Source organism: Sus scrofa, chromosome 9 (assembly GCF_000003025.6).
Source record: "Sus scrofa isolate TJ Tabasco breed Duroc chromosome 9, Sscrofa11.1, whole genome shotgun sequence".
NCBI classification, from domain to species: domain Eukaryota; kingdom Metazoa; phylum Chordata; class Mammalia; order Artiodactyla; family Suidae; genus Sus; species Sus scrofa.
The window spans coordinates 1,779,347-1,851,435 of NC_010451.4; the positions used below are offsets into that span (position 1 = coordinate 1,779,347).

The 72,089-nt window shown below is 40.8% G+C and overlaps 3 protein-coding genes and 2 pseudogenes across 3 annotated transcripts; 1 reads left to right on the forward strand and 4 right to left on the reverse strand.

The window, feature by feature from the left end:
• Positions 10,117–11,197, forward strand: LOC110255354 (olfactory receptor 491-like). Its single transcript, XM_021062278.1, has one exon. The coding sequence runs from the start codon at positions 10,124–10,126 to the stop codon at positions 11,054–11,056; it is 933 nt and encodes a 310-aa protein (XP_020917937.1). The 5' UTR covers positions 10,117–10,123; the 3' UTR covers positions 11,057–11,197.
• On the reverse strand, positions 17,059–18,013 carry LOC110255351 (annotated as a pseudogene).
• LOC110262318 (olfactory receptor 502-like) lies at positions 35,101–40,768 on the reverse strand. The gene is made up of 2 exons (XM_021102712.1): positions 39,805–40,768; positions 35,101–35,165 (listed from the first exon to the last, which is right to left on the reverse strand). Exons 1-2 carry the CDS (start codon positions 40,766–40,768, stop codon positions 35,101–35,103), a joined length of 1,029 nt encoding a protein of 342 aa, XP_020958371.1.
• LOC110255357 (olfactory receptor 491-like) lies at positions 50,472–51,418 on the reverse strand. The gene has a single exon (XM_021062279.1). The coding sequence runs from the start codon at positions 51,402–51,404 to the stop codon at positions 50,472–50,474; it is 933 nt and encodes a 310-aa protein (XP_020917938.1). The 5' UTR covers positions 51,405–51,418.
• Positions 67,204–68,147, reverse strand: LOC110262258 (annotated as a pseudogene).

Genomic DNA, 72,089 nt, shown 5'->3' on the forward strand with positions numbered 1-72,089 from the left:
TCAGCTGATACCCTTATGGGGGTTTCCTTATAATTCATGCTTTGCTTTTCTCTTGCTGCCTTTAGAATCCTCGCTTTATCTTTAAATTTGCCATTTTTATTATACTATGTCTTGATGTGAGCCTGTTTGGGTTCACTTGTTTGGGGCCCTCTGTGCTTCCTGTATCTTGATATCAGTATCCTTTAGATTTGGAAAGTTTTCAGCCATAATTTCTTCAAACATATTTTATGGTATTTTTGTCTTTTTCTAGGGCTGCACCTGTGGCATAGGGAGTTTCCCAGGCTAGGGTTTTAATCAGACCTATAGCCATCAGCCTACACCACAGCCACAGCAATGCCATATCTGAGCCATATCTATGATCTACACCAGAGCTCACGGCAATGCCGGATCCTTAAACCACTGATCAAGGCCAGGGATCGAACCCGCAACCTCACGGTTCTTAGTTGGTTTTGTTAACCACTGAGCCACGACGGGAACTCCTCTTCCAATACAGTTTCAATCCCCTTTTCTTTTTCTTCACCTCCTGGAATTCCTATTATGCATAGATTGGCCTGCTTTATATTATCCCATAGGTCTGTTATATTGCATTCATGTTTTTTCATTTGGTTTTCTGTCTGCTATCCCAGTTGGGGTGATTTCCGTTATTCTATTGTCCATATCACTAATACATTCCTCTGCATTATGCATTCTGGTCTTTATTGCCTTTAGCTCAGTTTGTATCTTGGCAAACGAATGCTCTAGTTTTTCTTGGCTCCTCCTTATATTTTCTAGTTCCTTTCTAAAGGAAGCTCTCTTAATTCCTTCAGTGTTTTCACTACCTCCCGTTTGACTCAATGTCTTCAGACTGCAGAGGTCTGTTTCATTGTTGACTGCTTTAGGTGAATTTTCCTGTTGCTTTAACTGGGATTGGTTTCTGAGCTTCTTCATCTTGCTTTTGTTTTTCTTTTTCTGTGGTCTTGGGGAAGGCAAACTGTAGTCTTGCAAGGCTACAAGGCTACATATTCTATGCAAGAATAACCCTTTGTACTTTTGCAGGGGTTACTATTTATTTTTGGAGTGGACGTTTGGATAGTTGCTGTCTCTTTCTTTGGTGTGAGCAGGCTGTTATCCCCAGGATGCTCAGTGTGTTTTCAGGGAGAAGGAGGCAATGGGTAGGGCCAGCAATCAGTTCCTGGTCATTGGGCTGTCAATATCAGTAAGGACCTGCAGGAAGGTGGCACAGGCTGTTTCTAGTTGCAGGTCCCTGGAAAGTGGGGATAAGCTCTAGTCAGATCTTCAAGTGACCAGAGCATTTGGCAGTAGCAACAGGAAAGTGCATGAGTTCCCAGGGGAGTGAGAGCCAGGGCAGCTTGTGTTTGATTGCAATGCCCTCCTCTGAGGTGATTTGAATCACAGGTGGTGCCTGTTCAGGGACCCCTATTGAGAGCAGACCATGACTGTCGCTTGAGTCAGTGATAACTGTGGTGGTTTGCCCCCGCCACCTGTAGACCATGCATGAAGCATCCTGTCTCACTTAGCCCACAGAGGAGGTGCCGTAAAGGCTGCTCCTAGTTGCAGGATTCTGGGAAGTGACAGAGATCAGGCTTGTACTGCCAAAGGTACTGCCTGAAACCTTTGGCAGTGGCAGTAGCAGGGAGGTGTGTTCCTGCGGGTGCTAGTGCACCTACAGGCGGTGTTTGGTCACAATGCCCTCCTCTGTGGTGCCCTTTAGGTGAAGGGGGCTGCAAGTGATTTTGGTTCCTGTATTTCCAATGGCAGTGGGCCACACCCACCTCTGGAATCAGGAATACTTGCCGTGGTTTGCCACTGCAACCTGCAGACCACACAAGAAGCACCCTGTCCCACTTAAACCACATGGATGGTGCTGCACCAGTGGCTCCTAGTTGTAGGGTCTTGGGAAGGGACAGTGACCAAGTTTCTGGCCACCAGCCAGAGCATTTGGCAGTGGCAGCTGCAGGGAGGCTGTGTTCCCAGGGGAGTGAGAGCAACAGCATATGGTGCTTGGTTGCAGTGCCCTATTTTTTTCTTTTTTGCCAACCCCTGAGGTGACTGGGGTCGCAGATGGAACCCACTCACAGGCCCCCAGTGGTGGCAAGCCAAGCCACCCTCTGGCCTCTGAGATGACCGATGCAGTCTGTCCCTGCCACCTGTACATTGTGCAAGGGGCACCACATTGCACTTAGCCCCCTTATGCCCTTAGCCCACACAATAGGTGCCTGGCCACAATAGGTAGCCTGCACAAGAAGCACCTAATCTCCCCTAAATGAGCAAGAGGCTTCTCGCAGCCCCTAGCCTCTGCTGAGCCACCCCACCTTCCCCTCTAAGCCCGGGGCAAAGTGCACACTCTGGTGCCAGGACTTTCCTATGGTAGCCCACCCTGCCTCCTTTCCCGCCCCCAAAATGGCGCCTTGCCCTCCTTTGGGTCCAGACCTTCTCATGGGGTCCCTCTGCCATGGTGTCCCCTCCTTAGCCTGTGGCACACTGCCCTTTAGCCCTGCATGCCGTCCCCAGTTCTCTCCCCGGGACTGACCTCCAGTGCCTGAGTCTCAGGGCACAGCCCCTGCCCGAGTGTCTCAGGCTGGTATCTGGGCCTGTGTTTCAGATGATCTGTGCGACTCTCACTCTGCTGTGCTGTTATGAGTCCAGCTGCCGTGCTTTTCTCGGTGACGTTGAGGTCCCACTGACTGGGCTGATCTTTTGGCAGTTAGGTGGCTTCCCAGGGTGGGTTCCTTTTCTCCTTCACAGCTCCCCATCAGGAATGCTGGTCCTGTCCTGATTCCTTCTCTCTCTCTTTTTCCCTTTGGTTCTACCCAGTTCTGTCAAGAGTTTCTTGCCCTCTTTGGAGGTTCAAGTTCTTCTGCCAGCATCAGCTGATGTTCTGTGTGAGTCGTTTTACATGGGGATGTGGTTTTGTGATGTGTTTGTGGGGAAGGTGCGCATGACCTCTTACTCCTCTGCCGTCTTGTTCCGCCTCCCCAGGAAGATTTTCTTGAATATGACAGTAAACACAGGAACCACAATGATAATTGATGACCTGGTTTTCATAAAAACAAAAGCATTAATAAGAACAAATGACATTGTGAAGAACAAAATGACAGAACACAGATTTCAATAAAATATTCAGAGAACAGTAAAGGGTTTGTATCTAAAATCTGTAACTTGCTTTCATAACTCAATGGTAAGAGAACAGCCAATTTTTTTAAATAGGTAGAAGATTTGAATAGACACTTCACCAAAGAAAAGGTATGAAGGGCAAATAAGCATTTGAAATGGATGCTGCACACAACCAGTCCCCGGGGAAATGCAAATATAATAAAAGACATAATGCTACACACATAGTAGAATGGCTTAAAAAAAATCCGACAGTAGCAAGTGCTGACAAATAACCAACATAAACAGAACTTCATTACAATGCTGGTAGAAATTTGGAATGGCACAGCCATTTTGAAAAAAGTCTTGCCATTTTTTTTATACGCATATACTTACCGTAACAGCCAGCAATTAAAATCCCGGATATTTATTCAGGAGAAATGAAAGCACACATCCACACAAAGACCTATATGGAGATACTTATAGAAGCATTATTCAGAATTGCCAAAAACTAGAAAATTCTCAAATGCCCTTCACTGAATTAAAAAGTGAAGAAATGGTGGTACATTCGTGCAATGGCTGTTTGAGAGGATTTTACCACAATCCAGACTCTAACATTTCTTTCACAGTATCCAGGGCATCATTCAAACATGCGAGCACATAAAAAAGGGAAATGCGATCCCTTCTCATGATAAAGGGCTGGAAACAACCCTCAAGGAAAGGCTGAAAACAAAAGTTTATGCTTCCATCTTAGGAAGCTTAAAAAGGAACAACAAACAAATTGGAAAAATATATAATAACGAAAGAACACCAATGAAATAAATAGAAAACTGATAGAAAAAAAAACATATCTGTAATTTCACTCACTGAAAAGATTAATAAGGAGTTCCCATTGTGGCTCAGTGGTAAGGAACCCAAACAATATCCATGAGGATGAAGGATTGAACCCTGGCCTTGCTCAGTGGGTTAAGGATCCTCTGATGCCATGAGTTGTGGTGCAGGTCACAGACACAGCTCGAATCTTGCATTGCTGTGGCTGTGCCAAAAGGGAAGCAGCTTCAGTCCCAATTCAACCCCTAGCCCAGGAACTTCCCTGTGCCATGGGTGCAGCCCTGAAAAAAAGGAAAGCTTATGAAAATGGAAAAACCTGGAGTCTTCCTCAAGAAAAATGCAAACATATTACTTATCCAAGAAGGACATGCAAAGAGGCTTAACTTCACGTTTGGCAAATATTAGGGTGATTAAAAATAGATAGTATAACAATTGTGTCAATAAATTTAGTAAACAGTAATGGATTTTGTAAGGAAAACCTACCTTGTTGGGGCAGAAACAAAAAAACATTTCTGTTGTTCTTCAGACGAGGAGGACCGACACACAAGAATCTAGCAACAAAATTAGTAGAAAATGCTTCCCCCAAGTTTATGTACCATAATGACCCAATTTCTCACTGACGAGTGTGTCCTTACTGATGAAAACACGCAGGGCTGGGGCACTATCCCCACTTACTACTGAAGATGCCCAGTTAGTAAATTGCCATCATTTCTTAATGGCATCCAACCCCAGACTACGTCCTTCTCCTCATCTCACCTCAGAAGCAGCAACCAGTCCGGTGCTGATTCCTGCACCCCTTCATTGTCCTCAGTATCTTCAGTGAGAATCCAGTCCTTCCCAGAGGCATCTGCCTTCTCTCCCCTGTTGAGAGATGCATGCTGGTTTTTGGCGAGCCCTCCCTCGCTGCACTGACCCAATAAACTTGATTGTGTAGGACTATAGGTTTGTTTCTGGTGGTCTGTGGCTGAATAGCCTTTGAAACTGTAGCTTTACATATTTATGGTTTAGTGGTGGAAGATTAGGTCTCACTAACCTAAATGAGATTTAGGATATGAATGTTATAGGGAGTTCCATAAGTAGCTTGTGGATGAATGAAAGTTATTGGAGTTAAGAAGGTAGAGGAAATTTGAGGTTAGGCTGTCAGTTGATGTGTCCAAATGCTTAGAAGTTGTCCTTGCTGGGGACAAAGGTAGAGGTGAAGGGAAAATTTGAGATGCAGGAGCTCAGGTCCTCAGGGGATGAGGAATAGCAGGGAGCTTCATGGAGTGGACAGGAGATGCCATAGCTGGAACACCATGGTTTCAAAGAAGAAAGTATCTGGGGGGGGGTTAAGATGCAATAGAATAATTTGCAAAAGGTGGCAGGGCACCTCCCAACCCTGATGAGTGTGAATCATCAGAGTCAACACATCCAAGCCCTTTCTTCTAATCAAATGTTTGAAACAGAGCAGTAACTTCACTTAGCTCTTCCAGATAATTATATGCTATCCCAGTTAAGTCTTAGGCCTATACTGTGAGACAGGGGTTATTAATCCCACTTTATAGAACATGAAATTCAGTCTCAAAGAGCTTAAACAACTTTCTTAAGCTCATGCACATCAAGCTAACCTCAGGTCTCCTGGCTATAAAAGCCACACTTAGTGATTTTCAAACCATTTAAGTTTTTATCCATTTTCCCCCAAGCCTCCAAGGATGATTGGTAATGAGATCTATTACAAAACTAGAATGGCTGGGAAAATCAGTAACAAGGACTGAAATAAAAAATGTAAATCTAAATGTTTATGATTAGAGTCAACACATTTAAAATTACTTTCTCAAATTGCTATGAAAGTGTAGAAATGGTTCCCTTCACTCCTCTCCTTAATGCATCGAGGACTGATAATAAACAGTTTGCCAGCGAGCACCAGTCTGTGGGCTGCACGTTGAGGGACAGGAGACGGTGCTTTGTTTCTGCTGCCTGACTCGTATTACTCCATGGCTTTCTCCCACCAGCTGATGTCCTCAGTTAAAGGGACTGTTTTGTCTACATAGATGAAATTAGAGCCTTTTGGTGACCCTGACTCTGGCCCCCATCTCCCTCCAAATTTCTTTCTCAACTGTTTTTTAAATCCTATTCTCTGGAAAAAGTGTTCATCAGGCTCCTTGGAATTTCTTCCAACTGAACCTTCTATTTATGCCACCTGAATGCGTCTCATACTGTGCAAGTCATTTCTGGAGAGCTAACCCAGGGACCTTTATCTCAAAGGGGCCAGGAATAAAAGCCCTAGAGATTTGTCAAGTTCTATTAGAACCTTCATTTCCTTCCCACCACACACACAAAGACACCCTCCTCATCCTTACAGAACGTTTGTAACTCTGTTTCTAGATGGAGCAGAGCCTTCAACCATTTATGTTGTCAGGTATTTAGTGCAGAGCTACTATACAATTACATGGCAAACATCTGCTTTATTAAGTTCTCCTTAGAGGTCAGCATCAACACTTCTGCTCTGAGAGGTGAGTGCACTAGTCATGGGTTTGTCTAAATAAGGTAAAATTGTGTTTGTAAATGCAAACTATTACATTTAGAATGCATATGAAATGAGGTCCTACTGTTCGGCCCAGGGAACTATATCCAATCTTTTGGAATAGAACATGATAGAAGAGAGTATGAGAAAATAAAGGTATATGTATGTATATATATGACTGGGTCACTATATGTACAGCAAACATTGACACAACACTGTAAATCTACTGTAATTTAAAAATAAATGAAATAACCAAAGTAAATGAGAACTTAAAAATAAAAGAAACTCTAACCAATTTTAGCTCTTGAGCCCTGTGGAAAGGGTGGCCTCAGCAAGACTGGCGTTGCAGAATGGTCATTCTGGGCACCCAAACCAGGCTGCCCAGGAGTCCCTAGAATGCCGTCTGGACGGTCCCCAGCAGCCAAAGCAGTGCTCGGCTTGTGTAGCTGAAACAGTGGAAAGCGAATCCGGAAGAAACCACCTGACGTTCAGGTTGTTGGAGGCACGGAGCCCATGGCCCCTTCATCCTGTGCAGTGAGGGGGAGCGTGGGGTGAGCGTTAAATCTCTGACTCAGGGGAGCCAGCATGAACCTCGTGCCAAAGTTAAGAGCTCTAGAAAGATCTCCAGGTAGCCAGGGGAGGGGAAGAAAAGGGAAAAATCAGTTTCCTTTTATGCTTGGGGCTGTGAATGACACAGCCCCAAACAGAGAAAGGAGCATAGACTGTACTTCCTGACAGCCTTTGAATTTGTGAAAATCCCCTGACATGGGTTGAAGGGAAAATTATGCTATGATCCTCATGAAAGTGAAATAATTGAAAATCCACCAACACTTTACTTTGACTTAAGGAAAAGTAACTTAATTCTGATGTAGAACAAACACCTCTGATGAGTACTTTGTAGATGTCATTTCTTTCAACCTCACTCCAAAGCTGCATCGTAGGGACAACTTTTCATGTTTTACAAATGAAAAAATATTGAGTGAGACAGATGGAAATGTCAGATGCAAGAAAATGCTGGCCCCCGGGAGGCCCAGGATCTGTGTCTTCTGTCTTCAGCCTCCAGGATGCTGTGAGCACAGACTGAAGCCCGCAGTGAAGGCAGGGTTGGCCCCATTGAACTCTGCTTGGGTCAGAGGGCAAAGAGCAAACATGTGCTCAGTGCTTGGCCCCATTCCTCAGACCTGAGCCTGTTCATAGGCTGACCAGAGAATGGTGAGGGATCTGAAAGCTATGCCCCAGGTGGAATGGCCAAAGGATCTATGGGGGCTTACTTTTGGAAAAGGGAAGGCAGTAGGTGTGTGCTGGCTCTATTCAGATATTTCAGTGTTTTGATGTAGAAAGGAGAGGCTTTGGACCATTAAAGTCATGGGAGATCAAGTGATAAGACTAAAAACAGATATTTCATGAAAGAGCTATATCCATGGTAGTAGACTAGCCTATCACTAGAGTAATTTAATGCATTTAATGAAGACTGATCATAACATATTGTTCAATGAGCTGTAGGTTCTTAGCTATTCATTCATTATATGTCACAATTCATTCTATCAATGAACTAAGTGGTATGAGTAGAAACGCTAAATGCTTTCGTAAAATGAGACATTTTTATATTTTTAAGTTAGAAGGACATTTCGAAGCTATTTAATGCATATATTATCATTTGCATTAAATACTCCAGACTTTAAAGAAAGCAAATAATGTTGTTGGCAGAAAATTTTCTTTCTATGAAGATCAGAACCAGTTGTACTGAATAGAAAATTTCAGTGTCATGTTAATGTGTTAAAAGCACAAACTTTCCAAAGAGCATATAGAGAGATACATTTAGGAAAGTATTTTGGGATATGTTTTGAAGTTCCATGAAAATATCATATCCAGCATTTCCGCTATGAGTGTTACCTGAGAAATCAGGAAATATTTTATCAACATAACTAAGTGAAAATATAAATAGTAAATGTAATTTATAATATGATTACAAATATATAACACTATTTGCAACTGACATTAAAAGAAACCGAAATAGATTGTGAGGCATTGTTAACGTTAAGGATTTGTGAGTGACTCTTTCTATAGTTAATTATGTAGAGAGAAGTAAGAGAAAAGTGCATGCAAATAGGTTTTGTAAATCAGAAGAAATTACCTGAAGGGATTGATATTTAATTGAAGTTAGTGAAAAGAAAAGACGTGCATAAGTGAAAATTTCAGATTACTGAAAGAAATCTCTAAGTTTTTATTTTATAATACTTGAAAGAAACAATTTAAAAAGATTATCATACTCTATTTTCTCATTCTGACAAATATCACTTTTTTTTCTAAATTTTACTGAATCTGTAGTATACCCTAAAACTACTGCATTGGATTGCAATGATTTCTTTGTGTCTTCCCTTATAATTTATCATTAATTCTGCTTTCTCAGGATTGTTTCAAAACACAGGAAGTTTGCCTAAGTCACAACACAATGGCAAAACATAGAGAAGGTACTAATGAAAATGTCACCCTAGGGAGTTCCCATCGTGGCTCAACTAAATGAATCATATTAGCACCCAGGAGGACCCAGGTTCAATCCCTGGACTTGCTCAGCAGGCACCTGGATCTGGTATTGCTGTGGCTGTGGCATAGGCTGGAAGCTACAGCTCTGATTTGACACCTAGCCTGGGGACTTTCATATGTTGTGGGTGCAACCCTAAAAAGGCAAAAAAATTTTTTTTAATATAAAAAGAAGAAAATGTCACCCCAAACTCAACAGATCAGTGAATGTAGCTTAGCACAGGGGTTGCGTATTTTCATTATTGAAAATAGTAGAGATATATTTATCTTAGAGCTCAGCACATATTTCTTTTGAATTGGGCATTAAGAAAAGTAGCTAGTAACGGCAGTTTCTAGATCTTATTTTGTAATGTAATCTACCTGATGCTTTATCAAACTGTCCATGCATTCATCCATCAAATGTTTTTTTTTTTTTTTTCAGTACATTTTATTCCCAACACTAGTTATGATACAGGAAGAAAATACACCATTGATGAGGGAAATGTGTATAAATTGAGGAGAGTGAAGAGCAAACATGCAAACAACAACAAAAAGCATAACCAGGATAAACAATGGTGATCTGGACATCTTCAAACATGATGTCAAGCCAAGGGAAAGTCATCTGATTACCCCTTGGAAGGCAGAGAAGACTTTAAGAGAAATGAATCTTAGGATGAACAGAAGTCCCCGGGGGGGGGCTGATGGGGGAGGTTGGAAGCCATTCAAGTTGAAGAAAAAGGGACAAAAGCCAGAGAGAGTAGAGTGTGTGTGTGGGGGAAGGGGACTCTAAATAGCTCAGGAAGGTTGGATCAGTGCAGGCGTAGGATAGAAATATCCCAAGGAACAAGCAAAGAGTCACATGCAGAGGGGGGCATCAGAAAGTGTACACTGTGCTGTGCTCGAGAAGTTAGGGTGCATCCTGGAGGCAGGCAAAATGTGAAAGACTTAAAAGAATCCTTTTGGCATCACTTGTTCTTCGATACATAACAATTATCCTGTTATGGGAAGAAGAAAGAAACACAAACAAAAATCCCATAAAGCACTCTGTTTACAGGCAGTGCAGAAGAAGAACTTCCTGTGCATGGGTCTGCGGAATAAGCAAAGAAATCTGGGAGAGTGTAGAATGAAAGTATAAACAAACATTCCCATTTCCCTCAACAGGACTAATTCCCAGGAGAGATGGAGGCTGGAAACCACAGCAGTGTGACAGAGTTCATCCTTTTGGGGCTCACAGAGGACCCTGTGCTTGGTGTCATCTGCTTTGCGATATTTCTAGGCATCTATATTGTCACCTTAGTAGGCAATAGCAGCATAGTTGCTTTGATAAGAAGCTGTGCCCATCTTCACACCCCCATGTACCTCTTTCTGGGCCATTTGGCTTTTGTGGATATTGGTTCTTCCACAGCAGTCACACTGGTGATGCTCATAGGATTCCTTAGACATGGACTGGCCATCACCACTGCTGGCTGTGAAGCCCAGTTCTGTTCTGCGGTCCTGTTTGGGAGAGCTGAGTGCTTCTTACTGGCCGCCATGGCCTATGACCGCTATGTGGCCATCAGCTTGCCCCTGCTCTACTCCACCCACATGTCCCCAAGAGTCTGTGTCCTCTTACTGGGGGCTTCCTATCTGGGTGGGTGTGTGAATGCTTGGACATTTGCTAGTTGCTTGTTGAGTGTGTCTTTCTGTGGACCAAATCAGATAGACCACTTTTTCTGTGATTTCTCCCCTTTGGTGAAACTTTCCTGCTCACACGTCTCTGTTCTTGAAATTGTCCCTTCCATCTCCTCTGGGTCCATCATCGTGGTCACAGTGATTGTCATAGTTCTCTCTTACATCCGCATCCTCATCACCGTCCTGAAGATGCCCTCCACTGAAGGAAGACACAAGGCCTTCTCCACCTGCACCTCCCACCTCACAGCCGTTACTCTCTACTATGGAACCATCACCTTCATTTACGTGATGCCCAAGTCCAGCTACTCCACTGGCCAGAACAAGGTGGTGTCTGTGTTCTACACGGTGGTGATCCCCATGCTGAACCCCCTCATCTACAGCCTCCGGAACAGAGATGTAAAGGAGGCCCTGAGGAAGACCACTCTCAGAGTATCTCAGTAGGACTCTTGCTTAGCATTTTGGGTGATCTATAAATTTTTTAAATACTGTATTAGTTTTAACCAAGACCTAGCAAATGTTGCTTAATTGGGTTAACTTAAGTTTAGGTTAAAATCATGCTTCTTTCAACCCTCACCTTTATTTCCTTGTACACCAAATGGGAGACACCTTAAAATCAGGAATGATCATAGCAATAATTATCACTATTATTAGCACCTGTAGGTTCCAAGCATTTTATTTATTTTATAGAAGTATAGTTGATTTACAATGTTTCTTCAGTTTCTGTTGTACAGCAAAGGGACCCAATCACACACAGTTTTTCTGTGCTGTACAGAAGGACCCCATTGCCCATCTATTCCAAATGTTATAGTTTCCATGTACCAACCACAAACACCCCATCCATCCCACTCCCGCCTCCCCACCCCCTGGCAAGCACAAGTCTTCTCTACACATCCATGATCTGTCTCTGTTTCGTAGGTAGGTTCATCTGTGCCATATTTTTAGATTCCACATAAAAGTGGTACCTTATGGTATTTGTCTTTCTGACGTCACTTAGTATCAGAATCATTAGGTACATCTATGTTGCTGCAAATGGCATTATTTGTCTTTTATGACTGAGTAGTATTCCATTGTATACATGTACCACTTCTTAATCCATTCCTCTGCCGATGGTCATTTATGTTGTGTCCCTATCTTGGCTATTGCGAATAGTGTTGCAATGAACATACCCGTGCACGTGTCTTTTTCGAGGAAAGTTTTGTCCAGATATATGCCCAAGAGTGGGATTGCTGAGTCATATGGTAGTTCTATGTTTAGTTGTCTGAGAATTCTCCACCCTGTTTTCCACAGTGTTATACCAATTTACAACCCCCCCCACGCACACAGTGTAGGAGGGTCCCCTTTCCTCCACCCCTTCTCCATCATTTGTTACATGTTGGCCTGTTAATGATGGCCATTCTGACATGTGTGAGGTGGTGCTCTTGTAGTTCTGATTGGTATTTCTCTAATAATCAGTGATGTTGGGCATTTTTTCATGTTTTTGTTGGCCATCTTTATAACTTCTTTGGAGAAATGTCTATTCAGATCATTTGCCCATTTTTCAATTGGGTTGTTAGTTGTTTTTGCTCTTTCTATTATTTTAGAATTAAACCCTTGTCAGTTGCATCATTTGAAACTATTTACTCCCATTCTGTAGGTTGAATTTTTGGTTTTTAATGGTTTCCTTTGCTGTGCAAAAGCTTGTCAGTTAGATTAGGTCCCCTTGGTTTATTTTTGCTTTTATTTCTGTTGCCTCAGGAGACTGCCCTAAGGAAACATTTGGCCGGTTGATGTCAGAGAATGTTTTGCCTATATTCTCTTCTAGGGGTTTGGTGGTGTCTTGTCTTATGTTTAAGTCTTTAAGCCATTTGGAATTTATTTTTGTGCATGGTGTGAGGTGAGGGTATGTACCAATTTCATTGATTTACATGCACCTGTCCAGTTTTCCCAGCACCACCAGCTAAAAAGACTGTCGTTTTCAGATTTTTGAAATTAAAAAAAAAATCAACAGACAGCTTTAAGGGTGCAACATGTTAAACACACCATAATATGCTAGCAATTAGAAAAAATAGAGGGGGTGGTGTAACTATATACCCTTATGCACAAGCATACAGATAAGCCCTGCAAATAGAGGAAAAACCCATCCAGGACTGAACAGAGGTCCTGGTTTTCTGGTAGGATCTCCCCTTGACTTCAGACTTGAGACAACCCAGAGAGTCTGTCTGTATACAGAAACCACTGACACAGGACAGATAGTAACTGGAAAGATGGCCAGTTCAGATTGTGGGGGCAAGTCTGAAGGGATCAGGGTTGGCTGGAGGCTGGAATACGGCTGCTCAAGTCCAGGAGCAGCAATCTAGAGAGAGAATGGTTAGTGCTTTCTTCTAAAACTGCTTGTTTCCAAACGAGTTCCTAAGAGGCTTTACCCATACAGGGTCTAGTCACTTATTTAAGAAATTGAAACTGGGAGTTTCCATTGTGGCTCAGCAAGTTACAAACATGACTATTAGCCATGAGAATGTGGGTTCAATGCCTGGCCTCACTCAGTGCGCTAAGAATCCAGCCTGCTATGAGCTGTGCTGTAGAAGACAGACGTGGCTGGGATCCCACACTGCTGTGGCTATGACCTAATCCGGCAGCTGTAGGTCGGATTCAAGCCCTAGCCTGGGTTTTTTCATACACAACAAGTGGGGCCCTTTAAAAAACAATAAAAGGGAAAAAATTTAAATCAAATTCATAGTTACCAAAGAGGAAATGTGGAGCAGGAGGGAAAAATTAGTGGGTTGGGATTGACATATGTAGACACTACTATGTGTGAAATAAATATAGCACAGGGCAATCTCTTCAATAGGAATCAAGATGTGTATATGAAGAACCAATTACTTTGCTCTATGCCTGAAAGTAACATAATTTCTTCGTCAACTACACTCCAAATGTATTAAAATTTTATTCTACAGTCACTTGCAAATGAAAACAATTTTTTCCCTAAAATATTTTTAGTTCTCTCTTTCATTTGTAGTATCTATATTATTTTAGAAGTTTATTGTTGTTGAAATACTGACACACAGGATTGCATAAGCTGTAGATGTTCAAAGTGTTGATTTGCCACATTTACGTATTGCAGGACGTTTTCTACAGCAGCACAGCTACAACGTTTATCAGATCACATAATTACAGTTTATTTTTTGTGGTGAAACAACTAAGCTCTAGACACAGCAACTTTGAAGTTTATACTCTGGTATTATAGATAATGAGTGTAGTTTTGTGCATTAGCTCTCCAGGACTTAGGCATATCTGCTAGTTCCAACTTTGTACCTTTACAGAACACCTCTTCAGTTACCCCTACCTCTCATCCTTTGTTTTTTTTAATGAGTGTGGCTTCATTAGATTCCACATATAAGTTCAAATGTACAGTCGTAGTCTTTCTCTGACTTATTTCACTTAGCATAAAGCCTTCGAGCTGTATTCATGTTGTCGCAAATGGCAGGGTTACCTTCTTTCTTGAGGCTGAACAATATTCCATTATGACATATACATTTATCACAACTTCTTCATCCATTCATTTTCTGACTGCTACCTTGGCCGTTTTTATATCTTGGCTACTATAATAATATCAAACCATTTCCATAATCATGGGAGTGCAGATATCTCTTCAGACTCCTGTTTTCACTTCCTCCAGATGGATACAACCAGAAGAGGAATTGATGGATCATATAGTAATTCTACTAGTGATATTTTTTATGGCCACACCCACAGCATATGGAAGTTACTGGGCCAGGGGTTGCATCCGTGCTGTACCTGTGACCTGAGCTGCAACTGCAGCAAGGCCAGATCCTTTAACCCAACATGACAGGCCAGGGATCCAACCTGCATTGGTCCCTGGAGTCGTCCCACAGCCAAGACTAAGAGCCAAGTCTGGCCTCAATTCCTGGATCACGACATCCTAAGCTGGAGTCAAGCAGCTGTTGCTTTAAACACCAAGGATTAGAGAAGTGTGTGTGCAGTAGAGAACACCACCTCCCAGTGTGACACCTGGGAGTGAGAGTTTGCTGTAGCAGAGGCGCAGATCCTGTGGCACTGGCTTTGAAAGAGAAGCAGAAGGAAACTCGGTGTGGGGTGGTGGGGGCTTTTAGTGACGTCTGGAAGGCTCTTAGGGAGACGGTGTGGCCTTGAAGGATAGTGAGGAGAGTATCTCAGGGACTAAAGGCAAGAAGACACTTGCTTAGTCCTGGTAGGAAGTTGGTCGGTATTATCACCTGTGATAACATGAAAATATAAAGGGTACCTCGAACGTTCTTGCATTTGGCTGGGATGCTTTCCAAGAGGAGTATAAAAGCTTCCATCTAGGGCCTCATAGCTGCTTGTGCTAAAGCATGAGAAGAGATACATGAACCGTAGAAGGATTTGTTTGATTTTTGAGACATGGTTAGAAAAAGCATAAGGAAAGCAGGTCTTGCTGGGTTTGAAAATAGGGCTATTTCTCCTCCTTGATGCTTTCCAGGAAAAGAGTCTCAAGGGAAGAAATGGCTCCAGATGAAAGATACAATTGGTGTTGGAGCTGTAGTTTTCAAGACCTCAGAGGCTGAAGACTCCACTGACCCTGTCAGCTACTCAGGAGTGACTCTTAATGGAATGTTGTCGTCACCTCCTGAAGAAACCCTCCATCCTGCAATATCATCCCACCTGCCCCATTTTCTTGACTCTGACCTCAGCAGTATATGAAAAATATTTTTCACTTCGTTACTTCTTAAATTTATGCCTTCCCATCCCCACTGCTGTTACCCCATTACACTCACCCAAGGCCTTTTAAGATCCTTGTCTTGAATTTGGATGCTTTACCCAGTTATTTCAGTATTTTCTCTGGGCTGGGAGTTCCTTTATTCCAGAAAACCTCTCCTCCCCTTTCCATTGCTATGGTGATGATGTAAACGAGATTATTGCCCAGGAAATACATACAGGACAGTCTTTGATGACATTTCACTAAATCCAGGGCTGGGTGTAACATTTCCTTCTGGCCTCTTACATTTTCTCATGAGGAAAGCATTTGTCTTAGGTTTTCTGGTTTCTCCCAGTTCTGCTGAACCAATTCCTTAGTATCGTGTAGCCTCTGCCTGATATTTAAAGTCTCTTAAACATTCTAGTCTTTGTTTTTGGTTGTGCTCATTATGGGATGGATTCACATGACCAGATCTGTAATAACGGGAACAGAAGCCGCAAAGGTAAATTGCATGCCTGTGAGGGAAGAGTAGACCTGCAGAAATGTACACAGGTGACACCATATCCAACAGGCAGTGTCCTCACCTCCTGCATCCTTGCTCAGATGTTCTCTTCCCAGTGGGACCTGCACTGGCACTGCCTGCCCTGGATGTTAAGCTCCATGACTCTCCCGCTTTTTTCTTCTTTTTTCTTGCCCTCCTTTTTAAATAGTCTGACAACTAAATGGTTAATTTTACTATATTTTTATGCTATAAGACAAATTCTATGAAGGCAGATAGAGGAGATGCTTGTCACTTACATTACCACTGGCCTGTGAACATCGGCAATATAGGAAAACTCAGCATAATCTTTGAATACATGAAAGAACAAATGAATGAGTGAGAAGATTAAGGCCTCAAGAGTCTCTCCGCAAAAAGACAGAATGGTGCCTGAAACAGGAAGGAGGGGACAGGAAGGACAATAAACACAGTCGTCGTCAGCATGTGATGTTGATTCAAGCACTCCAGGGGGCAGTCAGAAATTCAGGGGAGAGAAAATCCAGTGCCGTCCAGCTTCATGAATGGATGCAGACCTGACCACAATCAAGTCACTCAGAGAATTTGTTTCACTCTGTCCCTGAGGACTTGAGGGACCCTACCTATTCCCACAGAGGAGTCTTCTTTGGAGCAGCCAGAATTCACAGGTTGGTCAGGGACATCTCCTCCTGTCTTTCTTTGGGGACCCTCTATGGTGCCTGGAGCCAGAGACTAAGAACATGGGCCAGAAATCATGGGTCCATAAAGTCCCTCCTCGACAGATAACCTTCCTGCAAGATCCTCTCCAGAAACGTCTGATCCCACGTGTCATATCCTCTTGGAATGTACTCACTCAAAACCTTTGTTATCACACTCATTACAGGGTAAACTTCTTTTAAAAATGGACACAGACTTAAAGGTTTGGAGATATAATAATCCTAATTTGTGGCAGAATACAAATTTGGGAAAATACATGAATGAAAGTTTAATGTGATTTACAATAGATGAATTATCTTTTCATGAGAGGCAATTTGTTTTCCTTACTTATAAATAAAATTTTATTTTATTAAGAGAAAAATGAGGCATTAGGGATCTCTGGTTTTCAATTAGATATCTGAAAATCCACTCCCTACATTTACTAAAAATTTGTACCTTGACTAATGACATACTATGGATATTGTTAAACCACACTCACTCAGTTGCTTCATATCAAATACTTTAAAATAATAGGGTTCACTAAGAAAATGTTTTTCTGCCAAGCTGTCTCTTCAGAGCCCCCTTAACTTCCTTGTTCCGGAGGCTGTAGATGAGGGGGTTCAGCATGGGGATCACCACCATGTAGAACACAGACACCACCTTGTTCTGGTCAGTGGAGTAGCTGGACTTGGGCATCACGTAAATGAAGGTGATGGTCCCATAGAATAGAGTGACCGCGGTGAGGTGGGAGGTGCAGGTGGAGAAGGCCTTGTGTCTTCCTTCAGTGGAGGGCATCTTCAGGACAGTGATGAGGATGTAGATGTAGGAAGTGGCTATGACAACCACTGTGACCACAATGATGGAACCAATTATAAATGAGGGGACAACGGCAGGAACAGTAAAATCAGAGCAGGAGAGTTCCAGCAAGGGGGCAAAATCACAGAAGAAATGATTGACCCGATTTGGTCCACAGAAGAGTAAAAAAAAGAAGGAAATAGTAATGGAGCAAGCATTGAGAAAACCACCCATGTAAGCCACTGTGAGTAACTGAACACAGACTTGTGTGGACATCTTCGTGGAATAGAGCAGTGGGTTGCAGATGGCCACAAAGCGGTCATATGCCATGGCAGCCAGAAGGAAACACTCCGTCGACCCGAAGAAAGCACCTGAACCCAGCTGGACGGCACATCCAGGATAGGAGATGGTATTTCTTTCTACCAGGAAGTTTACAAGCATATTGGGTGTGACAGAAGATGAAAAGCCCATGTCAACAAAAGCCAAGTGGCTCAGGAAAAAATACATCGGGTGATGGAGCTGAGGAGAGAGTCTGATAAGAATGATTGTGCTGAGATTGCCACATATGGTCACCAGGTAGATACACAGGATGATCACGAAGAGGATGCTTTGCAGGGTTGGGTCATTTGTTAAGCCCAATAAAATGAACTCTCTCACTGCAGTGTGGTTCCCCTCTCCCAGGGAATCCATGAGATGACATAGTTGCTACCAAAATGAATCTGTGATAGAAAAATTCATCAAATAAATTATAAATTTTGTAGTCTCATTGTATGTAATCCTTGCGTAGGGAGTGTGTAGAAATAAAGATATTCAAGAATCAGTTCATATTTATATGCAATTATGAGCCTATCTCTTTTTTAAACTTTTTTAGCATAAATGCCTGAAAACCTCTGGAAGTAATTTCTCTTACCTTTTGTATTATAGTGTTTGCAAAAATGCACTTAGAGTGGATTTAAAGTCAAGGAACTAATAATATAAGACAGATAAGTATAGCAACAAAGGCCAGTTATTTTTATAAAAAAAGGAAAAGAAATGTCTAGGGTTTTCTAAAACAGTCTTGAGTTATAACTAACAATGATTACATGCTCACTAAATCATAAGCATAGGATTAAAATTTTTATATGCTTGTAACTTTGTGTTTATACTGTAGGTTAATGTAGGTATATATATATTTAATGTGTATATATGTAATCCATATATTTTTTCATAAAATAATGTTACCCACTTTTATTATTTCTAAATGAGGAAACTGAATCTAAGGAGGTCATGTAAGTTGCACAAGATTAAGTAGCAATTGGCAGAGTCAGAATAAGAAGCCCAGGAATTTCTGACTTCCCATTCCTTTAGTCACCCTGCAATAAATAATACTGACCATGAAGTCCAGTACTCCTTGCAGTGAGTGGTTAACAGATTATCCTTTAAGCCTTTTGGCAGTTATGTATAAAAGACTCAGCTAGTTAGGTACATTTTCCATGATAGCTATCCCTTAAGATTTTTTAAAGGAGAAATAAAAATATTCTTGATATGATAACAAAAATGAATTTCAAATTAGGGTTATATATTAAATTTCCCATTGTAAATCTATTGCATATTCTTTAATTAGAAATAATAGTTAGAATCAAGTAGCTTGAAATATTGATGTAATTTCTTCTGTAGGAAGCATGAAATTTAACACAAAATTAAGACATTTATTCTAACAAATCTAATCACTTCCTGATTAATTTTTCCTAATTGGACTTTTGTAGAATGAAATGTTATTTTGATATTTTTTAATTGGATGGCCACACCCATGGTATATGGAAGTTTCCAAATCTGCACCTGTAACCTACGCCACAGCTGTGGCAATGGCATAGGCTTTAACCCACTGCACCAGGGTGGGATCAAGCCCATGCTTCCACAGTGACCCACGCTTCTGCACCCAGATTCTTAAGCCACTGGGTCACAGTGAGAACTCCGTGAAATATCAGTTTAAACATAACGTGTACCTGAGTGAAGCGTGGCTTAAAACTCGAGAAGGATCGCCCAGCTAAAATTGGTCCTGCTCCCAAATTTTCTAACATATCTAAAGCTCTACCTACTGTGTTAGTCTCCTGAAGCTCAAGCATCAGATCCATAAAGAGCATAAGTCTTTCTTCAAAGATATTTACAGTGTCTTCTGATTTTTAAATCTTCCGTTTAAATGTTTAAACCCCAGTAAATGCCCAAAGCATTTCTGACAGTAAGTTTATGTGCATTATATTGGAATGCTGAGTCTAGGGAGTATTGAAAAGCCATGTGAGTTTCCATTATGGGCAGACAAACAAGGGCTCTTTGTCATGGACTATGCCTGTTTATTCACAGGAAATGGATGGCAGAAACAGCAACTCAGCTAAAGTTGCTTACTAACTGCTTGATTATATCTGCCCTCTTCCCCATCTTGACAGTACAGACCTAGCTTTAGGAAGAATGTTCTCAAATGGTAAATGAAAATACATATCTCAGGTTCATTAGCAGAAACCAAAATCTTACCTCCTGGAATAAAAACATATTCAGCTGTAGCAAATGCTGTTGATTGAGGTTATAAAGCTATCTTTAATTTATGCCTCCCTTTGGGAATAAACCTCTGAAGATTCTTGAGCTTCCAATGTGAAATCAAAAGCAATGTCATTATGTTCTACAGGGATGTTGAGCTGCTCGGTGCACACACAAAAGCAATTAATCTTTCAAATTCCCTCAATTCTCAAGTGGTCAAATTATTTTTTTGCTTCTCTCTGTGTGGTTACACATGCTTCTATATTTTTCATTTAATAATTATCAAAAGTATAATATAAATAAATTGCCATAAGGATAAATATGGATTCCAAGATTTCTTTATCTTTCTGATGAAGAAATACTCAGTACTACACTTCAGGCATAGAAAGATAACCTTAGATTTAACTATTCAGTGTGTGTTTATTGGTACGTGTTTTGTTTTGATATTTATAAGACATGCTATTAATGACTTTGTGGTAATAGTTTGTGTTAATTGATGTACAGTTGAATTTTAAAAAACAAAGAAATTAAGATTTCTTCTTTACTTATCATATCAGAAGTAAGGAAGCAAAAGTCTTGAAAATCAAATAGAGAACTACAAGTCGGAATGGGCTTGGACGACCCCTGAGCCATGCAGCCAGGCCCCAGGACCACCTCTGCTCGCCAGTGGGCTGCACTAGACGTATGATCTCCTGACCCTGACCTCTCCCCCCAGTAACTCAGTACTAGCCCTGGGTATGCTCTGTTTCTATGCCAGCTGCCTCATGATTTGACCCTACCAGCAGTTTCTGCACAAGGCAGGGCCGTGCAGCAAACCACGCCAGGGACCAACAAGTCTACCACACTGCCCAAAGTAGCCTGTCACAGTAGAAGGGCTCATTAATCCCATATAGGTAACACCCCTAGAGATTATGGCTCTGATGATGAGAGGGATGTGTACTGCAGGGAAATATAGGACATTTGTTTGAAAGGCCACTTCTTCAAGGTTGAGAAATGTAACCAACCTATCAGATACATAGAAATAAAAACAGAAAATTAGGCAAAATGAGGTGATGGAGGAGGATGCTTCAAATGAAGGAAAAATATAAAATCCCAGAAGAACTAAGTGAAATGGAGATGAGCTATTTACCCAAAAAAGAGTTTAGGATAATGAGCATGAAGATGATCAAAGAACTCAGAAAAAAAAGGGGGACGCGCCAGATGAGAAGTTGTACTTTTAAAACAAAGAGTTAGAAAATATAAAGAACAACCAAACTCACGAAAAATACAATAGCTGGAAATGAGAAAAGGAATCAACAGTAAGCTAAATGATACGGAGGAATGGAAGAGCAGGCTGGACCACACCGAAGTGCAAATCGCCAGCTCTGAACGAAACAAAAGAATGAAAAGAAATGAAAGCAGCTTAGGAGACCTCTGGGACAACACCGAACGTACTAATATTTGTGTTATAGAAGTCCCAGAAGGAGAAGAGAGAAAATTTCTGAGAACATATTTGAGGACAGAATAACTGAAACTTTCTCCACCCTGAGAAAGGACATAAATATCCAAGTCTGAATCACAGAGAGAACCAAACAGAATCAACCTGGAAGGAACACACCAAGAGCACATTGGAATGAAAATGACAAAAATCAAAGAGAGAATACTAAAAGTGGGAAAAGAAAAGCAACACATAGAGAAGGAAACGCCCATGATGCTGTCACCTGAGTTTCAGCAGAAACTCTGCACATGAGAAAGGAGTGGCAGGATATATCCACAGTGTTGAAAGTGAAAAAGCTATAACCAAGAACACTTCTCTTGGCAGTGCGCTCATTCAGATTGGATGGAACCATCAAAAGTTTTAGAGATTAGCCCAAAGTAAGAGTTAAGCACCACTAAATTAGCTTTACGAGAAATAGTAAGTGACTTCTCTAAGGAAAAAAAAAAAGTCACAACTAGAAATATGAAATTATGAAAGGAGAAAACTCATCAGGAAAGGCAAGCATACAAAAGAGTTAGGAAATCATCCATGCCCAAAACTAGTAGGAAGCTTAAAAGAAAAAAAAGTAGTAAAATTGTCTATATCTACAATAGTTTTGTGTAACAGGTTTTTACACAAAACACCTAGATGCAAAATATGATGTCAAAAATCAGAATCATGTACAGAGTACAGTACAAATACATGGTTGTTAAAATATGTCTCATATTGATATTAGCAATTTAAAACAATTACATATATATATAATAGATAAATGAAATAGAAACTTAAAAAAAGATGAATGAAACTTATAGCTGGTTCTTGAAATTAAAATAAATTGGTAAGCACTTAGTCATAGTTGGGGGGGGCAAATGAATACAATCAGAAACATAAAAGAAGAAATTGCAATGAACACCACAGAAATACAAAGGATTATAAGAGAATGCTAGGAACAATAGCATGCTTATAAAACGGACAACATAGAAAAAATGGGCAAATCCTAGAAATGTAACTCTCCCAAGACCGATTCCGGAAGAAACAGATAATATGAAAAAACCAATTACCAGTAATGTAATTGACTCAGAAAAAAAAAGAAAAAAAAAAACCTCCTCACATAAAACCAGGTCCAGATGTCTCCACAAGTGAATTCTACCAAATATTGAGAGGCGTTAACACCTATTCTTCTGAAGCTATTCTAAAAACATGCAGAGAAAGGGATTCTTCTGAGCTTATGCTATGAGACAACCATCAACCTGATAGCAAAATCAGACAAAATAACAGAAAAGAGAAAATTATGTCAAAATCACTGATGAGCATAGATGCAAACATTCCCCAAGTATTTGCAAATTGAGTCCAGCAATGTATTAAAATCACCATAAACTGTGGTCAAGTTGTATTTATCTCAGGGATGTAAGAGGTTTTTAATACCTGCAAATCAGTCAATGTAATATAGCACATTAAAGATTGAAGAATAAAAATCATATAATCATCTCAATAGTTGTAGACAAATCTTCTGACAGAATTTAATATCCGCTTATGATAAAACCTCTCTAAAAGGGGGTAGAGAGGGCACATTCCTCAACATAATAAAGGCCACATATGATAAGCCCTGAGTTAATATCATACCTGGTGAAGAAAAGCTGAAAGCACGTCCTCTAAGATCAGGAACAAGACAAGGATGCCCACTCCTGCCACTTTTATGCAACATGTTATTGGAAGCCCCAACCACAGCATCAAATAAATAAATAGATTAAATAAATAAATGGCATCCAATTTGAAAGAAGTAAAAGTGTCACTATTTTATGCAGATGTCATGATTACGTAAGTAGAAAACCCTGAAAACACCTAAAGATCAACAATGAATTTGGTAAAGTTGTGGGATACAAAATTAATACAATGAAATCTCTTGCATGTATTTATTATTTTTTCTTTGTTTGGCTGCACCATGGCATACGGAGTTCCTGGGCCAGGGATCAAATCCAAGCCACAGTTGTGACCTAAGCAGCAGCTGTGGCAGTGCTGGATCCTTAACCAAGCTTGTGGGCCAGGGGCTGAGCCTGCACCCCAGTGCTCCCAAGACACGGCCAATCCTGCTCTGCCACAGTGGGAACTCTGTATTTCTATACATTAATAATGAACCATTATAAAGAGAAATTAAAGAAAACAACCTCATTCATAATCACATGAAAAAGAATAAAATGCCTAGGAATACCTACCTCAAGAATAAAACAGACTCAGAAAATCATAGGGCATTTATGAAAGAAATGGAAGACAACACAAACAGTTGGAAAGTTATGCCACGTTCATGGACAGGAGAATTACTGTTAAAATGACCACAGCGCCAAAGGCATTCTGAAGATTCAGTGCATACCCTACAAGACTCCAAGAACTTTTTTCTTTTCTTTTTTTTTTTTTTTTTTTTTTTGCCTTTTAGGGCTGTACCCACAGCTTATAGAAGTTCCCAGGATAGGGGTCGAATAGGTGCTACAGCTTCCAGCCTACACCACAGTCAGAGCAATGGTGGGATCTGAGGCATGTCTGCAACCTACACCACAGCTCACTGCAATGCCAGATCCCCGACCCACTAAGCAAGTCAGCGATTGAACCTGCATCCTCATGGACTCCAGTCAGATTCATTTGTGCTGTGTCATGAAGGGAACTCCTAGGGCATTTTTCACAGAATGGGAACAAAAAATTTTTAAATCTGTGGGGAAACCCCAGAGATGCCAAATATCAAGAACAGTCTTGAGAAAGAAGAACAGATCTGGTGGAATTACACCCCCTGACCTGAGGGTATACTATAGAGCACAGAGGTCAAAACAGTTTGTTAGTGGCCCCCAAACAGGCACTTTTACCAATGGAACAGAACAGAGAGCTTAGAAACAAACCCATGCACTTATCACCAATTGATCTACAGCAGAGATGAGAAGAATACACAATGGAGAAAAGATAGTCTCTTCAAAAAGTGGTGCTGGGAAAATGGACAGATGCATGTAAAAGAATAGAATGAATGTTTTCTAACCCAATATACAAAAATAAACTAAAAATGTAGTAAAGACCTAGACATAATATCAAAAACAAACAGAAAAAAACAATTAAAATATGGGCAAGACACCTGAAGAGACATTTTTCCAAAGGAAGCACACAGAGGGCCAACAAGCACATGAAAACATCCTCAGTACTGTTACCACCAGAGAAATTCAAATCAAAACCACAATGAGATATCCCTGCACACCTCTAAGAAGGGCTGTCATCAAAAAGACCAAAAATTACATGTGGATAAACAGGAGCCCCGGTACACTGTTGGTGGGAATGTAAATTGGTACAGCCACTATAGCAAACAGTGGGAAGAAGTCTCAAAAAAAAAAAAATAGAACTATTGTACGATCCAGCAACTCAACACCCGAGTATATATCCAAAGCAAAGGAAAACACTGAATTGAATAGCCAAGAAACATGGATGGATTTGGAAGATGTTATACAAAGTGGAAAATGTTGGACAGAGAAAGAGAAATAAGATGTGATGTCATTTAAATGTGGAAATTAAAAAATAAAACTAGTGAATATAACAAAAAACAAACAAACTCACAGATATAGAGAACAAAGTTAACAGTGGGGAGAGGGGAAGGGTTAGAGAAATAAGCTACAAGGAATATTGTATAACCCAGGGAATATAGCCAATTTTTCATAATAACTGTAAATGGAATATAACCTTTAAAAGTTGTGAATCACTTTGAGTAGAGCAGAAGTGTATGTGATATTGTAAACCAACTCGGCTTCAGTTTTTAAAAAGGGATTTGGATGACTTGCAGAGAAGAAAGAGTCCCTTGCTGTCAATAACCTCAAGCTGTTGCCTCTGGAGTAGTGCTTTGTGAGTAGGTAGGTGGTGGTAGAATCCAGATCTTTTCAACACTAAGATGCAATCTCATGCTAAGTCTCTTGCTGATCCTGGTCTGTTATCTCCCATATCAATCCCTGGACCTTCACTTTTGAGGCAATGGGATTTGCCATCGATGAAATGATAAAAAAAAAAAATTCTTTCCTGGCTCACTTTTTGCCAAGAACTATGAGGAACAGTTTTCACATATGGAATGCTCTCAAAAAGCTTGTGAGGTAGGTACTTTCATTATTCTCACTTATCAGATGGGAGAACTGAGACTCGATTGTTCAAGCAACTTGTACTGGACGATTCTGACTCACATTGACAATGTCCCCCTTCCAGTGTTACTGACTAACAGCTCCACTTTATTTTCTTTTTAATTTTATTTATTTATTTGTCTTTTTGCCTTTTCTAGGGCTGCTTCCCATGGCATATGGAGGTTCCCAGGCTAGGGGTCGAATTGGAGCTGTAGCCGCCAGCCCACACCAGAGCCACAGCAACGCGGAATCCAAGCCGCGTCTGCGACATACACCACAGTTCACAGCAACGCCAGATCCTTAACCCACTGAGCAAGGCCAGGGATCAAACCCGCAACCTCATGGTTCCTGGTCGGATTTGTTAACCACTGCACCATGATGGGAACTCCCTAAAAGCTCTTCTTTAATGCTTGCCCCAGTCCTTCTCTGAAACCCCAGGCATCTGGGAAGCCATTGTCAGGCTGGTGGCCCCAAGACAAGGACCTCGAGGATGAGGAAGCAGTTATGGCCCAGGGGAACCCCAACCAGGGGATGCTAGGGAACCCCAACTAGGGAAGGCTGGGGCAACCCCAGCCAGGGGGGCCTGGGAGTCAGTGCATACGCATTCTCCGCGTACTCATCAGATGGTCAATTCTAAAAGGCAAGTTCTGGTCTTTTCACACTCCCATGGCAAAGAAGCCACATTGCCATAGCAGTGACATTGATAAGACAAACTAATTTTTAGGGATGAATGAGGAGAATCTAAAACGGTAAACATTTGTTCAATATTGTTTTGTATTGGTATATATGGTTTAATAATGATTTTATATAAAAACATATTGTATTCCTCTTAATTCTTTTTAAAATACATAAAACTCACCATATTAAAAAAGTAGCATTATCTAGTGAGTTCTGTAGGTGTAGAGATTTAAGGCGTATGTCTTTTTATAGTGTAAAGTTGGAAGGAGGAAAATCAACATGTAAGATCTCAGGGTTTCTATTTTTGTATAAATCACACTATTAGTAACTATGTAAATTATGCATATTTGGGAAAATATATTCTTTTCCTGAAGTAACCACTGAAGAAGAAATGCAAGAGGTATGCCTAAAATACCAATGAAAATTTTAAATGAGATTTTTACAATTCAAATGAACCAAAAGAAGACAAGAAAGGGGAAGAAAGAAATACTAACACTAACAGTAGTATGTGGGAAAGCATCTGCGAAAAACTTTTAGTTAACATCATTCTTAAAATACTGAAAATTTTAATTTGTGTTTGGCAGAGAGCAAGTTCGCCCAGCCTCATCCCTTATATTTGGCATTGCACTGACGATCCCAGTTATCGAAATAAGGAAGGTAATAAAAATTTTTTTTAAGTGTGAAGATCAAACAGGAAAAGGTAAAACTGTCTTCAGATGAAAATGTTTTGTTCATGCATGAAATTCTAAGAAATCTACAAAACGTATAACTCATCCATAAGATCACAGAATACAAATGTAATACACAAAAGGAATTTTATTTTTATACACTTCAATAAACAATGGAAAGATTAAAAAGAACTTTATGATATGTTAAAATCATAAGTATTTAAGAACAAATATTTTAAAAGTTTTACTGAAAATTATAGGACACTGCTGAGAGAAATAAAGAAGGCATAAATAAATGAAGGGAAGCATACCATGTTCATGGATTGGAAGATTCAAAATTCTTAAGGAGCCAATTCTCCAAAAATTGATGTATGGATTCAGTGCAATATAGACCAAAATTCTATAAGAACTTTTTGTATTAATAGACAGGCTGATACTATGTGAGTGTGCAAACTAATCAGCATAATGAAAGTAATATTAATAAGCAAAAAATAGAGTTGGAGGGTTTGTACTCCATGACTTCAAGACTTACTGTATGGCTAAACTAATCAAGACAGTACAGTATTGGGGCAGGTTTAGACATATAGATTACAGAAACGAAAAAGACATTTCATAAATAAACCCACATATGTATTGGAAACATCCTTATACATGCAGGCCAATTGATTTTAAACTATTTTTAAAATTTTTCTTATAGTTGCTTTAAATTTCATTCAGTTTCCACTCTACTGTATAGTGACCCAGTCACAGGTGCACACCCATTTTTTTTTCATTATCCATCAGGTTCTTACCCAGGTGACCAGATATGTTGCCCTGTGCTGAACAGCAGGACCCATCACCCATCAGTTCTAAATATAATAGTCTGCATCTACTAACCCCAAACTCAACCATCAGCCTCCCCCTTCTCCCCACTCCCTGCTGGCAAACACATGTCTTCCCTCCATGTCCACAATCTGTTTCTGTTTTATAAATAGGTCCCTGGTGCCATATTTTTAGACTCCACATATAAGTGATATCATGTGGTATTTGTCTTGCTCCTTCTGACCTACTTCACTTAGTGTGAGGATAACTAGTTCCATCCATGTTGCTGCCAATGGCATTATTTCATCCTTTGTATGACTGAATAGTACTCCATTATATATATGAACCACATATTCTTAATCCATACATCTGTTGATGGATATTTAGGTTGTTTCCATATTTTGGCTTTTGTGACTAGGGCTGCGATGAAAATATGGGTACATGTATTTTTTGAATGGAAGTTTTTTCTGGATACATGCCTAGGAGTGGGATTGCTGGGTCATATGGTAGTTCTATATTTAGTTTTCTAAGGTATTTCCATACTGTTTTCCATGGTGGTTGTACAAATTTACATTCCCACCAGCAGTGAAGGAGGGTTCCCTTCTCTCCAAATCCTCTTCACCATTTGCTTTTGTTGATTTGTGAATGATGGCCACTCTAACTGGTGTGAGGTGGTACCTCATTGCAGTTTTGATTTGCATTTCTCTAATAATTAGTGATGTTAAGCAGTTTTTCATGTGCCTGTTGGTCATCGGTATGTCTTCTTTGGAGAAATGGCTATTTAGGTATTCTGCCCATTATTCACTTGGGTTTTTTGTTGTTGAGTTGTAGGAGTTGTTTGTATACTTTGGAGACTGAACTTTTGTCTGTTGAATCATTTGCAAAGATTTTACACCATCACGTGTTATCTTTTCGTTTTTGATGTGCAAAAGTTATTGAGTTTTCTTGGTTTATTGTTGTCTTTTTTTCATTGGTTTATTTTTTGTAATTATTTTCATTATTCTAGGAGGTGGATCAAATAAGATGTTGCTGTGACTTATGTCCAAGTGCATTCTGCCTAGGTTTTCCTCCAGGAGGTTTATAGTATCTGGCCTTCCGTTTAAGTCTTGAATCCATTTTGAGTTTATTTCTGAGTGTGGTGTTAGAAAATATTCTAATTTCATTCTCTTACATGCAGTTGTCCAGTTTTCCCAGCACCATTTATTGAAGAGATTATCTTTCCTTCACCATGTGTCCGTGTCTCCTTTGTTGTAGAGTAGTTGACCATACATGCTTGGGTTTATTTCTGGGCTTTCTATCGTGTTCCATTGATGTATATTTTTCTTGTTGTGCCAGTACTGTACTCTTTTGATGATTGTGGCTTTGTAGTAGAGTCTAAAGTCAGGGAGCCTGATTCCTCCAATTCTGTTTTTTTCTTTTCAATATTGCTTTAGCTATTTGAGGTCTTTAGCGTTTCTACACAAATTTTAAGATGCTTTTCTCTAGTTTTGTAGAGAATGTCATTGGTAATTTGACAGGGATTACATTGAATCTGTAGATTGCCTTAGGTAGTATTGCCATTTTGACCATACTGAGTCTTCTGATGCGAGAGCACTGTATATCTTTCTATCTAGTTGTGTCATCTTTGATTTCTTTCATCAGTGTCTTATAGTGTTCAGAGTACAGGTCTTTTTTCTCTTTAGGTAGGTTTCTTGCTCTGTATTTTACTTTTTGTATGTTATGGTAAATTGGATGGTTCCCCTAATTTCTTGTTCTGACTTTTCATTGGTGATATATAGAAATGCAATAGATTTCTGTGTATTATTGTGTATCCTGCAACATTACCAAATGCATTGATCATATGTAACAGTTTCCTGGTAGTGTCCTTAGGGTTTTCTAGGTATGGAAAAGAGTGATACTTTTACCTTTTCTTTTCCAATTTGGATTCCATTTATTTCTTTTTATTCTCTAATTGCCATAGCTAGGACTTCCAAAACTATGTACAGTAATATTGGGGGAAAAGAACACCCTTGTTTAGTTCCTGATCTTGTTCCTCTCTATCCCTTGGTGGAAATTAGTAAAGCAGTCTTCAGTAATTTGAGGTTAACTGAATATATTTCCTCAAGCTTGATAGTTGGGAGGCAGTGATGGTGTCTGTAGCTTCATTACTTTAGCAGTAAATAACACTGTTATTTCTGTTACTCTTCCTGAAGCTGACTTGCAATGCGTTTGGAAAAGGAGTGAATGAAGAGAGTAGCAAAGATAGATAATTTAGGGCAGAGAAACACAGAGCAGCATCAGCATGCAGCCCCATCTGTCTTTGGCAGAAAGTATCACAGGCATCCCTAGAAAATCAATGGTATAAAGTCAGAATTCATGAGTTTTTCCCTGAATAGCTGCATAAGAAAAAAACTACCCATCTCTAGTAATCAGAGCTATTTAGCAGGAAGTATAAATCCCAGCAGTGCAAAGAGCAAGTACAGTAAGACTTGGAGGCAGAGATTCAGTCTGTGAGACAGATGACTGGTAATGATGGTTAAGGGCTGTAACTAGTTCCTCAGGGAGGAGGATGCCAAGCCAGCATTAAGGACTTGATATTGTTAACTTTTAAAGATTTAGAGTGGGCATAATAAAGTATATATAGTCCTTATTCATATGTATGCACTGAGACTTGTCTTATGACAAGTTCTCCAAAAGCAGGACCTTAAACTGTGACTGTCATGCAAGTGATTTAGTGAGGAGTGAATTTAGGGGAAAACTATAAAGAGAGGGAGAGGGAGAGAGAGGCAGGACAAGGCATGGGGAGCACTGGAGCACGAATGGCACAAAGAACAGGGTTGTCCTACCATGTGACAACAGAGTGGTTTTCACATAATTATTTTCAAATACTATGCCATTAACCTGTTGACTCTGGGTAACCCAAGGATGAACTCCCAGATATTTTCAGTCAATTATGTTCAGTATAGCCAAGCAAGAGTATTTTTTTTGCCATTTCTTGGGCTGCTCCTGCAGCATATGGAGGTTCCATGCTAGGGGGTCTAATCAGAGCTGCAGCTGCCAGCCTACACCACAGCCACAGCAACACAGGATCCAAGCCGCATCTGCAACCTACACCACAGCTCACAGACCTACACCACAGCTCACAGCAACGCCAGATCCTTAACCCACTGAGCAATGCCAGGGATCGAACCTGCAGCCTCATGGTTCCTAGTCAGTTTTGTTAACCACTGAGCCACGACAGGAACTCCAGCAAGAGCAATTCTTAAAAGAATACATTAGCAGCTGGTTCTCAACGAAGATGAAGCTTTCACCGGCCTGGTCATGGAGTTGGAGAAAAGGCACAAAATGGTGTCTCTCCTTACAGAATTTATTCTTAAAGTTTGCAATTTCTTTGTTGGTTTTTATGCAATACTTAAGTAGGGGTTTCTTGGATGAGGTAGCATTTGTGCTGAACATTAAAAAAATGGGCAAGGGTTTGGATGAGTGAACTTAGGACATGGGAGTTTAGGAGAGACAGAACAAAGTACATGAAGAAAGCACAGACATTAAGCAGAAGAAGGTGTATTGACTGGTTGGCATAAAGTGTTGAGGTTCTGAATGCAGATATTGGAGGGAAGACTTGGTAGCACATTAGAAAGAAGGTGGTACAGATGGTGGAAAACTCCCAGGCTGATGAGAGAGGAAATTAGAAGGTATTTGCAGATTTTATAAATGCCAGTAGAGTGACTGGGGATTTGGAGGAAAGAGGATTTCCTTCAGAGCAGGTTCCTCTCTGTGAGAGAAGTCACAGTGCCTATACTGTCTTAATCTTCTTCCTACTCTTCCTCTGAATGTATCCCCAGGCAATAGCTTCTCATGACACGGCATTCTCTTTCTCTGGGTATAGGACAGAGGCGTCCCGAGGGACCTGGCAAATTTTTAGAATGTGAAAGAGATGATATTGTGCAAGAAATAAACTATCCCTGGAGCAATCATCTACGTGCCACGATTTTTAGCAAGTTGAGTTTCCAACTTCCATTGTTATTCAGCATTATAAGTGCAAACTTCACTAGAAATTCTCTTTGGCAGATCAGGATTTTAAGCCATTGTAGAGGACATTACATTGGGTGTAAGGTCCACAAAGCACAGACTCCTGATATTTAAAGCAGCAGTTTTAAGGCAACAGTCTCCATTGTTCAGAGAACGCTCATTAGAACTTTTATGCTGTGAGCTCCGTTTTTAAGGAATGGAGAAGATACAACCTCTTATGTTAATGAGACTAATGTTGGAGGGGACTCACTTCAGGTGTCCCAAAGAAAACAAATTTTTAAAATTTCTGCCTGAATTATGAGATATGCGAAATCTCAAGAAGTCTTGCAGAATGCACAATCTGAGTTGTAAGACTCTAAAATTCTTCTAGCTTAATGCCTCATGAAGTTAAAAGGATAGAAAGCAATTTTCTTCTGTAGAACATTGCCGTTAAAGGGGTCCTTTTCTTTTATGGTAAGTATTATTCTATGTCTTCTAATAATCCAGTATCTGACGATGTTAACAGCCAGTTGGAAAGGACTAAAGAAAATAATGGGCAGAGATAATCTAGGAATTAAGAATGTTGTCAATTCCCTATTCCTGATAGGGTTGGAGCCCAGAAAACAGTATTGGGGAAGCTTTGCAAAATAACAATTGTAGAAGAGGACAGCAACCTCAAGGCAAAGACCATGGCAGTAAAAAGAACAATGCTTGTGAAAAATAAATAAAAGGCTGAAAGAAATGTCCTAGGCATCTTATTCTTCACTGCCTGACCAGGTGATGGGGTGACAGGAGATAATGTCCTATTGACATAAGCTTCTACCATTACTGTAATACTCGAAGAGTATTTTTAAAACACGTGAATTTAGCATCAAAATATGTGAAAAGTATCACACTAGAAAAAAAGGTCAGAACAAAAATTAATGAGAAAGCCTATTCATAGAACCTGTACCCTCATGTTCTGGAGAATTCTTTGTCGAGTCCTACCAAGAACATGTGGTAGATGTGAGTAGAGAGGCCCTGCTTTGACAAAGCTCTCCTTTAGAGACTGATGTGACCCTTAGTAAACAGCCACTGATGCATGTCATGTGACCTGAGTCTACAATAAATTAGGTGGTATCTAACATGACAAAATGAGGGTTTCTTTCTCTTAGACTCTAAGAAACTACTGCTAGCACTTTAGAAGTTTGCTGTTTTTTTCACCATCTTCAGTGGTAGGAAATGAGGGTATGGACAAGACCGTGAATGCCATTCTAGGGAACTTGCACTGAAGGAAGTAGTAACACTAGCCACGCAAATGGGGCTGTGGACTCCCACTCCCTTTCTGTGCATATGGTACACAGATGGTACTCTTACCAGATCTATCATCTTTGGCAAATTAAGTGACTCTCTAAACCATACTTTCTGTATTTGAAACATGTTCTTACTAAAAGCATTTACATCTTAGGATAGACATGAGTATAAATGAGATACTACAACCAAAGCACACAATGAGGCTTAGAGGCTCTTAGAATTACCTGGTTTGGAAGCAGAGGGTATCTTAGACTGGCTGAAATGAAAAGAGAGAGCATGACCATAGATTTGATATGGACAAAACGGATGGTGGTGGAAGATGGGTCTGGAAGAAGAAAGAATAGATCCTATTCCAAAATCCGACAATGACAGAGTAGAATGCAGGAGACACGTTTTAGTCGGGACCCTGGACTCCAGAAAATGTGGGTGACAATGAGGCAAAGAACCAAGGTAATTCAAGCTAGGTCCTAAAAATGAGTAAAAGGTGAAGAGAAGCAAGGGGAGGAAGGGAAACTGAGGCAGAGGGCCACCACCTGCGAAGGAACAGCAACCTGAAGGACTGAAGTATGTTTGAAACACAAGAGTGCTACTGTCTGTTTGAGTGTAGGGTCGGTGGAGGGACATGGGAGAAACCGAGCCAAGAGCAGTGCCTAGGGATCCATTTGTGCTGAGCGTCAAATATCACGCTGGCACACTTGAGGTTCCTCGCCCAGTAGGTTGTAGCTATTCACTGCTTTTGACAAGCAGGGACTTGACATATCCTGCATTCAGAAAGCTGACATCTGGTAGGACAGTGATTTTGGATTGCATCACAGACATTGAGGGTATTATAGTCTGGGACTCTGGATGACATTCAGTCTTTTTAAAGACGGAAGTCCCCCTGTCGAGGTGTCAGTGCAACCACCAGCTGAGGGGCACGTCCAGCTTCCTGCTGAGCACTCCCGACAGAGCTCTGTCAGAAACGGAGCGCTGACTCCCATGGCCTCCTTGCAGAAGAGTGAGGCGAATTCTCAGCTCCTCCTTGGCTCTCTGGTCTTTGCCCTAGTACGTGTTGACGCTGACCTGCACTCCTCCACTCCTCTAAGCTCAGCCCATTGTTGAGTTTAGTGTCCCTTGGGAGGGGGGCCCGGAGAGCTAGCTGACACTGCTTTGTGGTGGCAGGAGGAGGTGGAAGCTCAGCTCCTCATAGGCGCCCCTGTATAAGTAGGCTTGGAGGTGGGATATCACAGTACCTTTAACCCACCTCACACCCTCCCACGAAGCCTCATTGGTACCAAATGGCAGCAGAGGCTCCTTTCTCCCCCGTGCCCCTCTGGCAACGCCCTGGCAGGGGACTCAGAGAGTGTTGGGGGGCAGGGAGGGTCCTTTCCCTTCTTGGTCCCACTGAAACCTGAGGGTAGGGAGACGAGTATGATTTTTCCATCCGTGTTTGTCTAGAGCAGGGTGGGTATTACCAAAAGTTTTTCTGATCTGTTACGGTCACTCTCCTCCCAGTTCTTTGACCAGGAGGGCCAGGCTTTTCTTGGAGATCTTCTTGTCTGTGTCTCTTGGCTGTTCTGGGTGGTAGCACCCTGATCAATATACAGAAGTGATAACAAAATGCAGGGACTTGCTGCTGTTTTGTTCCTCAGGTCCCAAAGTCCTAGGAGTCTGCCTCCTCTTTGTCCATTTTCCTGTTTCCTGTGCTTGTTTGTTGTGTTACATCCAGGGTTGTTTTCCGTATTCCTGAGAGGAATACTTCATCCTCAATGGATCCAGAACTCTATGCCTCCAAACATTTATTAGTACTCACCTACGTTCTTATTTTGTACCAGAAATTTGGTCTAACGCAAGTTTGTGTGACATATCCAGATGCGGAAGTCTGCACTCTTACATTGAAGGGAGAGTTGCCTACAATGACACGTGGGAGAATGTGCCTTAAAAACATACACCTTAAGAAGTCAGGGTGTTAGAAGATAGACATGAACTTGAACCTTTAGTTAATATTTATGTGCATCAGTAATATCCTGTGTAATATACACATTGAACACAAAACTCTCTTTTGAAGATCAATTGGGTCACTTCTTAGAAGTCACTGAGAACAGTAACTGGAAGGTAGTAAACAACCACATCAGATCCTTGGCTAAACAATAGTCGTGCTGGCACTTCTCTCACTAACACTTGGCTTCTAGATATTTTAATGCCCCATCCGTTCCAAGACCTAAGGGAGACCCTATTCAGCAGACAGTGACTATAAAACTTTATTAAACTAGGCTGCAATTTATTTTTGCCAGCCTGAGTTAAATAGCATCAAAGCAGTGGTATAATTGTGGTGAGCATGCGTTCATGTAAAAACCTGTCAGAGTTATAGCAGGATCAGACATAAAATTCAATCACTTGAATCAAGCTGACATTCAACAGATTAAATGGCAACAGAGTCAGTGGTTCATACCAGAGAAAAAACGTTATTCAGCCACGTGTTCTTTCTCCTTTTTTAACTTATTCATTTCCAATATGCACTTAAGCTGCTGTGTTTCAAGAATTGTGTGGAAATTAGATCCATGGTGAAGGGGGAAAAATCATGTAATATCTATGAGAAGCTTCCAGCATTTTGAAGAAAACAAATACTGGATCTGTAGCTGAAAGTGCACTGGGTATTCCAAAAAAAAATTGAAAAAGTGCAGGTCTCTGTGGGGGCAGGGAGGATAACAGGTGTACTTAATTTGGCCTAGAAGTTCAAACAGGCTTCCAAGAGGATGGGCAGCAACATTTAGGTTGATGCCGATAAGCCTTAAGAGGTGTCACCCAGTTGATGGAAAAATATACATTCAGGTAGAAGTACTTCACGGGAGAGTAACCTGAGGCAGAAAATAAGTACAGATATTTGAAAGAATGGACACTGCAGAAATACATAAAATGTAGAGTACTATGAACAATAACATGCCAACAAATCTGACAATCTAGAAGAAATGGACAACTTTCTAGAGACATACCATCAGCCAAAACTGAATCAAAAAGAAATAGGTCAATTGGACTTAGACTGGATAAGCAACGAGATTCTGATGTATAGCACAGGGAGCTATATATAAATCACTTGTGATGGAACATGATGGAGGACAATGTGAAAAATAGAATATATGTGTATTTATATATATATATGAATGACTGTCACTTTGCTGTACATCAGATATTGACATAACAATGTAAGTCAAATAGAATAGAAAAATAAAAATTAAAAAAGAAGAAAAAGATCAATTACACAGACCAAGCACTAGAAATGAAATTGAGTATGTAATAAAAAACACTCCCTACAAACAAAAGTCCAGGATCAATGGCTTAACAGGAAAATTCTACCATACATACAAAGTAAAACTTAGGCCCATCCTCCTTAAACTATTTCAAACGTTTGAAGAAACATTCCCAGAAACAATTCATGAAACCACTGTCACCTTAATACCAAAACCAGACAAAGATACTAATAAAAGCCATTATGACAAACCCACAGCCATTATGATACTCAAGGAGAAAAGCTGAAAGCCAACCCACTAAAACTGGAACAAGAGAAGGATGCCCACTCTCACCACTTTTATTCAACATAGTGTTGGAAGTTCTAGCCACAGCAATGGACAAAGAAAGAAATAAAAGTACCCAAATTGGAAGAGAAGAGGTAAAATTGTCACTCTATGCAGAAAACATGATAGTATATATAGAAAACCCTAAGGAATCCACACAAAAACTATTCAAATTGGTCAATGAATCCAACAAAGCAGCAGGTTACAAGATTAACATTCAGAAATCGGTTGCATTTCTGTATAAGAACAGTACAGTTTTTGAAAAGGAATGTAAAAATACAGTACCTTTTAAAATCACACCCCCCAAAACTAATTACCTAGGAATAAACCTGACCAAGGAGGTGAAAGACCTATATGCCAAGAACTATAAAATATTAATCAAGGAAACTAAAGAGGATTCAAAGAAATGGAAAGATATTCCATACTCCTGGATTGGAAGAATTAATGTCATAAACATGGCCATATTACCCAAAGCAATCTACAGATTCAATGCAATCCTATCAAATTACCCATGATATTTTCCACAGAACTCGAACAAACAATCCAAAAATTTATATGGAACCCCAAAGACCCAGAATTGTCAAAGCCACCCTGAAAAACAAATCCCAAGCAGGAGGCATAACTTCCCCAGACTTCAGACAAGTGTCCACAATCAAGACAGTGCCGCACTGGTATAAAAACAGACATAGACAAATGGAACAGAATAGAGAACCCATAAATGAACGAGGACACCTATGGTCAGTTAATCTTTGACAAAGGAAGTAAGACTATAAAATGGAAAAAAGAGAGTCTCTTCAGCAAGTCGTGCTGGGAAAACTGGACAGCTGCATGTAAGTCAATGAAACCGGAACACGCCCTCACACCAGGCACAAATAGCCTCAAAATGGCTTAAAGGCTTAAACATAAGGCAAGATATCATAAAACTCCTGGAAGAGAACATAAGCAAAACATTCTCTGACATCAACTGTACAAGTGTTTTCTTGGGTCAGTCTCCCAAAGCAATAGAGATAAAATTAAAAATAAACCAATGGGACCTGATCAAACTCACGAGCTTTTGCACAGCAAAGGAACCCATAAAAAAAAAAAAAAGAAAACAACTGGAATGGGAGGAAATACTTTCAAACGCACTGACAGGGGCATAATCACCAAGACATGCAAACACCCCCTTCAACTCAACAGCAAAAATCCAAACCAACCAATTGAAAAATGGGCAGAAAACCTGAATGGACATTCCTCCAAAGAAGACATGGATTGCCCACGGGCACATGAAAAAATGTTCAACATCACTAATTATTACGGAAATCCAGATCAAAACTTTGAAGAGGTGTCAACTCGCATGGGTACAAATGGCCATCCGTAACGAGTCAACTAATAACAAATGCTGGGGAGGCTGTGGAGAAAAGGGAACCCCTTACACTGTTGGTGGGACCGTAAAGTGCTACAACCACTCTGGTAGACAGCAGGGAGGTAGGTCAGAAAACTAAATGTAGAACTACCACATGATCCAGCAGTGCCACTCTTGGGAACACATATGGACAAAACGTTCACTGAAAAGATACGTGCACCATATATTCACTGCAGCACTATTCACAATAGCCAAGACATGGAAACAAAGTAAATGTCCATCGACAGATGAATGCACTAAGGAGATGTGTGCATGTATGCAATTGAATACTACTTGGCCATGAAAAAGAAAATAATGCCATTTGCAGCACCATGTATAGAAATAGAGAGTCTCATACTCTGCTTGAAGTAAGTGATGTAAGTCAGAAAGAGAAAGACAAAATACCGTATGACATCACTTACATCCGGAATCGAATATATGACACAAATGAAGCTATCTACAGAAAAAAACAAAAACAAACCCATGGACATGGAGAACAGACTTGGGGCTGCCAAGGTGGAAGGGGAGGGAATGGGATGGCCTGGGAGTTTGGAGTGAGTAGATGCATTTGGAGTGAATAAGCAGTGGGGTCCCACTGGATAGCACAGGGAAGTATGTCTAGTCACTTGTGATGGAACATGATGGAGGATAACGTGAGAAAAAGAATGTATATGGCTGGGTCACTTTACTGTACAGCAGAAATTGACAGAGTTGTAAGTTAACTATAATCTAAAAATTAAAAAAGAAGAAAAAATAGACCACAGGGCAAGAAGAAAAATAAGCAATAGCCCTCCATCAGGTTTCTGAATCAACACATTTGTTGAATGACTATGCCTCTAACTGCAATAAGGAGAATTGGGAGGGAGCAAGTTGTAAGGGTATATAATTAGTTTAGTTGTAGATGATTTTATGCTTGTGATTCAATAGACAAAAAAGTTTCTGTTTAGGAGTTCCCATAGTGGCTCAGAAGTTAACGAATGTGACTAGAATCCATGAGGATGCAGTTTCGATCACTGGCCTTGCTCAGCGGGTTAAAGATCTGGCATTGCCATGAGCTGTGGTGTATGCCAAAGACGTGGCTCGGATCCTGCATTGCTGTGGCTGTGACATAGGCTAGCAGCTATAGCTCCAATTCGACCGCCTGTTCTGGGAACCTCCATATGCTGCAGGTGCAGCCCTAAAAAGCAAAAATAATATAAAATAAATTAACATAAAATAATAAAAAATATATTTCAGTTTAAAGCACTAAGAAGAGGACAGGGCAATAGAAATAAATATCATCATCATCCTTATATACAGTTAGGTTAAACTTCGGAGAGGAAACAGTCTAGTTCCCTCTAGCTTCTTCAATGGCCTGTGCATCTGACCACGAACAAGCCACTTAAAGAGCTTGTTTGCCTACTTCCTAGCCATTCAAGAAACCCGTTTATAGCCACAGAAAGGTCACCTGTTTTGACCTGACGGAAGAATTCACAGGTGGTCATCCTGTTCCTTAAGGGTTATCTGTAAGTGGACTGGTGCTAGAGATCAGGAACACAGGCCAGAATTTACGTGTGCACAAACCCCATTTCCAGTGGATAACCTCCCTGCGAGAAGACCGTCTCCAGCGCCCTTACAGTCTAGGTTCCCCGGGTCGTCACCCCTCAGAATGTACTCGGTCGTAACTGTGATTACCACGCTGATTTCAGGATAAGCCGCTGTTGGAAACGGACACAGTCCGAAAGGCGTGGAGACACAAGACCACTAACTGACAGCAGAGAACATTTGAAAAGGTATCAATACCACTTGGAAAGACTGCGCAGCAGATCAAACATGTTTTCGTGTGAACAAATTTCTGTTCATAATGATAACTTCAATTTTACTTTATTAAAGATAACCTCTGATTTATGCTGTGATATCAGAAAACCCACTCCGAACCATTACCAAAAAGCACCATATAGGTTAATTACACGTGGACCAATATATTTAGATCACAGCTACTTGATTCCTTCTTGTTACTGTACTTATGGCATTTTACTACATCAGTTCCTACAAAAGAGCAGGCCTCGGTAAGAAAATGTTTTTCTGCCAAGCTGTCTCTTCAGAGCCCCCTTAATCTCCTTGTTCCGGAGGCTGTAGATGAGGGGGTTCAGCATGGGGATCACCACCATGTAGAACACAGACACCACCTTGTTCTGGTCAGTGGAGTAGCTGGACTTGGGCATCACGTAAATGAAGGTGATGGTCCCATAGTACAGAGTGACCGCGGTGAGGTGGGAGGTGCAGGTGGAGAAGGCCTTGTGTCTTCCCTCAGTGGAGGGCATCTTCAGGACAGTGATGAGGATGTAGATGTAGGAAATGGCTATGACAACCACTGTGACCACAATGATGGAGCCAGATGTAAATGAGGGGACAACGGCAGCAAGAGTAACATCAGAGCAGGAGAGTTCCAGCAAGGGGGCAAAATCACAGAAGAAATGATTGACCCGATTTGGTCCACAGAAGAGTAAAGAATAGAAGGAAATCGTAAAAGCGAAAGCATTGAGAAAACCACCCATGTAAGACACGAGGAGTAACTGAACACAGACTTGTGTGGACATCTTCGTGGAATAGAGCAGTGGGTTGCAGATGGCCACAAAGCGGTCATATGCCATGGCAGCCAGAAGGAAACACTCAAGTGTTCCAAAGAAAGCACCTGAACCAAGCTGGACAGCACATCCAGGGTAGGAGATGGTATTTCTGTCCACCAGGAAATTTACAAGCATACTGGGTGTGACAGAAGATGAACAGCCCATGTCAACAAAAGCCAAGTGGCTCAGGAAAAAATACATCGGGTGATGGAGCTGAGGAGAGAGTCTGACAAGAATGATTGTGCTGAGATTGCCACATATGGTCACCAGGTAGATACACAGGATGATCACGAAGAGGATGGTTTGAAGGGTTGGGTCATTTGTTAAGCCCAATAAAATGAACTCTGTCACTGCAGTGTGGTTCCCCTCCCCCAGGGAACCCATGAGATGACACAGCTGCTGCCAAATGAACCTGCGATGAAACACTGCATTAGAGAAGATGTGGTTCAATGATTCCATGTTTCCTATTACATATAGAAGTTACTATAAGCACATAAATTACCCAAGATAAATTTGGAGTTCTTTTACTCTAGAGTCCAGATTTTTGTATGTATATGTGATGTCTTCTATATTTTAAAAAAAATTGTTCTTAGCAAAAACACTAGAAAACCTGCTTCAAATAATGTACACTTTTAATATTATATTTTGATAACGTGTACTTAATGTGATTTAAAAGCTAAAGATTTCAAAAATTAAGGATCATGAGAACACAAAATGTAATGATCCGTATAACAAAAATATTGAGATATATAAAGATTATGCTATGGGAACTCAAGTAATAGCCAATATTTACTAATCCTTACTAAATGATGGACACAGTGATAAGAATTTTATATCGTTATTTCTATTTTAATTCCCTGGACAAAATATTATATGTTTTTATTCTATTTACAGAAGACATTGACTTTACCATGTTAGGTAACATGCCTAAATTTACACAGCAAGTGGTAGAATCAAGGTGTGAACCCCAGGCAGTTTGAATCCAGTCCATTCCTTACGTAGCTATGCTCTAAGTGAAATTAAACGATATTTAGGAGGACGTCGAGTCTCTTGGAAATGGATGGATAACAAATGACCTTCTACTGTCTGACAGCTAATGTGTAAAAGAAGTGCCTGGCTAATCACGAAGGTTAGAGTTTCTGTCAGTCAAATAAGACATGTATTGAAAAGGAGAAGTACCATTTTCTGGATAGGGCAAAGAAGAGAGAGAGAGAGGAATTCCAAATTAAAGTTTCAAAGTTTGTGAGTCAGTATGTGTTCTGCAAAGAAGTTCATTGTATCCTTTTTTTTTAGATTCCACATATAAGTGATAGCATATGATGTTGGTATCTCACTGTCTGACCAACTTGACTTAGCATGATAATTTCTAGGCCATCCATGTGGCTGCAGATGCCATTATTTCATTCCTTTTTATGGCTGAGGAATATTTCACTGTGTCTATGCACCACTTCTTCTTTCCCCACTCCTCTGCTGATGGACATTTCAGTTGCTTCTGTGTCTTGGCTATTGCATATAGTGCTGCAATGAACATCAGAGTACCTGTATTTTTTGAGTCACGGTTTTCTCTGGGTAGATGCCCAGGATGGCACTGCTGGATCAAATGGTAATTCTATCTTTAGTTCTGAGGCATCTCCATACTGTTTTCCATAGTGGTTGCACCAGTTTACATTCCCACCAAGAGTGTGACAGGGTTCCCTTTTCTCCACACCCTCTCCAGCATTTACTGTCTGTAGACTTTTTGATGATGGCCATTCTGGTGGGTGTAAGGTGGTACCTCATAGGAGTTTTGATTTGCATTTCTCTAATAATTAGTGATGTGTTTTCATGTGTTTCTTGGCCATCTGTATGTCTTTTTTTGGAGACGTGTCTTTTTAGCTCATCTACCCATTTTCGCATGGGGTTGTTTGTTTTTTTGGTATGGAGCTGCAGAAGGTGTTTATAAATTCTGGCGATTAATCCCTTGTTAGCCGCTTCTTTGCAAATATTTTGTCCCATTTTGTGGGTTGTCTTTTCATTTTGTTTAAGGTTTCCTTTGCTGTGCAGAAACTTTTCCATTTAGTTGTCCCAATTTTTTATTTTTGTTTTTACTGTAATTACTATAGGAGGTGGGTCTGAGAAGATATTGCTATGGTTTATGACGGAGAGTGTTCGGCCTATGTTTTCCTCGAAGAATTTTATATTTTCTGGTCCTATGTTTAGGTCTTCAATCCATTTTGAGTTTATCTTTGTGTGTGGCGTTAGGAAGTGTTCCTCTTTCATTCTTTTACACGTGGCTGTCCTGTTTTCCCAGCACCATTTATTGAAGGGACTACTTTTTCTCCATTCTTGCCTCCTTTGTCATAGGTCAGTTGGCTGGAGGTTCATGGCTTGACTTCTGGGCTTTCTCAACTGTCCACTGGTCTATATTTCCGTCTTTGTGCCAGGACCATATGGTGATGACTGTGGCTTTGTAGTATAGTCTGAAGTCAGGGAGCCTGATTCCTCCAGCTCCATTTTTCTTTCTCAGTATGACTTTGGCTATTCTGGGTCTCTTGTGCTGCCAAAGAAATTTTAAACTATGTTGTTCTAGTTCTGTGAAAAATGTCCTCGATAACTTGATAAGGACGGCATTGAATCTGTAAGTTTGCCTTGGGTAGTGTAGTTATTTTAACACTATTGATTCTTCCAATCCAAGAGCATGGGATGTCTTTCCATCTGTTTGTGTCCTCTCTGATTTCTCTCACTAGCGTCATAGCGTTCTCAGAGTACAGGTCTTTTGTCTCTGTAGGTCAGTTTATTTCTATGTATTTTATTCTTTTTGATGCAGTGGTAAGTGGGATTGTTGCCCTAATTTTCTGATCTTTTGTTGTTAGTGTATAGAAATGCAGTCAGTTTTATGTGTATTAATTTTGTATCCTATGACTTGCCCCAATTCATTGCTGAGCTCTAATAGTCTTCTGGTAGTGTCTTTAGGATTTCTCCGGTATATATGTCATCTGCAAATAATTTCTTTTCTTATCTTTCACTGATAGTGTATAGAAACGCAGTCAACTTCAGTGTATTGATTTCATCGCCTGCAACTTTACCAAACTTACTGATGAGCTCTACCAATTCTCTGGCATTGTCTTCAGGATTTTCTAGGTACAGCATTACGTCATCTGCAAACGGCGATGATTTTACTTCTTCCTTTCCAACTCAGATTCCTTTTGTTTCTTTTTCCTTCTCGGATTTCCATGGCTAGGACTTCCAAAACTATGCTGAACTGTACTAGGAGAGCACACCTCCCTGTCTTGTTCCTGCTCTCAGCTTTTCACCATTGAGAATGATGTCAGCTGTGGGTTCCACATATACGGCCTTTATTATATTGATGTAGTTCCCTCGGTGCCACCTATCTGAAGTGTTTTTATCAGAAATGGGTGTTGGATCTTGCCAGAGGGTTTTTGTGCGTCTGTCAAGAGGATCGTATGTTTTGGTTTTCTTCAGTTTTTGAATGTGGTGTATCACACTGATTGATCTGTGGATATTGAAAGATCCTTGCCTCACTGGGATAAATCCCACCTGACCAGGTGTACAATCCTTTTGATGTATTGCTGGATTCAGTCTGCTAGTGCTTTGTTGAGGATTTTTGCATCCATGCTCATCAGTGATAGTGGCCTGTATTTTTTCTGTGTGTATGTGTGGTATCTTTGTTTAGTTGGTAGCAGAGTGATCATGGCCTCATAGAATGAGTTTGGGAGTGTTCCTCTCTTTGCAATTTTTTGGAATAGTTTCAGAAGCGTAGGTTTACCTCTTTACTAAATGTCTGATAGAATCCGCCTGTGAAGCCATCTGGTCCTGGACTTTTGTTTGCTGGAAATGTTTTCATCAGTTTCAATTCCAATACCTATGTTGATCCACTCGTCTTCTCTATTTCATCTTGTTTTCATCTTGGAAGACTGTTATTCCCTAAGAACTTGTCCACTTCTTCTGAAATCCAACTTCAAATTCAGGTCAAACTGAAAGCTAGACTGTGTGCTCTACATTAAATGATCATACATAGTGATCAGATGTGTTTAGTCCAGGGAGGCAAGGATGATTCAATATCCACAAATCATTCATTGTGACACACTGCAGTAACAAGTTGCAGCATAAAAAATCATATGATCAGCTCCCAGATGCATAAAATATTTTGACAAAATTCAACATTAATTTGGGATAAAAACACTCAAGAAAGTAGGTATAGAAGCAACATACCTCAGGGTAGTAAAGGACGTATAAAACACAGCCACAGCTATCGTCATACTCAATGCAGGAAAGCTGAAAGCATTTCCTCTAAGCTAAACAAAAAGACAAGGATGCCTATTCTCATCACTTCTATTAAATATAGTATTGGAAGTCTTAGAATCATTAGAAAGACAATGTTAAAAAAAAAACCAAGGAGTTCCCACATGGCTCAGTGGTTAACAAACCCAACTAGCATCCTTGAGGATGCGGGTTCGATCCCTGGCCTCACTCATTGGGTTAAGGATCCAGTATTGCCATGAGCTGTAGTGTAGGTTGCAGACATAGCTTGAATCTGGTGTTGCTGTGGCTGTGGTGTAGGCCGGCAGCTGCAGCTACAATTAGACCCCTAGCCTGGGAATCTCCATATGCAGCATATATGGCCCTAAAAAAGACAAAAGGCAAAAAAAAAAAAAAAAGGAGAAAGGAAAGGGAACCAAATTGCCAAGGAGTAAGTAAATCTTTCCATTTACAGATGACACGATGCTCTATAAAGAATACGTATTCTTTACTGCTACTGTCGCCGGTCAGTTTCAGGATTTCAGTGCCTCCTGAAGACCCACGTTTCCCAGCTAGTCCCCACCCTCAGCACTCTGCCTAAAGCTGCTAAACACCACGCCTGGCCCTGAGCACCCGGCCAGCCCGCAGGATCTCGATTTCCCCCCATGTGCCCCCAACGACTAACACAGGTGGTCTCACCCCATGAATCCCTATCAAGTGCGTCCACTTGTCTCCAGCTCCACACTACAACAGCTGTCCTAACTGACTTTCCTAGATGCGTAACTGGCCTTCCACACAGCAGCCAGAGTGAGTTGTTTATTTCAACACTTTAATACCATTTGTTTCAATGCCATCAAAGAGTTACTCCCGCTTAGTTAAAACGGCTCAAAGGGAAAACGATAGTCCATTCCCTCTTCCTTTACAGATGCACCTCCCTGCCCGGAACCACTTTTGAGTCTGTTTCATGATTAATATTCCTCAGTATCTGTAGATATGTTTTAATAAAGAAGAATTGGTATTTCTATACATATTCCGGTTATTTTCCCATTTATTTTATTTGAAGATAACTGGTAGGAAAAATGGTGGTTTTTTTCACGTCTGAGGTAATCTTTACAGATTATATTTGTTGAATTTATTTTGACAAGGAGCAAACAGGATAATCAGAGTTAACTATCAATAGGAAATAAATTTTAATTTTATAATCTTTTGAAAAGAAAAAGAAAAATAATCATTTCTCAGGGCCTGAAAGTAAAAAAAAAAAAAAAAAAAGTAGTGGTGTCAAGTTTCAAAGTTATATAACAATAGAATAGAATCTCATATGTGACTTTATTACCAATAAGCAACTCACTCAAATTTATGCTTGCAAATTAAGAATAAACATAAATATTAACACCAAAAAAATCCCCCATGATTTTAGTTACTTTAACTAATGACTCTCTATACATATTCCAGCATTTTATTCATATTTATAACCAAGATGTAAATGGCCAGCTAGTTCATTGTTATCTCAAAGACTGATACTTAAAAGTTCAATTTCTTCGTCAAATAAGTATCCAGCTAGCAATATGCGTTCTTTGGTTCTCACTTTAATTTTAATCAAGACTGAATTTAATAACATTGAGTTTAAAATTGGTCATTTTATAGCATATTTTTTATTGTTCCAGGATTTTTATATATTCAATTTACTGGCATTCTTCACATCTCCATAATTCGCATTAACACAAACAGACGTATATCTTCCACTCCTCTAACTCCTTTAATATGATTATATGTATTCTATTTTATTAAACTTTGAAATTTTATGTAGTATACATCTCACATTTAATTGCTTTACTTTAGTTATAGAAAATATTGGCATTTGTGTCATGGCACAATGGAAATGAATCCTCCTGGAGGTTGCGGCTTCAATCCCCGGACTCGCTCAGTGGGTTAAGGATCTGTTGTTGCCATGAGCTGTGGTGTAGGTCACAGATGCAGCTTGGACCTGTGTTTCAGTGCTGTGGTGCAGACCTGCAGCTGCAGCTCTGATTCGACCTCTAGCCTGAGAACCTCCATATGCTGTGCGTGCGGCCCTAAAAGGAAAAAGAATCGAATGAACCCTATTCTATGGAGATAAAGACAACTGTCTGCCTTCATGTAGCTTCAAATCTCTTCCCAAAATTGGCTTCTTTTTTTTCCGGCACGTGGACCTTGACACGTGTTCTCCATTAGGATTAAATGTTATGGGTTCCATTGCTAATTATACATGATTAAATTAAACACATGTTTATACTATTGTGACCATGTAAATAATATTCACCAGGGTGAACCTGGACTTTTTCTGAAAATGTATCCTTATCTGTTATCTTCCCTCTCCCTGTCCTGCTTCCCTGATTCCCTTACCAGTTTCTCTTGGGAGCACCGCCTTAATAAGTCACTTTAAAGCAAATCTTGGAGTGCCCATAGTGGCTCAGTGGAAACGAATCCAACTAGTAACCATGAAGTTGAGGGATCTATCCCTGGCCTTGCTCAGTGGGTTAAGGATCCGTCATTGCCATGAGCTGTGGTGTAGGTCACAGATGCTGCTTGAATCTGGCATAGCTGTGACTGTGGCATAGGCTAGCAGCTAGAGCTCCAATTCCACCCCTAGCCTGGGAACCTCCATATGCCACGGGTGCAGCCCTGAAAAGGAAAAAAGAAAAAAAAAGCAAACCTGCATCTTAGGATCTATTTTCAGGGAAACTAACTAAAGATAACAGTGATGCAGACGTCAAATCAGAACTTGCCAAGTGGGACCTCACCCACCCCACCCTCCAAAAATGACAGAACCGAAAGTTGTCCAAAATATCTGACTAATCATGCGATTTGTGGACGTTTCATGGCATAAGTTTAGGGATGTAGTAAAAATGACTTTTAGGGGGCACTTCATTATAGAGTGAATTACTGGACAGCGTGTTCCCCTCTCTCGCCATGGGTTAAGATGGTGAGGGGTTTGGATCCATCCTCACATTCCCTTTCTCCAATTATAATTTTAGGGGCACTTATGGTGGGTGGTTATGACCCACAGCCTCGTTTTCCTGCTTCCAGAGATAACCACTAATGTCTCCACCTCGTGTCCCACCCCCTCTCTGAAGCCTAAGACCCTCTGGGAAGCCTCTACCAACCTGCTAGGTTCACATGCAAGCACATCCCAGGTGTGAGGGAACCCAACGGACAGAGCCTGGAATGAATGCATCACCATCCTTCCTCCTCCTTCTTTTGGAAAATTCTGGAAGGCAAGCTCTGGACTTCTACACATCTCGGTGGAATCAAGCCACTGTCGCTGCAGCGGCGATCCTGAATTGCTTCTCCTCCTTGCCCGTCTCACCCTCCGTATTTCCTGGCTCCTGCCTCCTTGGATCACCACCCAGATAAAATACCTGAAGACAGATGCTTGTCTCAGGGTCTGCCTCCAAGAACCTCAGTCTAAGACAGAAATGTTTCCATCCCCGGTCACAAGACATTAAGGAGGTATCTGAGACTCCCTCAGAGTTTAGCGTGTAAGCCCTGGAATGTGAGAGAAGGATGTCTGAGTCGTGCCTGAAAAAGCCTAACCTTAAGACGGCTGGATCTCTGGTCAAGTACAGCCTCTGCTGTCAGTTCCCTCTTGTTCCTGCTCCAGTTCCACCGTGGGAGGACCCAGTGGCAAGCTAGAGAGTAAAGGAAAGGAAGTAGAAAGGGGAGGAACTGGAGTTCCCATTGTGGCTGGGTAGAAACAAATCTGACTAGGATCCATGATGAAGACGCAGGTTCAATCCCCGGCCTCACTCAGTGGGGTAAGGATCTGGCATTTCCCTGAGCTGTGGTGTAGGTCACAGATGCGGCTCAAATCCTGCGTTGCTGTGGCTGTGGCTGTGGCCAGCAGCTGTAGCTCCAATTCGACCCCTCAACTGGGAACTTCCATATGCTGTGGATGCAGCCCTAAAAAGACAAAAAAAAGAAATATGAGGAACTGCTGGAGATGCTGACCACACACACTTGCACTTTCCTCCTAAAGCCAGCTTCTACAATTGAGATGGATGCAAGTTGGCAGAGGGACGGAGGGTGCAGGAAGACGGATGGTTAAATGGATACAGCCATCAAAAACCAAAAAAAAAAAAAAAAGGCAAAATACTATGCCCAACCATCATGAGAACTGAATATTTTACCAGGCCAGCAGGTATCCCAGGCATGTATTTTGGGGAAAACAATACTCACAGGTTTTCTCATTCGAAGCCAAGAGACAGCACAGCCAGAGGAGCCACCCTAACCAAGAAGCCTCATGACCACAGTCTCAGGACCCACATATCATATAATACTGTCACACGTGGATTCAGGGTCCTCAAAGTATTTCCCCCGTGTTAACCCGTAAGACTTTGAGCTGATGATGGCCTCTTGGGTGGTTGGGTTCCTGGTTTCTCTGTGCATTGTCATCACTGTACCCAGCTTGTCTTTCCGTAACTCCCACACCAGCGAGCACTCCTGCGACATCCTGCCTGTGGTCAGCCTGAGTTTTGATTTACGCTTCCCGTCATGAAATGAGTCTATTTATGCTCTCCCCCTTTGTGTTGGGGGGCAGCTTTATTTTCGTGATGATTTTTTATGTCTTCATTGGGTCCAGAGTTATGAGGGTGCCTTCTGCCAAGGGGAGGTGTAAGGCCTTCTCCACCTGCTCCTCCCACCTGACTGAGGCGTGCCAACACTGTGGGTGTGTGGCTTTGTCTATTTGAGGCCCCAGGACAGGGATGCTTTCTGTGAGTATATGCTGATGGCCGTGACACATACAGTACTGACCCCTCTGAGTAGCAGTCAGGTACATGGATACACCACTTTTTTAATCTATTCACCTATTGCTGGGTCTGGATCTTTTTTACCTGGTTTGGGGCTTTTCGGAATCAGGGTATTATCTATGAACATTCAACTAGTCATTTCATGGTTGGGTTTCCCTTGAATTTTTTAGCATTTTTGTGAGGGTAAAAAACCCATTTAACATGTCTAAATTGCTTCGAATAGCATTGCAACATAGTAAGTGCCAGTTATTGGTTGATAGATAAAGCACCACTACTTGGCGTGTATCCAGACAAAACCTTCCTTCAAAAAGATACATGCACCCTCAGTTCATTGTAGGACTATTTACAATAGCAAAGACATGGAAACCACCCAAATGTCCATCAACAGATGAACAGATTAAGAAGTTGTTTTACCTATATACAATGGAATACTACTCAGCCATCAAAAAGAATGAAATAATGCCATGTGCAGTAACATAGATGGAACCAGAGACTCTCATCCTGAGTGAAGTAAGTCAGCAAGAGAAAGACAAATACCATATGATGTCGCTTATATGTGGAATCTAAAATATGGCACAAATGAACCTTTCTACAAAACAGAGACAGATCTTGGATGTGGCGAGCAGACTTGTGCTCGCCAGGGGTTTGGGAGGAGTGAGTGGGATGGATGGGGAGTTTGTGGTTGGTAGATGCGAACTATAACATTTGGAATGGAAGGGCAATGGGATCCTTCTGTACAGCACAGAGAACTCTGTGTGATTGGGTCACTTTGCTCTGCAACAAAAACAGAAGAAACATTGTAAATCAACTATACTTCTATAAAACAAATGAAGTTCTTGAACCCACAGGTGCTAATAATAGTGACAATTATTGCTATGATCATTTCTGATTTTAAGGTGTCTCCCACTTGTTGTACAAGGAAATAAAGGTGAGGGTTGAAAGAAGCATGATTTTAACTTAAACTTAAGTTAACCCAATTAAGCAATATTTGCTAGGTCTTGGTTAAAAATAATACAGTATTTAAAAAATTTATAGATCACCCAAAATGCTAAGCAAGAGTCCTACTGAGATACTCTGAGAGTGGTCTTCCTCAGGGCCTCCTTTACATCTCTGTTCCGGAGGCTGTAGATGAGGGGGTTCAGCATGGGGATCACCACACTGTAGAACACAGAGACCACCTTGTTCTGGCCAGTGGAGTAGCTGGACTTGGGCATCACGTAAATGAAGGTGATACTTCCATAGTAGAGAGTAACGGCTGTGAGGTGGGAGGTGCAGGTGGAGAAGGCCTTGTGTCTTCCTTCAGTGGAGGGCATCTTCAGGACAGTGATGAGGATGCGGATGTAAGAGAGACCTATGACAACACCTGTGACCCCAAGGATGGACCCAGAGGAGATGGAAGGGAGAATTTCAAGAACAGAGATGTGTGAGCAGGAAAGTTTCACCAAAGGGGAGAAATCACAGAAAAAGTGGTCTATCTGATTTGGTCCACAGAAAGACAGACTCAACATGCAACTAGTAAATGTCCAAGCATTCACACACCCACCCAGATAGGAAGCCCCCAGTAAGAGGACACAGACTCTTGGGGACATGTGGGTGGAGTAGAGCAGGGGCAAGCTGATGGCCACATAGCGGTCATAGGCCATGGCGGCCAATAGGAAGCAATCAGTTGTCCCAAGCAAGACCACAAAACAGAACTGGGCTTCACAGCCAGTGGTGGTGATGGCCAGTCCATGTCTAAGGAATCCTATGAGCATCACAGGTGTGACTGCTGTGGAACAACCAATGTCCACAAAAGCCAAATGGCCAAGAAAGAGGTACATGGGGGTGTGAAGATGGGCACAGCTTCTTATCAAAGCAATTATGCTGCTATTGCCTACTAAGGTGACAACATAGATGCCTAGAAATATCACAAAGCAGATGACACCAAGCACAGGGTCCTCTGTGAGCCCCAAAAGGATGAACTCTGTCACACTGCTGTGGTTTCCAGCCTCCATCTCTCCTGGGAATTAGTCCTGTTGAGGGAAATGGCAATGTTTATTTATACTTTCATTCTACACTCTCCCAGTTTTCTCTGCTTATTCCGCAGACTCATGCACAGGAAGTTCTTCTTCTGCACTGCCTGTAAACAGAGTGCTTTATGGGATTTTTGTTTGTGTTTCTTTCTTCTTCCCAATACGGGAAAATTGCTCCACCTCACGCTCTGAGATCTCAATTTTACTCTCTTATGTATCCACTGTTTATTTTAAGGCACCTCTCCAACACTGACTCCTACACAGATCTTTCACCCAAAGTCCAGATCCACTGTTCCACCTATGGTTTGGAGTCTCGGGTTGGAAATCCAGCAAATGCCTCAAACGTGGCTTCCTCCACACCAGACTCATCCTTTCCTCGGACCACGCCTCCTATGTGCTGCATCTGTGGAAGGACACCACAGTCCAGCCAGTCTCTCGTGCCTGAGACATGGGATGAGCCTAGACCTCTTCCTCTCACTGTCCCACATCTAATAAAATCCCATTGATTCTACCTGCAGTTTACCTCCCCATTTTGTTGCATCTTTGCACGACCATTCCAGATATCCTTGCTTTAATGGAGACCTTGGTCATTTTTTCTCTTTATTTCATGTGTCTGTTTGCCTCCCTGCCTTCATTCTTGAGTTCTTCTCACTTACAACACATTGACTAAAATTGCCTCTTGTCTTTTTTTTTTTTTTTGAGCTCTGTTATTATTTTTTTCCTTTTATACCATTTTTTATTATTTGAGTACACTAATAGCTGTACAATGATCATCAGAACCAAATTTATAGCATTTCCAACCCAAGCCCCCGGTGCACCTATCGCCCAATCTGTCTCATTTGGAAACCATACGTTTTTCAAAGTCTGTGGTCAAAGCAAAGAGCCGGTGATGCCAAACAGATTCTTTAAGTCTCTCATGTTTCTCCAGCCTCCAGGATGCACCCTAGCCTCTCGAGCACAGCACAGTGTACACTTTCTGATGTCCCCCCGCACATGATTCTTTGCTTGTCCAGTAGGATAGTTCCATCCAACACCTGCCCTGATCCAACCTTCCTGAACTACTTAGAGTCGCTCTCTGCACAAGAGTCTCCCCATGCACTCTTCTCTTTGGCCTTTGCTGCTTTTTCTTCCGCTTGAATAGCTCCCATCTTCTCGTTGCTCTGGGTGACCTCTACTCCTTGTTCAAGTTCCTTTCTCTCCAAAGTCTTCTGTCTTTCAAGGGTTAAGCAGGTAACTTTCCTTTGGTGGACATCATGCTTTGAAGATGTCTAGATTCCCATTCTTTATACTGGGTTGTGTTTTATTTTGTTGGGTTTTTTTTTTTTTGGTTGTTTACATGTCATTGTCCCCAGTTAATAAATATTCTCCTCAGTAACTGTGAGTTTTGTCCCTGTATGAAAAAATAACAAGTTTGGGTATATGATATGCTAAAAAAAACTTTGAAAGGAATTTATTCCTGATTCGTATAATAAGTATGCTGTGGGGAACATGAGATGGATATAATTTAGGTTCCAGAGAAACCAAGACTTGTAGGGAAGAAAGACATTGAATTTATTATTAGTGTATGGAAATTGTATAATAGAGTAAATAAATTAATGGCTTAGGTGGTTTGTAAGTAAAAATTGTATAATTATGTAGGTAAAAATACTGGAAAATTCAAAGTAAACATTCCTCTGAAATCTGGCTACAGACACCTGTGTCAACTCTTATAGATTTGGTAATGTATTTTATGAATTTTACCCTTACATCTGTTTTAATTGAGCTTTTATAATATTATAAAGTTTTACTACTGCTATTTTTTCTCTGTATTTAAGAAATTTATCACATGATTTCTCACATAGGTAGTTTCTGAGAGCTGCTTGACAATGCATTGAGTGGCTGGGCTTTAATCACCCACTGATTTTGGACTTGTAATGGTTCACAACCTTTCACTATTAGAATTAGTAATCCCACAAACGGGATAAAGCATATGGAGAATAACATTACAGAATATGTATTCTTTTAATGGCTGCACCCATGGCATTTGAGGGTTCCCAGGCCAGGGAATGAGTCTGAGCCAAAGCTGGGACCTACACTACAGCTCTAGAACCACCAGATTCTTTACTTGACTGTGCCAAGCTGGGGCTCACACCTGGACCTCCACAGCCACCCGAGCCACGGCAGACGCCTTCTTAACCCAGTAAGCTTCAGTGGGAACCCTAGGACATATTTTTAAAATAATCCTATTGCTAGTTTTTTTTTTTTTTGAGAATTATATTCTGTGAGGTGTTCAGCAGAAAAGAATCTGCCTGGTATCCATGAGGATGTGGGTTTGATCCCTGGCGTCACTCATTGGGTTAAGGATCCAGCGTTGCTGTGAGCTGTGACGTCAGTGGCAGACACACCTCAGCTCCCGTATTGCTGTGGCATAGGCTGGCAGCTACAGCTCTGACTCAACCCCGGCCCTGCGAACCTCCACATGCTGTGAGTGCAGGCCTAAAAGACCCCCCAAAAAATAATATTCTGTTACTAATGTAAGTGAATCCCCATGACTTGCAGTAGTAAAAAGACACAGACATCGTGCTCCGAGGTCATTGTTTTGTTGAGCTGGTCGCAGCTCCACTAAAGAGTTCCACGCCTTCTCTATCTCTTGCCGTTTTGAGTGACAAAGGCAATGCTCCTGGGTTCTGAGGCAGTCCTGACAAAGCAGAATGAACGATACGTTATGAGGGACAATCCAGAATAATTACTGCGGTCCAAAGCAAGAGTTTCAGGGCGTACGAAAGATTCCATAAAAGGTATAAAAGAAAGCTGCATTTATCAGAATGAGAAAACAGAAGTATGAAAATAATTTTAAAATAGTTCTAGCAGATATTATAAAATTAATTGAGATTTATTTCAGTGATCTGCAAATTTCACTATTCACACTCTTCTTTCCATTAACTTGAGCTAAATATCAATTCCTGCAGGTAAATGCTACAAATTTATAAATCCTTTTTGCAGACATTTAAAAAAATTTCTAACTCCAACAAATCCTATATGTTAACCCGACAGTGAGGTTTTTCCGTTCAGTGCTATTGGCTCTAATTTTCATAGAAATACAGTTTTCTTCTAATGACACGGTTTCAGTTATTAAGGTTGGAACCATTTACGATAAATGAGAACTATCAGTACCAAATATCTTCAGTGCCTTACTATAGGCTAGGAAGCCTTCACTGTTTCCCAAGTTTCCATTCAATTCTTGGACAGAATGAGTTGTGGGGTGTAATGGACCAATAGCTGGGAACCTGTAGCACATGAAGAATGTGTCCAGAGTTCCCACTGTGGCTCAACAGGTGAAGAACCCAACTAGTGTTCATGAGTGAGGCTTCCGTCCCTAGCCTTGCCCAGGGGTTGAAAGATCTGGCATGAGGTTGCAGACTCAATCCCTGGCCTTGCCCAGTGGGTAGGGATCTGGCAGAGCCATAAGCTGGCACAGAGATCTCCCGTGACTTTAATGGCCCAAAGCCTCTCCTTTCTAAAATATTTGAATACAGCCAGCACGCCCCTAGTGCCTTCCCTTTTCCAAAAGTAAGCCCCCGTGGATCCTTTGGCCATTCCTCCTGCGACCTGCTTTTCAGATCCCTCACCATTCTCCTTGTCAGCCTCTGAACAGGCTCGGGTCTGAGGAATGGGGCCAAGCGCTGAGCAGCATGTGTGCTCTTTGCCCTCTGACCCACGCAGAGTTCAGCAGGGCCAGGCTGAAGGCCCATGCTGCCATCACTGTGGGCTTCAGTCTGTGGTCCCAGCTTCATGGAAGCTGGAGACAGAAGATGCAGATCCTGGGCCTCCCAGTGGGCATCGTTTTAACTTGCACTTGACCATTCAATCTCTCTCATTCCCAGGTTTTCCCATCTGTAAAGTGGGAAAAAGTGTCCGTATAATGCAGCATTGTGGTGAGATTAGAAGCAATGCTATCTACAAAGTACTCGGAGGTGTTTGCTCATACACATCAGAGCTAAGTAACAACTTGTCATAAGGTTGAAAGGGAGTTTTGGTAGATGTTCAATTATTTAATTGTTTGATGAGAAGCCTAAAGATTCAGAAGGAATGTTCACCCCTCCCTTCCTCTCCACTGGCTATCAAGAGTCCTTTCTAGAGCATTGCATCACGACATCCCGTCCTGCCTCCCCTCCTGGCACAGGGGTTCTAACTCTCCCCCAGCCTTTCCTTCAGGGGGTGGGTCCCTTTTGATGACAACAGGGGACACGGGGCTCTGTGCCTCATCCAAACTGAACACCAGGGCACTGCTTTCTGATTTCCTGTTCACGGCTGTGGCTACACAAGCTTCGCTGTGACGTTGGCTGCTGAGACCGTCCACCTTCTCTGGGGTCTCCTGGGCAACCTGGTTTCGGGGCTCAGAAGGACCTTTCTGTGGTACAAACCTTGCTGAGGCCACAGTTCCACAGGGGTCAAGAACGAAAGTTGTTGAGAGAGTTTGGTTTCCTTTTAATTTCTCAATGAATCCATTGAATTTTAAATTATTTAAACAAGACCCATGACTACTGGACTCACCTTTCAGAGCCAGAGCTGCTGATGTGGATTCTGAAGAGCTCTTAATAGAGAGATGTTTCCCACTATGTTTACAAGTAGCTGTGCACTGAACCTCTGGGAGTGTGAAATGCCGACTGTCGCCCTTCCTCCAGGAGCCCAGTTACAGACCTTCAGCCAGGGTGAGGGTGGGTGTCTGTGTGTGTGGTGGGAGGGAAGGAAGGCTCTCATAGAACAGGGCAAGTCCCCTGGGCTTTTGTTGCTTCCCCTGTGAGAAGAGGATTCCTGAGTTTGTTCCACAGAAACGGCTTGTAGACTTATGACTCATTAAAGTGGTTTCAGTGGACGGTCCAGTTTCTAACAAAAGGTGTATTTGCAAAGATCCGGATGGACACTTTGTCCAGAGACTTGGACAAAGAGTTCTTGGACTAGAAATTTGACTGGAGTCAGGTACCAGTGTCGCTATTTTCTGGGCTGTAATTTCATCTCTGTAAACAAGAGTTCCTTTCACTGCGGACATCAGGTAGTGGGGAAAGCCAAGGAGTAACAAGAGTCAGGAAGCAGACACCAAGCACGGTCCCCTGTCACTCAAAGTGCAGCCCAAGGACAGGTGCTGGTTCTCAAAGTGTTAATTACCCACCTGGGACGAAGTAAGGACAGAAGTTGAAGGGAACCATTTAAACACTTTTATCAGTTTGAGAAAGAAACTTTAAAGGCCTTATTCCAAGAATTTAAAAAATGGGTTTATACTTTTGTATTTTAGTTTTTCTTATTTACTTTTTCCTATACTCCTAGTTTTATTATCTTTCTAAACATTATTGATCCAGTTAGGCTTGGGAAAAAGTGATCCTTCATTTCAATAGTTTAAGAAATCCTAGGTGTGGACTTTGTATTCAGGAGACCTGGGTTCAGTTTGAAGTGTGAGGGTTCTGGAAAATTTTTTAACCTTTTTGAGACTCAATTTGATGATCTGTGAAATGGGGTTGTTAATTCCTGTCTCATGGGCTGGTCATAAAATTTGAACAGGACAGCATACAATAATCTGGAAAAGTTACAAGTTAGTGCTGTGTCTCAAACATGTGACACATATGTATTGGGTGTATTGACTCTGACAGCTCTCACTCAAGAGTTAGGAGCAACCCGATTATCTTTTGCAAACTGCTCTATTTCAGCCTCAATCCCAAATACTGTCCTTGAAACCATGACGTTCCAGCTACAGCTCCTCCTCTCTGCCCCATGATCGCCCTCCTCTTTTTCATTCCCTGCGGACTTTAGCACCTGCATCACACGTTTTCTCTCCGTCTCTATCTCTGCCATCAGCAAGGACAACGTCTAACCACCTGAACATCTCAGTGGACAATCTCAAATTTCCTCTGCTTCCGACTCCAGTAACTTTCATTCGTCCACAATCTATTCACGAAACCCTCTATCACATTCACATAAATCTCAGTAATTGCAAGTCTATTCCACCACTAATGTATACAAGATGTAATACTTTGGTGTCAAAGCTCAATCAGCTAAAGGCCGCCAGAAGCAAACCTATAGTGCAACACAGTCAAGTTTATTGGGTCCGTGTAGCAAGGGAGGGCTCTCCAGAAACCATCACACATCTCTCAACCATGAGGAGAAGGCACCTGCCTTTCAAAGGTTTGGGTTCTCACAGAAGGACCCTGAGGTGGGGTTAGGGTTGTGAGGGTCAGTTCTGGATGTGTTGCTCTGAGAAGGAGGATGTTCTCGTGTGATGACTTAGTAACTGGGTATCTCCAGCAATAGGCAGGAGTAGTATTTCAGCCTGGGGACACTGATGTAAGAAAGCAGGAGTCCCCGAGACCTAATTGTGGCATTGGTACAGCTGCTCCATACACATGGAAGAAATGTGTTCTTTTTTGTCCTTCTGTCATGTCAGGGCAAAACCTGCGGAATATGTGGGTTCCCAGGATAGGGGTCCAGTGGAGCTGTAGCTGCTGGCCTGCAGCACAGCCATAGCAATGCCAGATTAGAGCTGGGTCTGTGACCTCCACCACAGCTCAGGGCAGTGCCGGATCCTTAACGCACTGAGCGAGGCCAGGGACTGAAACCTCATCCTCATGGTTGCCAGTCAGTTTTGTTATCACCGAGCCATGACAGGAATTTCAGAAGAATGTTCTCTACTAACTTTGTTGTTAGGTTATTCTTGGTCCTCCAAGCCAGAAGAATGACAGGGATATTTTTTCAACCTGAACGTCTTGTTCTTCTGGAAAATGTTCATTTGTTATCCTTTGCTAAATTTATTGATATAAAATTGTTCATAGTATCAATTTTAACCCCCTCTCATATCTTCGGAATGAGTGTTTATGCCCTCCTGTTTTGACTTATTTGTGTAATTAATACTTTTGCCTTTTTCTTGGTTAATACTACTCTGGGTTTTTTTTTAATTTTTTATTGTAGTTGTATTAGAATGTTCTGTCAGTTTCTGCTATACAGCAAACTGACCCACTTATCATATATCTATTCATTTTCTCACAGTATCTTCCACCCTATTCCATCACAAGTGATTAGATAGAGTTCCCTGTGCTATACAGCAGGACCTCATGGCTTGTCCACTCCAAATGCAGTAGTTTGCATCTACTAACTCCAAACTCCCAATTCATCCCTCCCCCTCCCCCCCTCCTCCTTGGCAACCACAGGTCTGTTTTCCATATCCATGAGTTTGTTTTTTTAGGTAGATAGGTTCATTTGTGCCGTATATTAGATTCCACATATAGGTGATACCATATGGTATTTGTCTTTCTGATTTACTTCACTGAGTATGAGGATCTCTAGTTCCAACCATGTTGCTGCACATGGCATTATTTTGTCCTCTTTAGGGCTGAGTAGTATTCCATTGTGTATGTGTACCACGTCTTTAATCCATTTGTCTGTTGATGGACATTTATCTTGTTTCCATGTCTTGGCTGTTGTGAATTGTGCTGCAGTGAACCTATGGGTGCCTGTATTTTTTGGATGAAAGTTTTGTTCAGATACATGCCCAAGGGTGGAATTGCTGGGTCATATGATAGTTCTATATTTAGTGTTCTGAGTACTTCTGTACTGTTTTCCATAGTGTTTGTACCAATATACATTCCCACCAACAGTGAAGGCCAGTGCTCTTTTCTCCACACCCTCTGCAGCATTTGTTACTTGTTGGCATGTTAAGGAGGCCATGCTGACTGGTGTGAGATGGTACCTCACTGTAGTTTTTATTTGCATTTCTCTAATAATTAGTGATGTTGAGTGGTTTTTTTTTCTCATGTGCCTATTGGCCACCTGTGTGTATTCTTTGTAGAAATGTCACTTTGGGTTTTCTGCTTATGGGATTTGCAATTTTATTATTCTTTCCAAGGGATAAAATTATAGATTTCTTTCTTTTCTCTTGGGTCATATTTCCTATTTCTTTGATTTCTGTTCTTTCATTTCTTATACTATGAAAAGCTTATTGTTTCATTTCTAACTTCCTGTGATATAAGCTACAGCTTTGTTTTCAGCCTTGCCTTGAGGTTGGTTTCCAACCCTTTATCTTGAGTATGGGCTATATTTCCATTTTTTCATGTGCTAGCAAATTTGAATGGTGTCGTGGGTATTGTAACACATAGGTTATAGAGAGTCTGGATTGTGCTGTAATCCTCTCAAATTTAGCCATTGCATGAATGTATCACCTTTTCTTTACCTGTTCATTCAAAAATGGACATTTGATGATTTTCTGGTTTTTGACAATTACGCCTAAAGCTTCTATATCCCCAGGTCTTTGTGTGGACATGTGTTTTCATTTCTCCTAAAAAAAATAGCTGTGATTATAATCACTGTGTATTATGGTTAGCACATGTTTATAGAGACAAATTTTTTTAAATAACTGTACCATTTTGCATTCCTTCTGGTATTGTATTTAGTTATGTTAGCTCTGGGTTCATTCCAACACTTGGTATTGTCAGTTCAAAATAAAAAAGCTGTTCTCATATGTGTGTAGCATTAAGTCTTTCATTTTAACATGTGATTCCCTAGTACTAGTTGTATTCAGCATCAATTTCAAGTGCTTATTTGCCATTCATAACTGTTCTTTGGTGAGGTGTCTATTTAAATTGTTTACCAACTTTTATTTTTTTACATATAATGATTTTTATTGTTTTCCATTATAGCTGGTGTACAGTGTTCTGTCAATTTTCTACGGTACAGCATGGTGACCCAGTTACACGTACATGTGTACATTCTTTTTTTCGCACATTATCATGCTCCATCATAAGTGACCAGACATGGTTCCCAGTGCTACACAGCAGGATCTCATTGCTCATCCATTCCAAAGGCAATAGTCTGCATCTATTAACCCCGAGCACCCCCTCCATCCCACTCCCTCCCCCTCCCCCTTGGCATCCACAAGTCTATTCTCCAAGTCCATGATTTTCTTTTCTGCAGAAAGGTTCCTTTGTGCCATATAAACATTGTTTTGCTTTTTCACATCATTGAGTTATGAGAGCTCTTTTATATGTTTTAGATAACAACCTATTTATATATCTGTGGTAAAATATTTTATTCCAATCTGTTGCTTATCATTTCATATGTAGTTTTCACTTTGGATATTATTAAGGCTTTAATCTTTAGGAAATCTAGTTTATTATTATTGTGCTCCATGTGGGTTAGTTGTCATATTTAAGAATATTTTGCCTCAGCCCAGATAAAAAATTTCCTTCGCTTTTTTTTCCTTAAAATTTTACAGTGTTGGCTTACATTTCATTCTACAACCTTTTCCACCTATTAGAATGAACGCAAACACTATTCATTCTCAGTCTGCCTTTACTAGTATCTCTAGTATAACTTTCCTGCTAAGAATTTATGCACTTGTAGAATAAGATTGTATCTGTATTATTTTTATTATCATTCGATTTTGTTCTAGTTTTATTTCAATTTTTCTTTGATCGATGCCATACTGAATGGTGTTTTATTTCATTTCCAAATACATGGATTTTTCTACTATTTACTATTAATTTGGAGCTTCATTCTACTGTGTTTAGAAAAGATACTTTATGAAAATGCAAACTACTAAGACAGGTTGAGATGCTTTATTTCCCAATTCCTGATCTTTTTAAAAAATATATCATTTCCTTGCAAATAAAACTCCCACAAGACACCACCTCACACCAGTCAGAATGGCCATCATGAACAAGGCCACAAATAACAAATGCTGGAGAAGGTGTGGAGAAAAGGGAACCCTCCTGCACAGTTAGTGGGACTGTAAGCTGGTACAGCCACTATGGAGAACAGTATGGAGGTACCTTAGAAAACTATACATGGAACTAACAAATGACCCAGCAATCCCACTCTTGGGCATACATACGGACAAAACTTCCTTGAAAAAGACACATGCACCTGCATGTTCATTGCAGCACTGTTCTCAATAGTCAAGACATGGAAACAACCCAAGTGTCCACTGGTAGATGATTGGATTGAGAAGATGTGATATGTGTGTGTGTATACACACACACACACACACACACACACACACACACACAGAATGGAATACTACTCAGCCATCAAAAGGAACAAAATACTGCCATTCACAGCAACATAGGTGGAACTACAAACTCTCATCCTGAGTGAAGTAAGTCAGAAAGAGAAAGACACATAGCATATGATATTACTTAGATCTGGAATCTAATATAAGGCACAAGTGAACCTTTGCACAGGAAAAGAAATAATGGACTTGGAGAACAGATTTGTGGTTGCCAAGGGGGAGGGGGAGGGGAGCAGGATGGATTGGGAGTTTTGGGTTAACAGATGCAAATTATTGCCTTTGGAATGGATGAGCAATGAGATCCTGCTGTGTAGCACTGGAAACTATGTCGAGTCACTTATGATGGAGCAGGATAATGTGAGAAAAAGGAATGTATACATGTATGTGTAACTGGGTCACCATGTTGTACAGTAGAAAAAATAATAATGTACTGGGGAAGTAGAAAAAAAGTTAAATAGTATATTTTCTGCAGTTTGTTGCTTTATTCTAAATATGTTATATTTGTTCTATACATGTTCAATATTGTAGGGTTTTGTTTCAGATTTGGCACATCATAAAACTTTAGAAAGCTGTGTTAAAATCCATTATGGAAAAGTCCAGTTATTAACGTTTTTGTTTGGTATAGTTGAGGGCTGAGTTTTAGACTTTACCTGAGCTATGGAATTGTTTTATTGACCCAGAGGGTTAATATATGTTAGTAACATTTTATATGCAGAAACGTCAAATAAGTCTTATAAAAACCATCAAGTCCAACATAAAATACAATTTTATCAATTTCACGTTATTAACATGGGTGTATTATTAAATAGGTACAAATTTTGCCAAGGACTTGACAACTTTGCAAAAGAAAAACAAGACTGCCAAAGACTCCCTCTTCTGTGAAATCCAGAGGTGTCCATGACTTCTCTGAGAAGCCTATGTGTGACACACAAGGTGAGTGCTCCTCTCCCAGACTCTGCCACACAGGGTCCTTGTGTTCTGCCTGCTCTCCAGTATGTGTTCCCTCTCAGTGCATTTGCTCAGAATCCTGTGTCGACATGACATGAATTTAAGATCCCAGATAACATGCATCATAGGTTAACAAAATCCTTTGACGTCGCTAAGCATAAAATTAGCCTTTATACACTTTCTATTGTTCCTAAATCCTGACAGAAGTGAAATGTCAGCTGTGTTGCATGTAAACCCAGTTGTAACAAAAATGATTCTTTAATTGTAAAGTGCATCTGGACTGGGAGGCCATGAAGAATAAATTAATTCTTGATGCTTTTGTGCTTCGCAGAGAGCAGGGATCCTCCTAACTGGAAACAGTGCTTGCAGGGACCTGACACTCTGTATCTGACAGCATGTGAGACACAGTGGTCCCAATTCTGATCCTGAGGCTTCCCAGGCAGGATGGCTCCTCTGCCAGGGCTGTCCCTGCGGAGCCACTAAAGACCTGTGAGGATGACGTTCCCCAGACAGAAGTGCCTGGTGCCCATGCGGGCATGTGAGGTTTCAGTTACGAAGCTCCTTGGGGTTGTTTTGTATACAGCTTGGTCATTAGTTTTGGTTTTCGGTGATTATGTACATTTTCAAGTACTTTTATCTTTTTAAATAACGTAATGTTATGGTCTGCGTCTATTGATTCCTATAAATCAAATCGTATTTCTGGTGTTTTTCATTTCCACTGACTCCCATGATATATTTGGTTCCTCATTTTCTTTGGGCTGATCGTGACTTTTTCCTAAGTGCTGGATATTGTATTTTTGTGTTGGGCAGGAATAACTGAGGCTTGAGTCGTTTCTTTCTTCACTCAGAACACCCTGAAGCACCACCTGTCTTGACAGTCTTATACCCAAGCTCAAGGCTTGAGACTATAGATCTCCAGGTCTGCACTTTTATTTTTTTATTTATTTTATTTTATTTTATTACTCAATGAATTTATCACATCTTTCGTAGTATAATAATCGTTTCAATCCAATTTCACAGGATTTCCTTCCCACAGCCCAAGCACATCCGCCTACCCCCCCCCAAACTGTCTTCTCCGGAGACCATAAATATTCAAGGTCTGTGAGTCAGCATCTTTCTGCAAAGACATTCAGTCTGTCCTTTTTTCAGATTCCACATGTCAGTAAAGCATTTGATGTTGGTGTCTCATTGTATGGCTGACTTCACTTCGCATGATAATTCCTACGTCCATCCATGTTGCTAAAAAGGCCGGTATTTCGTTCCCATTAAAGGCTGAGTCATATTCCATTGTGTGTATGCACCACATCTTCTTGATCCACTCCTCTGTTGATGGACATTTAGGTTGTTTCCATGTCTTGGCTATTGCAAATAGTGCTGCAATGAACATGGAAGTACATGTGTCTTTGCGAGTCATGGTTTTCTCTGGGTAGATGCCCAGGAGTGGGATTGCTGGATCAAATGGTAGTTCTATGTTTAGTTTTCTGAGGCATCTCCATACTGTTTTCCACAGGGGTTGCACCAATTTACAATCCCACCAACAGTGTACTAGGGTTCCCTTTTCTCCACACCCTCTCCAGCACTTCTTGTTTGTAGACGTTTGGATGATGGCCATTCTGGTTGGTATAAGGGGATACCTCATTGTGGTTTTGATTTGCATTTCTCTAAAGATGAGTGATGTTGAACACCTTTTCATGTGTTTTTTGGCCATCTGTATGTCTTCTTTGGAGAACTGTCTGTGTAGATCTTCTGCCCATTTTTGGATGGGGTTGTTTGTTTTTTCGGTGTGGAGCTGCGGAAGGTGTTTATCAGTTTTGGAGATGAATCCCTTGTCAGTTGATTCATTTGCAAAGATTTTCTCCCATTCTGTGGGTTGTCTGTTGTTTTGTTTAGGGTTTCCTTTGCTGTGCAGAAACTTTGAAGTTTGATTAGGTCCCATTTGTTTCTTTTTGTTTTTATTGTCAATACTCTAAGAGGTGGATCTGAGAAGATGTTGCTGTCGTTTATGTCAGAGAGGGTTTGACCTATGTTTTCCTCTAAGTGTTTTATGGTGTCTGGTCTTATAGCTACATCTTTAATGCACTTTGAGTTTATTTTGTGTATGGTGTCAGGGTTTGCTAACAAACTGAAGAATAAAAACCATATGATCCTCTCAATAGACGCAGAAAAAGCCTTTGACAAAATCCAACACCCATTTCTGATATAAACCCTTCAGAAAGTGGGCCTAGAGGGAACCTACCTCAACATAATAAAGGCCATATGTGACAAACCCACAGCGAACATCATTCTCAATGCTGAAAAGCTGACAGAATTCCCACTGAGATCAGGAACAAGACAAGGATGTCCACTCCCACCACTAATATTCAACATAGTTTTGGAAGCCCTAGCCACAGCAATCAGAGAAGTAAAAGAAATAAAAGGAATCCAAATTGGAAAGGAAGAAGTAAAACTACTCCTATTTGCAGATGACACGATACTATACCTAGAGAATCCTAAAGACTCTACCAGAAAACTGTTAGAGCTCATCCATGAATTTGGCAAAGTCTCAGGATACAAAATCAATACACAGAAATCATCGGCATTTCTATACACTAACAATGAAAGATCAGAAAGAGAAATTAGGGAAGCAAACCCATTTACCATCACATCCAAAAGAATAAAATACCTAGGAGTAAACCTACCTAAAGAGACCAAAGACCTGTACTCTGAAAACTATAAGACACTGATGAAAGAAATCAAAGACGACACAAATATGTGGAAAGACATACCATGCTCTTGGATTGGAAGAGTTCGTATTATCAAAATGACTATACTACCTGAGGCAATGTACAGATTCAATGCAATCCCTATCAAATTACCAAGGACATTTTTCACAGAACTTGAACAAAGTATTTTAAAGTTTGTTTGGAAGCACCAAAGACCCAGAATAGCCAAAGACATCCTGAAAAAGAAAAATGGAGCTGGAGGAATCAGGCTCCCTGACTTCAGACTATACTACAAAGCAACAATCATCAGAACTGTATGGTACTGGCACAAAGACAGAAATCTAGATCAGTGGAACAGGATAGAGAGCCCAGAATTAAACTCACGCATCTACAGCCAACTAATCTATGACAAAGGAAGCAAGACTATATGATGGAGAAAGGACAGCTTGTTCAATAAGTGCTGCTGGGAAACCTGGACCGCCACCTGGAAAAGGTCTGCACTTCTGTGCAAGACATTGTCACTGAGGGTTTCCATTTTCCTGAGGATGTACATGAGGTGCATTGGTCAGAATTCTCACCTGGACGTGTCCTAGGCTTTGATGTATGTTCCTCCCACAAAGTCACTAAATCCAAGCCTAGGGTTGTAATACTTCCTTCTGGCATGTGTTAAAGCATTAGTGCTAGGTTCTCTGGTTTCTCACAGTTCTGATGAATCAATTCCATATTGTCCTGTAGCTTTGACAGTGATACTTAAAATGCCTTAAACATTCTATCTGTGTTTCTGTTGTGCTCAACATGGGATTGATTCACGTGACCAAATGTGCCATAATTGGAACGGAAGCCCCAAAGGTAAATTAGATGCCTGTGAGGGAAGATTAGACTTGCAGAAATGTACACAGGTAACACCATATCCAACAGGCAGTGTCCTCACCTCCTGCATCCTTGCTCAGATGTTATCTTCCCAGTGAGACCTGCAGTGGCACTGCCTGCCCTGGATGTTAAGCTCCATGACTCTACCTGCTTTTTTCTTCTTCATCCTGGCATCCCCTTTGAATAGTCTGAACCACCAACTTATTAGTTAAATTTTGTCTTTTATGCTGTAAGATAATTCTAGGAAGGCAGATAGATTAGATTCTTCCCACTTATATTTCCACTGGCCTATGAACATCTCCGCAATATGAAAATAACTCAGTATGGTCTTTGAATATATGAAAGAACAAATGAAGGAGTGAGATTTTTAATGCTTCATGAGGCTCTCAACAAAAAGGTAGAATTGCGCCTGAAACAGGGAAGAGATGACTGGAAAGGTCAATAAATGCAGTTGTCTTCAGCACATGAGGTGGATTCAGCCTCTCTATGGGGAAGGGGTCAGAAATTCAGGGAGACACAACCCAGTGCAATCCAGCTTCATGAGCAGGATGCAGACCTGACCACGAGCAAGTCACTCAGAGAATTTGTTTCATTCTGTCCCTGAGGACTTGAGGGGCCCTACGTATTCCCACAGAGGAGTCTTCTTTGGAGCAGCCAGAATTCACAGGTTGGTCAGGCAAATCTCCTCCTGTCCTTCTCTAGGACCCTCTGTGCTGCCTGGAGCCAGAGACTGGAACACATGCCAGAGTCTATGGGTCCATAAAGTCCCTCCTCAGCAGATAACCTTCCTGCAAGATCCTCTCCAGAAATGTTTGGATTCCATGTGTCATTTCCTCTAAGAATGTACTCAGTCAAAACCATTGTTTTCACACTCATTAAGGGATAAACTTCTATTAAAAATGGACACAGTTTTAAAGGTTTGGAAGTACACTAATCCTAATTTAGGGAAGAATACAATTCAGAAAAATATACATGAATGAAAATTTTAAACAACTTTCAGTAGATGAAGTATATTCTGAAGACAACCAATTTGTTTTTAATTATAAACTTAATTTAATTTTATTCAGAGAAAAATTGTCACTATGGGTTTCTGATTTACAATTAGATATCTGAAAATCCACTCCCTACACTTACTAAAAAATTGTGCCTTGACTAATGACATACCCTGGATATTGTTAAAGCACACTCACTCAGTTTCTTCGTATCAAATACAACAAAATAACAGGTTGCACTAAGAAAATGTTTTTCTGCCAAGCTGTCTCTTCAGAGCCCCCTTAATCTCCTTGTTCCGGAGGCTGTAGATGAGGGGGTTCAGCATGGGGATCACCACCATGTAGAACACAGACACCACCTTGTTCTGGTCAGTGGAGTAGCTGGACTTGGGCATCACGTAAATGAAGGTGATGGTCCCATAGTACAGAGTGACCGCGGTGAGGTGGGAGGTGCAGGTGGAGAAGGCCTTGTGTCTTCCTCAGTGGAGGGCATCTTCAGGACAGTGATGAGGATGTAGATGTAGGAAATGGCTATGACAACCACTGTGACCACAATGATGGAACCAATTATAAATGAGGGGACAACTGCAGGAACAGTGATGTCAGAGCAGGAGAGTTCCAGCAAGGGGGCAAAATCACAGAAGAAATGATTGACTCGATTTGGTCCACAGAAGAGTAAAGAATAGAAGGTAATCGTAAAAGTGAAAGCATTGAGAAAACCACCCATGTAAGACACGAGGAGTAACTGAACACAGACTTGCGTGGACATCTTCGTGGAATAGAGCAGTGGGTTGCAGATGGCCACAAAGCGGTCATATGCCATGGCAGCCAGAAGGAAACACTCCGTCGACCCGAAGAAAGCACCTGAACCCAGCTGGACAGCACATCCAGGGTAGGAGATGGTATTTCTGTCCACCAGGAAATTTACAAGCATACTGGGTGTGACAGAAGATGAATAGCCCATGTCAACAAAAGCCAAGTGGCTCAGGAAAAAATACATCGGGTGATGGAGCTGAGGAGAGAGTCTGACAAGAATGATTGTGCTGAGATTGCCACATATGGTCACCAGGTAGATACACAGGATGATCACGAAGAGGATGGTTTGCAGGGTTGGGTCATTTGTTAAGCCCAATAAAATGAACTCTGTCCCTGCAGTGTGATTTCTGTGCCCCAGAGAATTCATGAGATAACGTAGCAGCTGGCAAAATGAATCTGTGATAGAAAAATTCATCAAATAAATTATGAAGTTTAATAATTCATTGTATGTAATTCTTGTGTAAAGGATGTGTACAAATAAATATATTCAAGAATCAATTCATATTCACATGCACTTATGAGTCTATCTCCTTTTTAACCATTTTTTGCCTAAATGCCTGAAAACTTCTGAGAATTAATTTCCTTTACCTTTCGTATTATAGTATTTCCAAAAATGCACTTAGAGTGGATTTAAAGTCAAGGAACTAATAATATAAGACAGAGAAGTATAGGACAAAGGCCAGTTATTTTTATAAAAAAAGGAAAAGAAATGTCTAGTGTTTTCTAAAACAGTCTTGAGTTATAACTAACAATGATTACATGCTCACTAAATCATAAGCATAGGGTTAAAATTTGTATGTGCTTGTAACATTGTGTTTATACTGTAGGTAAGGGATGTATATTTATACATTTAATGTGTATATATGTAATCTATATATTTTTTCATAAAATAATGTTACTTTTATTATTTGTAAAAGAGGAAACTTTTATTATTTGTAAAGGAGGTCATGTAAATTGCACAAGATTAAGTAGCATTTGGTAGAGGCAGAATAAGAAGCCCAGGAATTTCTGACTTCCCATTCCTTTAGTCACCCTACAATAAATAGTACTGACCATGAAGTCCAGTACTCTTTGCAGTGAATGGACAACAGATTATCCTTTAAGCCTTCTGGCAGTTATGTATAAATGAAACAGTTAGTTACATTTTGCACAACATCTATCCCTAAAAATTTTTAAAGCAGAAATAAAAGTATTCTTGATACGATAACAAAAATGAATTTCAAATTAGGGTTATATATTAAATTTGCCATTGTAAATCTATTGCATATTCTTTAATTAGAAATAATAGTTAGAATCAAGTAACTTGAAATATTGATGTAATTTCTTTGCAGGAAGCATGATATGTAACACAAAATTAAGACACATTTATTCTAACAAATCTAATCACTTCCTAAATAATTTTTCCTAATTGGACTTTTGTAGAATGAAATATTATTATGTTATTTTTTTAATTGGCTGGCCACACCCATGGTATATGGAAGTTTCCAAATCTGCACCTATAACCTACGCACAGCTGTGGCAATGGCATATGCTTTAACCCACTGCACCAGGGTGGGATCAAGCCCATGCTTCCACAGTGACCCACGCTTCTGCACACAGATACTTAAGCCACTGGGTCACAGTGAGAACTCCGTGAAATATCATTTTAAACATAACGTGTACCTGAGTGAAGCATGGCTTAAAACTTGAGAAGGATCACCCAGCTAAAATTGGTCCTGGTCCCAAATTTTCTAACATATCTAAAGCTCTGCCTACTGTGTTAGTCTCCTGAAGCTCAAGCATCAGATCCATAAAGAGCATAAGTCTTTCTTCAAAGATATTTACAGTGTCTTCTGATTTTTAAATCTTCAGTTAAAACCCCAATAAATGTCCAAAGCATTTCTGACAGTAAATTTATGTGCATTATATTGGAATGCTGAGTCTGAGGAGTATTGAAAAACCATGTGAGTTTCCATTATGGGCAGATAAACAAGACTCTTTGTCATGGACTATGCCTGTTTATTCACAGGAAATGGATGGCAGAAACAGCAACTCCGCTAAAGTTGCTTACTAACTGCTTGATTATATCTGCCCTCTTCCCCATCTTGAGAGTACAGACCTAGCTTTAGGAAGAATGTTCTCAAATGGTAAATGAAAATACATATCTCAGGTTCATTAGCAGAAGCCAAAATCTTACCTCCTGGAATAAAAACATATTCATCTGTAGCAAATGCTGTTGATTGAGGTTATAAAGCTATCTTTAATTTATGCCTCCCTTTGGGAATAAACCTCTGAAGATTCTAGAGCTTCCAATGTGAAATCAAAAGCAATGTCATTATGTTCTACAGGGATGTTGAGCTGCTCGGTGCACACACAAAAGCAATTAATCTTTCAAATTCCCTCAATTCTCAAGTGGTCAAATTATTCTTTTGCTTCTCTCTATGTGGTTACACATGCTTCTATATTTCTCATTTAATAATTACCAGAAAGAACAATATAAATAAATTGTCATGGGGATAAATATGGATTCCAAATTTTCTTTAATGTTTCTGATAAACAGTCAGTACTAAACTTCAGACATAGCCAGATAACATTATGTTTATGCATCCAACATGTGTTATTGATACGTGTTTTGTTTTGATATTTATAAGACATGACATTAATGACTTTGGGAGAATGCTTGGTGGTAATTGATGTAAAGTTAACTTTTAAATCATAAAACATTTAAGATCTATACATTAATTATCATATCAGAGGTAAGAAAATAAGACTCTCAAAAATAAAATAGAGAACTAAATCAGAAGGGGTTTGGATGTCCCTGAGCCATGTAGCCAGGCCTCAGGACCCACCGCTGCTCACCAGTGGGCTGCACTAGCCCTAGGATCTCCTGACCCTGACGTCTCCCACCAGTAACTCAGTACCAGCCCTGTGGTACCCTCTGTTTATATGATCAGCTGTGTCAAGACCTAGCTTTATTAGTCAGGAGTCAACAGCCTCTGCAGAAGGCAGGGCCTTGCAACAAAACATACCAGGGGCCAACAAGCTTAACAGACCTCCCTCAGCAGTCAGCCTGCCACAGGAGAAGGACCCATAATCCCATATAGTCAACACTCCTAGAGTATATGGCCCCTAAAGTATATGGCTCTGGTGATTTCAGGGGTGTATAATGCAGGGATATATAGGACATCTTGCTTAAAAGGCCACTTCTGCAAGTTGAGAAGTGTAACCAACTTATCAGATACATAGAAATAAAAACAGCAAATTAGACAACATGAGGTAATGGAGGAGGATGTTCAAATGAAGGACAAATATAAAATCCCAGAAGAACTAACTAAGTGAAGTGGAGATGAGCTATCTTTAGGGTAATGATCATAAAGATAATCAAAGGACTTGGGGAAAAAATGGATGCACAAAATGAGAAGATGGACCTATTTCCCAAAGAATTGATAAATGAAAGAACAACGGAACAGGTGAAGAATGCAATAACTGAAGATAAGAAATACACTAGAAGGACTCAACAGCAGACTACATGATACAGAGGAATCGAAAAGCAAGATGGAAAACAGAGAAGTGGAAATCACTGCCTCCAAATGGAAAAAAGAATGAAAAGAAGTAAGAACCGTTTCAGAGACCTCTGGGGCAACATTGAGTGTGCTAGTATTTGTATTATAGAGGTCCCAGAAGGAGAAGAGAGAAAATGTCTGAGAACATATCTGAGGACAGAATAACCGAAAATTTCTCCACCATGAGAAAGGAAACAGACACCCAAGTCTGAAGCACAGGGAGAACCAAACAGGATCAACCCGAAGAAACACAGATTTAATTAAAATGGCAATAATGAAGGAGAGAATCCTAAAAGCAGAGAAGAAAAGCAGCACATTATGTATAAGGACACTGCCATAAGGATCTCAGGTGACTTTTCAGCAGGAACTCTGCTCATAAGGAGGGAGTGGCAGAATATATCTAAAGTGATGAGAGGGAAAAAACTATAACCAAGAATACCCCACCTGGAAGTGCTCGCCTTCAGCTTAGGTGGAGAGATCAAAAGGTTCACGAAGGAGCCAAAACCAAGAGCTCAGCACCACCAAATCAGCCTTACGAGGAGTGCTAAAGTGGCGTCTCCAGAACCATATCACAACTAGAAATGTGAAAACCACAAAAGGAGAAAACTCCTCAGTACAGGCAAACATGCAAGACAGGTTGGAAATCACCCACACACAAAACTAGTAGGAAGGTGAAAAGAGAAAAGTAGCAAAATGGTCTATATCCACAATAGTTTTGTGGAAGAGTTTTTTGTACAAAACAACTAGATGCAAATTACCACATCAAA

Coding starts and splice junctions, on each gene's coding strand:
- LOC110255354 (XM_021062278.1), top strand. CDS start 10,124: ATGGAGGCTGGAAACCACAGCAGTGTGACAGAGTTCATCCTTTTGGGG.
- LOC110262318 (XM_021102712.1), bottom strand. CDS start 40,768: ATGGGTTCCCTGGGGGAGGGGAACCACACTGCAGTGACAGAGTTCATT. Junction 35,166..39,804: donor CCGAGGCCTGCTCTTTTGTA/GGAACTGATGTA, acceptor AGGTTTTTACAT/GAACGCATGCTCACCACAAT.
- LOC110255357 (XM_021062279.1), bottom strand. CDS start 51,404: ATGGAGGCTGGAAACCACAGCAGTGTGACAGAGTTCATCCTTTTGGGG.